Source organism: Misgurnus anguillicaudatus, chromosome 12, assembly GCF_027580225.2.
Source record: "Misgurnus anguillicaudatus chromosome 12, ASM2758022v2, whole genome shotgun sequence".
Taxonomy (NCBI): domain Eukaryota; kingdom Metazoa; phylum Chordata; class Actinopteri; order Cypriniformes; family Cobitidae; genus Misgurnus; species Misgurnus anguillicaudatus.
This window is the reverse complement of record NC_073348.2, coordinates 12,504,183-12,576,271: the sequence shown is the minus strand read 5'-3', so window position 1 is coordinate 12,576,271 and position 72,089 is coordinate 12,504,183. Positions and strand designations below refer to the sequence as shown.

Here is a 72,089-nt window from a genome sequence, read left to right as displayed (position 1 = left end):
AATTGCGTAAAAAAACACGTTAATACTAAAAATGTAAAAAAACTGATCTTTAAGACCATTTTTGAGACATTTTAAAAATGATATACATATTTTGAGTGATTTATGTACCCATTAATCGACAGTGGTGGTTAACCTGCAACACGCCCTTTAAAATGTCTTCAATGCAATCACAAATCTTTCACCTTGCCTGGAGTGTGCGTGTGTGCACTTAGACTGCATTCTATGCGTTCGCAAGTCCTAAATAACCCATACGTTGTGCTGGGCTGGGTGCAGGGAGTGCTTATGGGAGTTGTAGTGTCGAACATTGTTTATTTATTCATAAGACATTCAAGAAAACTCGTTTTAACAATTATATTCAACCCACCAAAGTGGCTAGTGAGAATGGCTGTCTTACCATTCATAGCTGAAAGCTACAAGCATTTGGTGGGTGTTAATGTCAAGCCCTGCTAATAACACATTAATTTCATGCTAAAATTTGATTTTGTCAAAGTGTCTACGTGCTACAAGTGTTTATTTCCTCAAGGAAAGGAAAAAAATATAAAAATGTATTGGTGCAAAAAGGAGCAATGACACAACTGCCATCCAGCCATCTGTTGATAATTTGACCTCTAGTCCAAATATCCCAGTTGAAACATGAGTCTCACAATGAGAGAAAGTGTTACCAACCCAACCCACAAAGCCATGTGTGAAGTCTAAAACTCAAAGTGCTCCTCTATAAGAGGTTAGGGGGTTATTAAACTATGAATGTTATATATTGCTCCTCAGAGGGTGCTAAATGAAAAGTGCTTAAATTAAAACGTAAGGCACCTGCAGGCATCCTGGTCACTTCCTTCCTCATTCTATATATATAAAACTAAAACAGCTCTTCTTTTACTAAAAAAGCAGAAAAACACAGAGCCTTTCAGTAGGGTGTTTGAATTCAAGAATGTAGTGCCACCATATTAGGAACAAGTTGTTTTCATGGACAGCAAGACTTTTTCCACATCGTTCATCATTCAGGAAGGGAATATTTTGCAAAAAAAGGAATAATTACAATAAATGTGAAAAGTTCACATAGGAACTGTGTTGAAAAGGTGTAGTGCTCACTGGAGCAGTTGCAAGATATTTATATCCTCAGACAAACTTATTTCCTTTGTCATCAAATTATAGTGGAGGTTATCAAATCATAGTAGAGATGTTTTAAGAAAAATGTTTTAGTTTACTAAAAATAACAGTGTGTATATACTACAATATAATATAATAATGCATCTAAACCTCAACCTTATGCTTTAGGATGATTTTGTGTAACTTAATAACATAAACCCAAAATAAAAAAATCTATTAAGTTTTTATTGCCTTTCTTCTGTGGGACTCAAATTATATTTTGTAGAACTTTAAAAAAACAAAAGTTCAATTAAATGCACAAAAAAGCAGTCTATGACTATAACTACATTGACAAGAAAAAGTATGTAAACCTTTTGGAATTCCATGGTTTTCTGAATAAATTTGTCATAAAATATGATCTGATTATCATCTAAGTACAGGGTATTGACACACATAATGGGGCAGTTTCCCGGACAGGGATTAGACTAGTCCTAGACTAAAACATTTTTAAGAGCTGTCCAAACTGAAAACAACTTGCACTGACTGATATCTTAAAATACATCAGTGCCCTTTGTTTTGCCTCAAAATGCACACAAGTAATGTTTTTAGTAAGGCATGTTTGTTAAAACTATTTATATTTCCAAATTAAACTAAGGCCTAGTCCTGGTTTAAGCTAATCCCTGTCCGGGAAACCACCACAATGTGTCTAAAAACAATTACACACACAAAATATCTGATCTTTCATGTCTTTATTGAAAACAGTCATTTAACATTTAAAATGGCAGTGGAAAAAGTAAGTGAACCCTTTGAATTAATAACTGGTTGATCCCCCTTGGCAGCAATGACCTCAGCCATGCGCTTCCTGTAGCTGTGGATCAGACACATCGTTGAGGAGGAATTTTTGCCCATTTTTCCTGGCAGAACTGCTTTAACTCTGTCAAGTCTCATGTGTATGGCCCTCTTCAAGTCAATCTATAGCATTTCTATTGGGTTGAAGTCTGGGCTCTAACTTGGCCACTACAAAAGGCGGATTTTGTTTTTTTGAAGCCATTCTTTGTGGACTTGCTCCAGTGTTTTGGGTCGTTGTCCTTTTGCGTCACCCACATTCTACACAGTTTCAGCTGATGTACAGACATTCTAACATAATCCTGAAGAACTGTTTGATATACTTGGGAATTCATCTTCTCCTTAATGATTGCAAGCTGGCAAGGCCCAAATCATAATGTTTCCTCCACCATACTTTACGGTTGGGATGATTTTTTTAATGATATTCCGTGCCCTTTCTACGTCAGATGTAGCGATGTGTGTTTTTCCAAATAGTTTAATCTTAGCGTAAAGATTCAAACTTTGGGCTGTTGTGCCACTCTTGGGCTAAAGGGGGCCCCCTTTAAAGCATTCTTGTCGGACTCCCTCCAGATCTCCAGATGGCACTGTAACCCCAAGCTCAGTGCTCGACACCCCTCATGATGGCAATAGTAGGTGTGTTCGAGTTCATGCGGCGCCGTAAGAACTGACAGGCGGATGACATCAAAGTACCGCGAGAGCATTTCAAAATTAGACTTATGGTTACATATGGTTTCTCAAATTGCTCTTGCGGTACTTTGACATCATCTGCCTGTCGTTTCTTTTGGTGCCGTATTAAGTCAAACAAGCTTATTGTGTGATTGTTCTCTTCTCGTTAGCCTTGATTTTCTTCACCGTGTCTTGCCCTTTATAAGAGGCTTCTTCCTTGCCATTTTGATCAGTCTTGAGCCAATGTACCCCAGGCAACAGATATCCAGCTAATAGTTTGTACCTTATTGTACCTTTTTTGACCCTTGTGTCTATTTTGTGTTTCTCTGTTTTACAGAAGCTCTGCTATCTTAGTTTTGTACTTTGTTCCTTGACTTCTCAAGTAAAGATTATATTTTGGAAAACTTTAGTCTATCGACTCATTGCTCTTCTGCTTTTGGGTTCCACTGTCTGGGAGTTAGCTCAGCAAATAAAACGCCACACTTGAGACCCGGGTTCAAACCCAGCCAAGGTCAATCACATAACAGCAAGACTGAATCAAAATGGCAAGGAACAAGCACACTTATAAAGGGCAAGAAAGAGGTGAAGAAAATCAAGACTAATGAGGCTATCAAGACAATCACACACAATATTGCCATCAGCAGGGGTGGTGAGCACTGAGCTTGGGGTTACAGTGCCATCTGATGATCTGGAGGGAGTCTGACAAGGATGCTTTAAGGGGGTGCCCCTGCAACCCAGGAGTGGAACAACAACCCAAAGATCTTTACACTTAATTTCATAATTCCACAAAACATTTTGCCAATACTGCTGTGGAGAGTCAATGTGCTCTTTTGCAAACTTTAGTCGTGCAGCATTGTTCTTTTTAGTAAGCAGTGGCTTCCTTCGTGGTGTCCGACATGGATACCCTGCTTGTTCATTGCTTTATGTATTATAGATATTTTTCCTAAGTAACAAAATATAAATTGGTGTTTTAACAATGGTGATGGCAATCTCTCAGTGAAAGCATAAGCATCTAAAAACAATGTTTTTAGGGAAACCCCTCAAAATTTTCATTATGTTTGTCTTTTAACTTGATTTGGTAGCTTCACATTCAGTAAATTGGACACATTAAAGTTTCTTATGAAATGCAGAAGTCAGATTACGTCACTCTTTCCACCGAATGCCCGATGGCTGTATAAAAGCTACTCACTGTCTAAATATTCTTATTATACACTCGCAACACATCCTTCAAGCAACTTTTAATCACCTCACAATTTCTCTTCTCACTTTTTATTGATCGGTTTCATATTTTATCAAAATTTCTTATAATACTATATACAATAGCTGGATTTCCAGTTGACTCCCTACTTTCTCTTCTGTCTTTATTTTCTGTCTACCTGGCGGCCCAACCCCCAGTCTGCCAAGGAAAAGGGAAAATAAATTTGTCTTGGGGACTAGTTGTTTCCAGATGTGTCCTCCATCTTGGCTCTGCTGTGAATTGCTTCACAGACAACTACTCAGACAGGAAAGTGCAGACTAAGAAATATGATCTCATCATTACTAATCCGATCTCAGACTAATCACACTTAAAGCGCAATTCCAAGAAAATAAGGAAAAATAACAATTTAAAAATATATACAGTGGTGAATTTACTCTAGTGACACCATATATAAATGGAGTCTTAAACACTGTATGTATTTTCAGACATTTAAGTCTTTGTTATTGACTTATGTACCACCATTTATAGCTTGTAGTTGAAATACACAAGAATGATGCAGTCGACTCACAGGACACAACTCTCAGCCAATACAAGATTGTATCCTGTAGTCCTCTTTGCCCCACTCATTTCCTGTGATAAAACAGAAATACATCCAAACTCTTAGTTTAGACATCTTACTATTGTGAGGATATTGGAGTGTGTGATAAACGTGTTGGAGGATTTCATGTGAATTTGGGTTTGTAAAGTATCCACAAAAGCCACATCCTTAACCACACTTTACCGTTGTCCTTGACAATGAAAATAATGGTTTCAGGTTCATAGATTACTACAAAGATTCACTTTTGAAAGGAAATGTAGAAAAAAGCCGGTCGCTTTGGGATTTACAAATTTTGTGCTGTAGATTAATTAAGCTGTTTTGTACAACACTGCTTATATTCAACAAACACAAAGCTGATGACTTTGTTTTGTTGATTCAGTCATAAATACAAATTAAGACATCATATAGATTGTCTAAGAGTAAAGCGGGTATTTACTGAAAATGTGTAATTAGTGTAAAATGTGTACATTTTGAATGCCTAACTCAAAGGAATGAGTGTACCGTTTTACCTGACAGCAGCAATACTGTCTCTTGATAGCTGTTTGGATCGATTAGCATTGCAACAATCAGCCCCATCAGCTGAGTTACAAATAGTTAAAAGGGGTCAGATCTTACTGTGTGAGGTTAAAACAATGTTAAAAGGATGACAAACAAGTGAAATCAAATTAAATAAGTGTATTTACAATGATCACAATAGACTTAAAAACACCACACTAACAATACCATAACCTAGGGTGACCATCCTGTCCCGAACAGGATTTCGGGTGCGTTCTCCGGAAGTCGCATTGCTCAACCACATTCGTCAATCGAGGTTCTCACATTTCAGTTAAAATACATTAGAAAATTAAGATTTATTTCTTTTAAGACAAACAATCATTGAAGTTTCATTCTTACCTTGAAATGTAACGATTGCTTTTCTGAAATTGAACCCGAAATATTAAACCTTGATGACGTATGCAGTCGACCAACGCGAAATCCTATGTCCGGGGAACTGGCATGAATGGCCACCCTACCATAACCTAAAACCTAAAAAGTCTTAAGTGCAAAGTGCCCTCTAGTGTATATACAAGGCAAAAAAGATATACAAAATCCACAAAACGTATCGGGAAAGGTAAGTCCAAAGAAAGCAAATCCAGCTATCCTTTGAACTTTAGCATCAGCTAACAATGTGCTCATTGCTACTTTCTTTTATAGTATCATTTCCTGTTTCCTGCCATGTGATCACTTACATGACACGTAGACCATATAAAATAAATGACATACACACAAATTAAAAGTGAGAGATAAAATGGCTAAGACTACATGTAAAACCTATTTAAAACTCAAATATACATAAAATCATAACATGAACTGCATGAGCGAGTTGTGGGAAAATATACATAGGTAAAAAAGGTGAATACATATGTTGCTTGTGAAAAAAAAATGTTACAGATTGCTTTTTTAAATGATTATACTCACTATAAAATTGTGCATAAAATAACATCACTATTTATCTCCATCAGGGATACTGTTTAACCCACATACACATGCTTGTACATCATCACTTAAGGGTTGGTAAAGAGGTACTTAAGATTTGCAGTACTAAAATATCAGTGTATAATAAAAGGTCTTTCTGTAGCTTAATTGATAAAGTTAGGAGCATAAAGGTCATGGGTTTGATAAAAATATAAAGCTTTAATGCACTGTAATTCATTATTTCTGATAATAGTGTCTACCAAATGTCCAAATGTGATTTATACTTCTGCGTTGGACCTATGCTGTAGCTACACCATAGGTTGTGGCTCTACATAACCCGACGCTCACATCTCCAAAAATATAACAACATGGTAATTCTATGTGCTCCGCAAGTGCTTTGATCTTTTAGAACCTCTCCCTCATAGCCTGGGTGCCAGCCAAACTTAGCCCCGCCCACAAAATTTCAGGTCGGGAAGTTCCATGTGGAGTCGCCCCGTTGTGGCATTACTATGCGTGACTGAAAGCTGATCAAACCATTCAAATTGTCAGGGAGGGCTTTATACGAGGATGGACAGATGATCAACAGTAAAGGAATCAACCACGTCACCAACAAGCGCTTATTTTGAACCCGTTTACAACAAAGACGGCTGCCGCTGGAGAATTGAGATGTGAAGATTCTGCCATCAAGTCTGTTCTAGAAGATATCGACAGCACGCAAGACAACGTGGATATAACTAGCGGTCGTTACCAGCTCCTTTTCTGAAGTCCGTGGATGAAGTTCATCTAACTTACAAATAGTAAGAGATTGTCCGGGTTCGTATTATGTTTGGGTCGGGCTTTATCTTGGTCATGTCAGCGCCTCGGCGTGATAGGCATTTTACATTTGAAAATGTACATTTGAAATTTAATATATTAATATATATATATATATAGCATTCATCTTCTTGTGTGCGTAAATTTGTTTATGTTGCCTATGACAACGCGCAACACGTGTGTGGCTGCGTGCATATTGCATATTCGGCTACATGTGGCTGGCAGCGCAATAATGGAAGACGTTAAAAAGGAGTTGGCCTCAGCCAGAGAGATTATAAAACCACTGAAAATGATGGAAAGTCTACTGTATGGAAGTATTTCTACTTTGTCAAGGCCGATAATAATGAACCTGTTGGTTATGTTCAATGTAAGGGTTGCAGATTTCACATGAAATATGACAACAAGAGGACCAGGAATTCAGCCCTGCAGCGTCATGTGGATAGAGTCTGCAAGTCACCTGGGCTACTGCAGCCGAGCATCACTGCCTTTGCTAGTACCTCAAGAAAAATTCCTCAGCAGGCCAAACAAAAACGGACAGAAAAATTTGTTGAGTACTGCTGTAAAGACATAAGGCCATTTCGTTCCATTGAAGGAGGGGGTTTCATTGAGCTGGCCCAGCAGCTTATTAACATCGGTGCTACATATGGTTCAGTGGCAGTGCAGGATGTACTACCTGATCGCACCACTGTGTCAAAACGTTGCCGTGAGCTGGCAATAGAGAAACACACAAAGCTGGTTGAGCAGCTGAATTACACACTGACTGAGGTGAATTCGATCGGAATGACAACGGATATTTGGATGGAGGACTACCACAAATTAAGCTACTTGACCATGACTTGCCATTTCGTGACACATTCATTTAAAATGATATCACGGTAATTGCACGGTATTGACCACAGTCGCATTCCCACTATTCCGCACCGAATAGACCGCCACTGAAGGACCCACGCCCAAGAAAGCTGCAGTTGACTTTGAGGAGTGGGAAAATGTACCTGTGTCAGATGCCACGGACGAAGTCGAAATGTACTCGATTAAAAATCATACAATGCAGGACGACAGAGATGTTTTGGGCTGGTGGAGCGATCATCAACTCAACTATGCGAAGCTTAGTGTCCTTGCCAGCCAGCAGCAAAAGCAGTGCGCGCAACTTCAGCGCTGCTGGCAGGACCATCGAGCAAAGGAGGACAGCCTTGAAGCCATCCACCTTTGATGCAATCCTTTTTCTGCATAAGAACCTGGATTAGCCTAAATATTTAAAAAATGATTCATTCAATTTACTCATTTTTTAAGGTAAGTGGTTGCAATCAATTTATTTAAGCTAAATTTAAACAAAAGTTTTTTAATAATTTTTTATTTTTTTATGTAGCTTAAATAAATTGATTGAGTAAATTGAATGTATCATTCTTTTCAGTGATGGATTATGTGAATAGATACCATGTTGCAGTTTTATACGCCAGTGTTTTTTTACAGTTTTTGAGAAAAATGGGTGGTTTTTATATTAGCTGCATTTGTGTTAAGTTAATATTTTGTTCTGTTAGCTTGGGCCGTTTTTGGTAGACCTAGCTTTGTTTATTTAATTTCAATTAACTGTTTGTTTTGTGCGCGCCTGTGTAAAGGTGCGCTTTGTTGGCCGTGTGCAGTGTGCGCTGAGCTTATGCGCAGATTGGGCACATCTGTATTTCCGAATGCCTTCTAGTTCATTAATAAAAGCGGGCTTTCTACACAAACAAACGTACAAGTGTCATTAGTATTAAAAAAAGGAGATTCTAACCGTCGGGCTCAGGTCGGACATAAATATCTTAATGCCTGTCAGGCTCAAGTTGGGTTCAGTTACTGCCCTGTCGGATGCGGGCTGGGCTCGGACAGAAAAATGCAGCCCGATCCACAATCTAATACTTACACTCACCTAAAGGATTATTATGAACACCTGTTCAATTTTTATTAATGCAATTATCTAATCAACCAATCATATGGCAGTTGCTTCAATGCATTTAGGGGTGTGGTCCTGGTCAAGACAATCTCCTGAACTCCAAACTGAATGTCAGAATGGGAAAGAAAGGTGATTAAAGCAATTTTGAGCGTGGCGTGGTTGTTGGTGCCAGACGGGCCGATCCGAGTATTTCACAATCTGCTCAGTTACTGTTTTTTTTACGCTCAACCATTTCTAGGGTTTACAAAGAATGGAGTGAAAAGGGAAAAACATCCAGTATGCGGCAATCCTGTGGGCGAAAATGCCTTGTTGATTCTAGAGGTCGGAGGATAATGGGCCAACTGATTCAAGCTGATAGAAGAGCAACTTTGACTGAAATAACCTCTTGTTACAACCGAGGTATGCAGGAAAGCATTTGTGAAGCCACAACACACACAACCTTGAGGGGGATGGGCTACAACAGCAGAAGACCCCACCAGGTACCACTCATCTCCACTATTAATAGGAAAAAGAGGCTACAATTTGCACAAGCTCATCAAAATTGGACAGTTGAAGACTGGAAAAAAATGTTACCTTGTCTGATGAGTCTTGATTTCTGTTGAGACATTCAGATGGTCAGAATTTGGCGTAAACAGAATGAGAACATGGATCCATCATGCCTTGTTACCACTGTGCAGGCTGGTGGTGTAATGGTGTGATGGATGTTTTCTTGGCACACTTTAGGTCCCTTAGTCCCAATTGGGCCTCGTTTAAATGCCACAGCGCACCTGAGCATTGTTTCGGACCATGTCCATCGCTTTATGACCACCATGTACCCATTTCAATCTGATTTCAGTTCACTTTCTCGCCATCTGTGTCGCCAATTCCCATTAATTGTCTCCAGAATCTGCGTACGCATGGGTCAGAGTTTGCTTACAGGTACGCACATTCTGTCGTCAAGTTTTTTTTAATAGATCACAACCTTTGCGTGTGAAGTGGCGTACGCGCGTTTTTAGCCCTGTTTTGTGTGTACACACGCTTTATAAATGAGGCCCCAGGTCAGGCTGCAAAAGGACAGACGCCATTTCAACATATGTGCTCTGATTGGTTGTAGGTCTATATCCAACAGAATGCAGAGGCATTTTTTTGTCCTGGTTTGGTTGAAACACGTCCCATAATCACAGGCCAATGGAGCGGTATCAGACTCAAATTCTGACTATAATTTTGAATATTAGGCGGACACTACTTAAGTATTTTTACTTTCTACATAAAAGTACATTTTAAGTATTCGTATTTTATCAGTGTTTTTCTTTGGAAAACATACATTCCAAAGCATATTATCATCATTTTTACTCAACTACATTTTTAATATTTAAGTACATTCACATAAACATCTAGTTTTTTTTACTTTTACCTAAGTAAGTAAAAATAACTTTTGTACTTTTACTCAAGTAAAAGTACACCATTTTATGTAATTAGGTATTAAATCAATTTTAATATGCAATATTAAAGGAATACACAGTATGATTCTATACTTTAGAATGTAGTGAACATTTTTTAGTAAAGTAAAGTACATTTTTCCCAAGACAAACACTTTGATAAAGCACAGATGCTTGGAAAATTTACTGAAAGTACTCAAGTAGTGTCCGCCTCTAGTCAGGCTATCTCCCTCAGGTCAAAAGTGTAAATCAGCCTTAACTGTAAATGTAAAAATGCTATTTGTGCATCCAAATCATACAGTCAATATACAAACAGTATACAACACAGTCTGGCTTCATAGAAATACTGTCTGCATTTCAAGTTGGGATAAACTCTAGAAGACAGAGGACCACAGAGAAGTTCAAGGAGTTTTATATGTCTTATGGGTGGATCTGTCTGCCTGATGGGAAAACATTAAAACCTTGAAAAATAAAGTAAAATCCAGATTCTGCTTACAGAGAGCTGACACACCAAATACACACACACACACACACACACACACACACACACACACACACACACACACACACACACACACACACACACACACACACACACACACACACACACACACACAAATGCTTCTTCCGTCTGATGTGGTACAGACGTCACCAGAAGTCTCACTGTGTGGCCTTTAACCAGAAGTCATAAAACCCACATGGAGCCGTGCCTTTAGACTCAAACACTCTATCATCTAATGTGCATCTTAAACTCGGCTGATCTCTAAACAAATTAGGACTTCTTTAAACAAATTATGTTTTAGTGTAAATTACAAATGGAACATTGTGCACTCTTAAAGCAAATGTGTTAAAACAACACATTTTGTGTGTAGTTAAGGACAACACATTTGATGAATTATATCATTTATTTTTTATAGTTTTTTATAGAAATGCTTACAATTTTCACACTTCAAATCTGAAGAAGCTATGCAGTGCCGAATAGTGAGTGAGATTAGAGTAAAAAGAAATAAGCAAACAAGCTTATTTATAAATATCCACACTTCTACCTCCTCCGATTTTCCTTTCCAAGGCTATTTTTACACGAAAACGATGTAGTGAAAAACAGAAAAAGATTTTCCTTTGCGTTCATGACAAATTTCACATACACACAACAACACTGTCAAAAAGATTCACATTTAAATCTAGTATTACGTATGTGAGGCCAGTAGATGGAAATGTTACCTTGTAATGAAACACTACAAGCCTGCGCTTTCTTCCCTTACGAAAATTAACCATTTTATTGTGGTAAAAGTGTAGTAACCATGTTTTTTTGGTCAATTGATTACTATGAGCAAAACTATGGTTTTACTACACTAACCATGGTTAATTTTCGTAAGGGTTCACAGAGTGATAAATCCAAACAATAAAGCTAAAGCATCAGCCAGTTTTGTTGAGATGTAAACTTTTAGTGTATATAAACTCAGTATTTTGAGCAGCACAAACATAGTCCTTTATATGACGAAATCGCTGTTGGGCCATAAATTATGAATACGGACTACTGCCACATACTGGTTTGTGATATTAATAACCTCTCATGTAGGTGCAGAATGTACCTGCTAATTGGCCGTGAGCTCTAGTCTTGGGGTGTGTTTGAAAAGGGCAACTTTTTTGACCAGACTAGTGTTGTAGTCAAGACCACCTAAACCGAGACCAAGTCATGACCAAGAACAACACAGGCCAAGACCGAGACAAGACCAAGAAGACAAGTGTGTGTTTGTGTGTGTGTGTGTGTGTGTGTGTGTGCGTGCGTGTACCTGGTAATTATCACGTTGTGGGGACCAATTGTCCCCACAAAGATAGGGATACCAGTGTTTTTGTGACCTTGTGGGGACATTTTGATGTCCCCATGAGGAAACAAGCTTATAAATCAAACAAAATGATGTTTCTTGAAAATCTAAGGTACAAGAAGGTTTTTTGTGATGGTTGGGGTTAGGGAATGGGGTAGGTAAGGGGAATAGAATATACAGTTTGTACAGTATAAAATGCATTACGTCTATGGAATGTCCCCACAAAACATGAGAACCAAAATGTGTGTGTGTGTGTGTGTGTGTGTGTGCGTGCGTGCGTGCGTGCGTGCGTGTGCCATCAGAGAAGTTGATAAAATAACCAAAGGCATTGCAGATATGATAAATACTAAAGAGCTGAAATCAACTTAACCATTTATTCGTAACTGTATTTCAATGGCTTGCCATCCACTTAACACAATGCAGGTGTTTTTAGTAATAAAATTAGAAAAATTGTCTTTGGGAGAACCAAGACCGGTCTCAAGAACTACAACACTAGACCAGACCATAGTCCGTTTTGTTGCCGCTAGTCAATTGTTGTCAGTTGGTGTGTCCCGTCCTTTTCACCCTCAAATTGCAGGTACTTTTGATAGTTTTGGGTAATTAGCTGATTTTCTAGCCATTCAATCCATTCTCATGTAGCACGTATAAAAAGCATGCCATGTGAAAAGTCGTCCAATACACCAAACTTCAATTTGATGCATATGATACGCCAGTCCTTCCTATGACCTTAATACGACACATCTTTTTGTGTCGTTTTATGTATTGGTTTCTCTATTTTTTAACCATTGCCACTTGGGGTTGGGGTTAGAACAACTTTCTGTTACATAAAATGACATCCTTTCCCAAACCACAATTCTAACCCCAACTCCAAGCAACCATGGTTTAAAAATATAATTTTTTTTTAGAAACCAATACATGAAATGACACATTTTTGGAGTTTGGTGTATGTATTGCAATACTTTTTACATGGTATGCTATTTATACACACACAACATGAGAATAAGTAGAGCCATCTGTTACCAAATTGTAATTGATCTTGTTTATCCCGAATTGCATTTTTTCTGCATGTATTTACAGATTTCTTTACACTATCATTTCATATGACTACGTGCTCTTTCATTCAGTTTCTTAAAGGACAAGTTCGGTATTTTACACTTAAAGCCCTGTTTTCGGATTGTTTGTGATGGAGTGGAGGAGTTTTGGCTGAAATTTGGACATGTGATGCTGGTCCGAGAATTTTCGGGTGTTTGTGTTTCACATCCCACCTCTACAATGGGTCTATAGGTGCACTGGAACAGTCCTTCCTAGAATGCATTGAACTTTCTTTGCAGGGACGTGGGGCTCGCCGGGTGGTCGGGGGTGTTCACTGGTATGCTCACACAAAAATCGCTGCAAAATACGCATTCCAACAGGTTTTATCGTAGTTTTTGCCAACTCCATTGACTTGTATTAGATGTGCTGTGAGGTACGATATTACTCCGCGTCTGGAACTTTGTTTCTATTCTTGCAATTGGCAAAGGTGGATTAGCGCCACCACCTGGGCTGGAGTGTTTATTATTCAAGCTCTCAACGGAATAATGTTCGGGTGTGAGGCGTTTAGAAAAATAGGTCCACAAGTTAACAACGAATGCTAAAACACCTGTTTGAATGCGTCTTTTGCAGCAATTTTTGTGTGAGCATATCAGTGAACACCCCTGACCACTCGGTGAGTTTCACGTCTTTGTAAACGAAAGTTTAATGCATTTTAGAAATGATTGTTCCAGTGCACCTATAGACCCATTGTAGAGGTGGGAGGTGAAACACAAACAACCGAAAATTCTCGGGGCAGCCGCACATGTCGAAACTTCAGTCAAAACCGTTCTATTTCACCATAAACAATCCGAAAACAGGGCCCCAAGTGTAAAACACCGAACCTGTCCCCTAATAATATCTTCACTTACGATTTTTACCTCTAGAGTGACATCATTGTGCATACATAAGTAGTAATGCAATGTCAGGCATTCAAGCTTGGCAGTTAGAGATTCTCCTTAATTCCTGTGTATGTGGCCCATCATAATTATACTAAATTGGTATATCCAGATATAAAAAAATGACAATGGCACCACCTAGACTAGCCAGGAAAGATTCTGAACAAATAATTACAACTCAAATGGACAAAATAAACACTAGAACAGATGGAAGCAGAAAAACAGTTTCCACTAAGTGGCTATAAACCCATCCAAACGCTTTTTCACTGTCAGTACAAAGTTCAGCAATAGTTCATGTTGAGTAAAGGAATAGCCTACTATTAGTGTTTTTTGCTTTTAAAACTTTAGTTTCCCGTTTAGTCTATTGAACTGTGTATTGCGTCATTAAACAGAGGATTTTCCACTCTCTCAGATAAATATATTTTTCTTTTGCTTTGGATGTTCTTGATTTACTGCTATGTGAATTACTGGAATGAAAAATCAATCCCATCGGAGGAGTTGGTGAGTTGTATGTTGGTTAGGTGATGTGGGTGTGTCCAACCACTTTATGCAAATGAGCAGTGAAACAATATGGGAACTACGATGGTAGTGTAGACCGAAGAGCATGCGCAATCCATCACCTGTAGTCTGGTGTCCGGACATCAGTGGAGAAGTTCATGTTGCTAAGAACAAATATACTGCTCTTAATTGAGCTACTGGATGGTGATCTTTCCACCTTTAACCTAGGGGCGGGGGCAAGTTTTTTTTACCAGGAGACTGCTATCTTTAGTACAACTTCTCCTCAGACAGAGAAAGTTATTTTAAAAAGTTGACTTTATCAACTTTTTCAATACAGCTACCAGATCCATGTACTAAAGTGGAGTGGATAGAAGACGTAAGCAGATGGCCAAATATAAAGTGGCCGGATAGATATATACATATATTATAGTAGTGCAACCAAACGCAACAACTAGACATTTTGATGCTGGAAAACCGTTTTGATAAACGTTCTGAGTTTCTAACACGTTACAACCAATGGGGAAAAACATCACTCTCGTTGCCAAAATGTGCGCAGGCTATTTGATCATGTGCGCTGTAAAAGGGTCTATAGGTTGTAATAAGTTGCTTGTACAAATGATCTGTGGGGCCATTTTTGATAGGAAGGCATGCTTGTTTTATCAGTATCTGTGTTCCCTAGGAATCAAACCCGTGACCTTTTGCACTGCTGATAAAATGCTTTTTCAGTTTAGCTACAGGAGCACAACACTACTCAGTGCCATGCATTGCTTCTATTGGTAGCAGTTCTTGTGTCAAACACTGTAGTAGTCCATAAATAAAAATGACCAGTTGGGCGGTATTTGTTATGTCTGTTGTTAAAAATATATTGTATCATATCTGTAATCAGATCAGAGACACGCCCTAAAACCATTTTAATTTGTCTTGTGCTAAAAATATTTCAGTTTTGACTATGAACTCACACAAATTCTCCCACTTAATGATATCTAAGATTCTGGGTAATTCACAACCAAGCATACACGCACACACACATCAATGAAACAATACGTAAATGGTAGCACAGGGATTCCCAAACATTTTCATTGCATGACCCACCCAGATGTTAATAGAATCTATCGCAAGACCCACCAAAATATTTTTCTAAAGAAAAACTTTTAGTATAGAGTATTTTTTCCTAGTACAGTAAATGAAATATACGTATAATTGAAATACCAAATAATTAATTAATCATTGAACCATTGCATTACCCACCATATACCACAGTGTGAACCTTAATTTCATACTAGTGACTTACAGTGTATTTTGAGATACACATTTCAGTGTGCACTCTAGGCATCTCTGGCTCTGATTCATCATTTCATTTACACAAACTAAAAGCTTAAAACCTAAACTTACATAAAACTTGGACATCAAATTATATTTGTTGTTTCCTAACATGCTCTGTGGTGCCAGTCTCTCGTTGGCTGATGTTTGGGAGGTGTCTGTTGTCTGCCTTCCAACCATCTGATGTCAAGCTGGAAAACTCCACACAAACAAAATGGATGGGCGACGAGTTTTATCCCACATCCCTACTTTTGTCTCATTTGCCACCCGTTCCACCGTCTAAGTCTCATTGTAATTACGGATTTTGTGTGATTTTCTGAGGTGTGTACTCATGGTTGGAGACAGTGTGTGTTTCAGTTTTAGTACAGCTGCACTCAAAATAAAGGAGTAGATTTACAACTTACAGGCATTCATATTGGACACTTAAATATGTCATCACCACCCAACAAAGTGTTAACTTGTTATAGCAATTTCAACCCATACTATGTGGGGAACTTACAAAAACATGCCAAAGTCACATTTCACTAGCAACAATTTTTTTTTTAAAGTTTTATATATATATATATATATATATATATATATATATATATATATATATATATATATATATATATATATATATATATATATATATATAATTTAATAATTAAGCTAATTAAAGTTAACATCTTGCAATTTCTTTACAGTTTACCAGCCAACAGAAAGAATTGCAGAGCGAAAACTGATTCCTTATCTAATCTAATGTTAAATGATAAGATAACTGGAAATTAAAGGGAAATGGGGTTCAGGTCAAGGGAACAGGCCAGATCTGTATTCATGAGGTTTATGTGGAGGTCAGTTTTAGCAGAGAATGAGCTTCATTCAGTGATCTCAGCCCCCTGTAACACTTCACACTACACAGCAGTATCACAGATGTCTGACCGTCTGCACTCTTACTGATGGCGTATTAGCGGCTGGGTGCTAAGTGCAAAGCTTTGATGTCAAAACAATACCTGAAGTGTTGAAAGAGCTCCTTACACTGCCCACCGACAATGTCAACAAGATGAACAAATGGCAATGTAGTTACAGAGTGAAATGATCCGTTTTACAACATTTAGATTTAAAAGGTAAACGAACCCCAAGACCAAACGCAAATTATTTAAGATCATACTGTAAACAGCAACCTTTAATCTTTACAATCCCTCTCTGTTATGAAGACATTTTCCATTCACAGATTTGGCAGATGCGTTCAAAGCGGGGTGCAGTGCATTCACAAAAGATTCATTAGCACTAAAGCACACTTTGGTTATAAATATTAGTCTTGCGTAAAGTGAATGTTGTTTTGCAATTTTCCCTTATGAATATCTAGGAATAGAAAGCGTTCCAAACTTAGCTTACAGTTGAGCGCTTGATGCGTTCCAAACCTTGCTGTCCACATTACTGAAAGGGGCACATTTTACAAAACCTCAGACTGCCAAGATATCCTTTTATGAAAGACCTAAGTTTGCTTTTTAGTTTTCAGCAGCCCAACAAGGCTTTTCTTTTTCTCCTGTGAGCGGAGTCCGCCTGGCTAATGTTGGAGGAGCGTTTGCGAGCCAAGGGTCCTGCAGTCACTGCTGACATCAAAGCCGTAACCTGAGTCTCTCTGCAACTCCACAATAAATCAAATAAACCATTCACCGGCTGTTTAGGGGGGCAGAGGGAGCGAGACCTAATGCAAGGACTGTGAAAACAAGCATGTGAAGTAGGGATTTCAAACCTGACAGAGTGAGAAAGGAATGGTATAGGAAAAAGATGAGAGAATGTAGCATGAGGAAAAAATGAAATAAAGGATAGTGACATTGACAGAGAGCAATAATAGGAAGAAAATCATGTAATCTGTTGTTTCTCAGAGAAAGAAATAAGATTAAATAAAAAGCTTATTAGGGCTTGTCAGTGATCAAATACTGGCCACAAACCATCTACAGTTCGTACTGTTCACAAAACTAAAAAGTAATAGAAAGTCAATTTGGTGAAGTTTTAATTGGATTCACTGAAACTTTCCCAAATGTCACTGGCTATGTTGTGGGGTTGTGACATGACCACCATGTCATCCAAAATGTTGACGTCTTTCTTTGTTCAGTCGAGAAGAAATTATGTTTTTTGAGGAAAACATTGCAGGATTTTTCTCATTTTAATGGACATTAATAGACACCAACAATTAACACTTAAGTCAACACGTAACAGTTTTTTTCAACAGAGTTTCAAAGGACTATAAACGATCCCAAACAAGGCATAAGTGTTTTATCTAGCAAAACGATTGTCATTTTTGACAAGAAAAATAACAAATATACACTTTTAAAGCACAACTTCTCGTCTAGATCCGGTCGTGATGCGCCAGCGTGACCCCACGCAATACGTAATGACGTCAAGAGGTCACAGAAGACGAACGCGAAACTCCGCCCCAGTGTTTACAAGTGTGTTGAAAGAGGACCGTTCCTACGTTGTTGTATGTCAACTGATACTAATTAATGTCTTTGTGTCAGTTTATTGTTTGCAATGGTCCGCAAATGTGCGTTTTATATATGTAACACGTGACCTCCCTACGTCACTACGCATTTACGTTAGGTCGCGCTGGACTGGATCTAGACGAGAAGTTGTGCTTTAAAAGTGTATATTTGTTATTTTTATTGTCAAAAATGACAATCGTTTTGCTAGATAAGACCCTTATGCCTCGTTTGAGATCGTTTATAGTCCTTTGAAACTCCGTTGAAGAAAACTGTTACGTGTTGAGTTAAATGTTAATTGTTGTTGTCTATTAAAGTCCATTAAAATGAGAAAAATCCTGCAATGTTTTCTTCAAAAAACATAATTTCTTCTCGACTGAACAAAGAAAGACATCAACATTTTGAATGACATGGTGGTGAGTAAATTATCTGGATTTTTCTTTTAAGAAAATGGAATATTCCTTTAAGCTGACGACCAGTCACAGCATCAGTGCAAAAAGCGAGGAGCTCCTTAACCTCGGCTTCATTTGAGGCTACATTTACATGGAAACGATCTGAAAAGAAAACGCAAAAGTGGCGTTGCGTTATCACTTTTTATTCTGCGTTTATACGAGCGTATTGAGGAGGAAATCTACGTGCATACGGTGACGCAAAAATGTGTGATATTCGATCTAGTATGCACTCCAGGCGGCTAGGTGGCAATGTGAAGCACTGACACACAACAACCAAGTCCGTGCGCCTGCGTACAACCCTCTTCCTTGTTCTCCCAGGTCTTAACCAAAGCCATCTGGTTTGCCGCCAACGAATTGGCGCATCAACAATTTGATGGAGGTAATTAATACGTCTTCTCTGATCAGTAATACTAGCTGTGAATATTTCGTACAACTGCTGGAAAGACTTGTATATTTATCAGAGCTGCTATGGCAACTTGAAGGTCCGACGTATGGAAATAATCTAACATGTTTGTTGTTATTTTCCTGAACTGGCATATGCCTGTAATGTAAATGCGTACGCGACGAGAGCCACCGTGAGCAGACTTTTGCGTTTTTACCCTTTAGACGGGAACGTGAGGGTAGATCGTTTTTAAGATTTCCACTCTGGAGGGTGGTTTCACTTTTTTGCGTTTTTAAGCCCCAAAAACCGTGTAAACAAAAAGGCACATCCGATAAAATATTTTTACGTTTCACCCTCGAGCGTTCTTGTGTAAACAGGCCCTAACTTTGCAGACATTTCTTGGTTGTGAACATTTATCTGCGTTTAAAACCCCCGATCAAAGAGCTGAATGACAACTGTCATTGCGACGACAAATACATCCTCACTACCAGTCTGTTTACACCTAGTATTAAGATGCGTTTTGGTCGATCGGTTCACAAGTGGACAACGGTGTAAATGGGGTGTAAAATGTTTTCAGCTCGACCACATTCAGAGGTAGTCGAAAACGCATTAGACCGGATTGCATTTGTGCTGTAAACGCACATGTGGTTGAATATGTTCGAGCGGCCACAAAAGACTGCATGCTCTCATCCTATTGATCTAATGTAATTTAACAAGCAAAATGTTTTTCCATTGGACATGACTTGTAGTGTGAACCCACGGTGTTCAGCATTATCTTTAAGCTTTTATTGATAAAACTGAAGCGGCTGCTCTCTGCTTTCATTTGTTTCATTTTGCAAGCGTGTGACAGTTGTGCAAGCTTATTTCATCAATTGCTCTGAAATATCAGAAAAAGATTGTAGATATACATGTAAAAACACTGTTCAGCATGTTTACTAACAACACAAGCAGTGGACTGTGACATAATATTAGTTCACATCATTTTAAACCCATAATTTCCCCCACTTGTGTTTAAATGACAGCAGAGGGACTCGCCCACAGACCACCCCCTCAGAAAATCAGGACAGAAGCGGTCAAAAGTGGACAAATACCCGATGTAAACATGAATTTGTCTCTCTTGTCCACTTGTGATCCGATTGACCAAAATGCATCTTAATACCAGGAATAAACAGCCCTTACGACACATCCTTTATGGCACTGTTCCTGCCTTTTGTTCACACAGGACGTGTTTCAGGAATGTTATTAGGGATCGATCAATTCAGGACGTGTTTACGTTCCCACAGAATGCACTCTGGCAATTTCATGGCAATTTTCTTGGATAGACGCGCTGTGTAAAAGGGGTTTAATACAGATTTTAATAAAGGGATTCAATAAACCGAGACGTCCATTATATTTCCTTGGCTATGAAAGAGCAATATGTTCTTGTTTTATCCGAAGTCTGAATACTATGGTAATCATCAAAGACCAAATATTGTTAAACCACAACATCTAGGCTTTCAAAGGTAAAGAAAGGACATCTCAGCAAGGGCCCGAGTTTCCTGCTGAGCATGCTGGGGAATGCAAGGCATGTCTCATCTTAAAGAATATGCAGGAATGCAGAGGGAGCTGACTTCCCAAAGATAACATCGACCTTATATCTTGTTCATGGAGATGTGAGATTATAACCCTGTCAACCTCATTACCATCAAGCCGGTACTCTCGACACTATTTATCAAAAGCGGGATATGGTTATACTCACACTGACTTTTTATTTGATTGACGGATATGAATGACCTTTCTTGGGTTGTAGGAGAAGATGAAATAAAAATTTCTACTCCAGACACATGGTGAAAGGGAGGCGAGGAAAAAACTAGAGCGATTTACATGGATTGCAAAAGCTGTTGGAAGCGAGCCCCTCCGTTGGGACCTCCACCCTTCAATGGTTTTACCCTCTTTCACACATGTCCCATAGTTTTACAGTTCAGGGTAGGACTGCGGCCAACTTTTGCATTGCATCACAACAGGTGGTTGGTCATATCCTTGACTCTCGCCCTCCCCAAAGAGTCTCTAAACAAATACAGACATATGAAGCCTTTTACCCTTTCTTAAATGTTCTTAAAACTTGGGTTAACACCCCTTGGAGCTGTTTTGAGACTCACTAATACTTTATTACATCATCAATAAAATTTTGTCATCAATTATTTACACAAACCTTGTTTTAAATAAGAATAAATAACTTTCTTTTACAGATCACAAAACTGAATAATTATTGTTAATTAAATAAATAAATAAATATAAATATATATATATATTCAAGAAAATGCTGGTCAGTATTTTCAATGACTCAATGTGGACTCATTAAAAGTTTCAGAATTCAAAATATGCATTTTTTTATAGTGCATCTACTTTTGAACATGTGCATACATGTGCACGGTTATAAAAATCCGGTCATGCGTGTACAGTGTGCACATACTATTCCAATGAAAAAATATGAGTCATGCACAGTGTATGCTGACCAAAGCTTTTAAACGCACTACAAAAGTCCAACTATCATATGAATTTAATTCAAATTTATTTCTTCAACACTTCACAGTTTTGCACTGTAGCAAAGAAGCTTTAAAGGGATAGTTCACTTTAAAATGAAAATTCTGTCATCATTTACTCATCCTAACATTGTTCTAAACCTGTATGAATTTTTTTTTCTGATGAACACAAAAGAAGATATTTTGAGAAATTATGGTAAACACACAGCAGATAGTGACTATTGACTTCCATAGTAGGGGGAAAATATTTGGGAAGTATTGTGATAAATGATGAAGCAAATATTTTTGATAAATGATGGTAAGCACACAGTTGACGGTACCCATTAAATTCCATCCTATTTTTTATTCCTACTATGGAAGGCAATGGTCACTATCTGCTGTGTGTTTACCATAATTTCTCAAAATATCTTCTTTTGTGTTCATCAGAAAAAAGAAATTCATACAAGTTTAGAACAACATGAGTATGAGTAAATGATGACAGAATTTTCATTTTAAAGTGAAGTATCCCTTTAAAGAAAATGCATAGTATAGACGGTTTCAGCAGTAACAACATAAACAAGTGGCTTTCGTGGTCTGCACGTAACTTCTGGTAAACTCTGCTATGAATAAACAATAACAAAGTTCTTTAAACGTAGTTTATTTATATAACAAGCAAAAAAACAACACATAGATTACATAGGAAACCAAAACATTATTTATTTTTGACGAGGCATTTTTTCAAGAGATCAGTTTAGCAACTAGTCAGACCATTAAAAAAACGAAACCGGAACTAAAGTTCGGATCCAGACATGTATCGCGTCAGCGCACGTGCGTCCGATGAAAAGTCTATAGGCAAATATATGGATTTAAATATATAGGATATATATGACCCATTCTGTGAAAACCCAGCTAGTCATTTTTTGTGATTTTACTGTTTTCTACATAAATCAGTAAATACGTTTCTGTAAAAATATAACCTTGATATCCTTAAGATTGACTGAGTAAGGTCATGTCAAAGAATAGTGCTAAGCGCAACTATGACTTTGGAATAAAAGTCATATGGTATTTTATTTATTTATTTGTAAATTTCATTTAAAAAATGTAATGTTTGAAATGAAAAAAGCGAAGCAGGTTATTCTTAAAAAAAAGTCCACAGTAGAAGAAAGTTTAACCATTTTGAAACAGCAATAAACACACTCTCATTCGAACGGATATGCCTATTAGATGTGTTGTCTTGGCAAACAGGAGAGCTTTGAAAGTTTTTACAGACAATGATTTCACTGATATGAACTCTGGATGTAACGGTCAAACTCTGTCTTGCACTTGAATGTAAGCTAAACAGGCCACCCAGGACATGAAAGCTCCTCTTTTCTTTAACCCCTATGTCACAGCTTTTACTGAACAGCCCTCACTGGCTTCCCTCCAAACAACCAATTACATGTTCAACCCATCGAGCTCCCCTAGTCTCTATTATGTGTGTATCACGTATATAACTGAGCTACACTCCCTGCAAAATAATAGCCTTCATTACAGTGTAGAGGAGTCAAAGAACTGTTCTAGGACATTGTAAATTGTGTAAAGTTTGGCTGCAAATCAAAGTTTTTATACAAACATGGGCTACTCTAACAGAGTAGATTTGATTCAATTCTTCCTCTTTGCAGTGGTTTTGTAATGTTGTACAAACTGGCCTTCAAGAGACCACAGGGTCTCTGTCAACTTCAGCTTGAAAGCCATGAGAATAGCAGTGAACTAAGGAGGGTATCATCCGTAAATTGTTCATCTTATTAAAAGATCAATGGGAGGTCTGCTGCATCAAAGAACTCCTGGGTAGTACATTGTTTCGGAAATTGGCAAGCAAAACTGTAAAGTGGACCACAAAACTTTTCCCCTGATATCCGTGTCTCGCCTGTCCCATTTACTGCCGCTGATCAGCCAGGTTCTTGACCGGAGCGGGTGTGAGAAAAGGGGAGGTCCTAACAACACATCTGTGGTAGCACATACTTAAAAGTAATCATATATTTTCACCGGAGCTTTTAAGGGTATGCACACATTATCCCAACCAAACCACCCGAGCGTGTTTTACCCTCAAAGCCTGGTTTGTTTGACTCGTGTGATTGCTCTGTACCAGGCTTACAGAGCTTGCTCGGGCATAGTTTGGTTGGGTTAGTTATAATATGAGGGTGCACCTATGTCATACCTAACCAAACCGTGCTCGAACACGATTGCCCCCCCACTCCCCCAGCAGCATGCACTCATACTGTACTTTGACCGATTCGAGCCCTTTGAGCTTTCATCATTAGGATGCGATTGTTTTGAAGAAAACAGGAAGTAAACGCTCTCGTAACACTGGAACTCATCGTGATGTTATTTTATTCGGAGTTGTTTGGACACACTGCCCTCTCACATCCCTATCATATTGCTTAGTTGATCTGTCGCCTGTGCAGCTCAGACCTTCACGTAACCCTGCTGCGCGCAACATGTCAAGTGAACCATGTGCATCTTGTGCCTGCTGCACACGTCTGGAAAGCGTTTATGATAAAAGAGACGCTTACATTCACAAAATTCTCGCAAGACACTAACTTAACAGAAAACTCTGATTACACCCCTACTGAAGAATCCAGCTAAGACCAGCATAAGTTGGTAGCTGGTTTTAGCTGGTTTAAGGTGGCAGTAGCTGGTTTAAGCTGGTCCTTCCAGCTTGGCAAAGCTGGTCAAGCTTGTGGGTCAGCTGGTCTTCCAGCTATCCAGCTAGACCAGCTTAAAAAGTGACCATAAAACAACTAGACCAGTTTGCTACACCAGCAATACCAGCTAAAACCAAGCTGGGAAACCAGCTTAAACCAGCTTAGCTGGATATTTCAGTAGGGACATGAGATTAAGCGAGTATCTGACAAACAGGACACTTTTATCATAAACCCTTAAGACGTGTGCAGAAAGTACTTATTTTGACAAGACGCATGATGCATATGGTTCACATGACACACCGAACACATATTTTGAAATGACAAGCAACACATGACAGGCTACATACATCTTGTGAAAAGCTTCGCATCGTGCACCCTTGAAACATAAGTTACCAGCCGCCACTGCACACTAGTCAAACAAACCAGGCTTTGGGGGTCAAACGCTGTTGGCACGGTTTGGTTAGGATAATGTTGGAGTAGGCTCCATGTGATGCCTCATTTCAGGCACATCCACTGTGTCCGCCTTTGCTCACCACACCACAACATGTTTCCATTCATTTTTAATATTGTTTTTGCACTTTGTGTATGTGTTATTTTTCCATGCCAGTCTATTACTGTTGTCTCTCAAGTTAATGTCTATTATTGTCAAGTTCCTCAGATAAACCTGCTCCTTAAACATGGTTGGTGACTGCATTTAAGTTAGACAGTCCCTAACTGTCTAAGTGGGCGGTCCCTGGTTAGAGAATGAGGTGCAAAGTAAGACCAGACTTTATGTTATGGTCACACATTTAATTACATGAGACTAGGCCAGCTTGTAACTCAACATGTAAAAGCAAACAAGACTTCACCAAATATATTTGCAGTTTACTCATGTGGGACTACACAACAAGCTGTTAGCATAGCCTGAACTTGACCTAACCAGACCAAAATGTGATGCAACTAGTCCTTTGGTAAGTCTTCTCTCATGACACTTGTTATATGAATAATCACCACCAAAAAATGCATTTAGCAACATCATGAGGCACTTTATGTATTCTTTTTTACTTTAAAGAGTTTTAATGGCTGTTAAGGGGATCAATACAGTTTTTTTTTTTTTCAAATAAAAGCATTCAAAGTGATTTATCTTACACACTGAAATAATCAAGTTGCTTTGATCTGACCTTGATTTCTTGACCATAAGTAGACATAAAGGTGTGTTTTTGATGAAGGACAAACTGACAAAGAAATTTACAAATTAAGAGACAGTGAGCTGTAGTAAGGGACTGTGTGAAAATTACAAGACATTTGTAGCCCTGTCTGTGAAATCCAGGCTAAAGTCTGATCATCTTATTATTATCAACATTTGATTTCACCCAATGATTTCACATTAATTTCAATCTTTGACAACCTTACTCGTCAATATTTAACATATCAAGGTTATATTATCATAGAATGTTCTTTACATTGTGTTAGGAACATTTTATGTAGAAAAGAATAACTTTAGGTATATTTCCACAGACTGGGTCACATTTTTTAGCTCTTCTACTTACATTGTCAATATTAGTAGATTATGATGAGCTATTGTGTTCATACTGAATAGGTTCTAGTCAAATAAGGATGTCAATGAAGTCTAAAAATCATTTACAAACTGCAATTGGCAGAATTTTAAAAATGCAGCCTTTGGAGTTAAATGTCTGAAATATGTTAAGTGATGAATTTTGCTTTCACTTTGACTTGTGAGTGTAGATTTTTGGATGTATCTTGCCATGCCATATGATTGTATTTATAAGAGTCCTTTTACTTGACATTTCTTTTCAAATCAGAATCATATTTTATAATGACATTATTTAAAGATAATGAAAGTGTACACTTTTATACTTTTAATACACTTTTTTCTTTAAAATAACAAATAAAAAATAGAAAAAATTCACAATAAGTCATTGATAATAATTGTTTTCAATATATTATAACACAAAATACTCGGATGTTGTTACCAAGCCATAGTCCAAAAGCAGATGTTCAGAACCTGGTGGTATGTCTACTGCCAGCAAGTTTCTCTACCCTCCAGGACGGCAGAGACTGAAGTAGGGTAGGGGGTTGTGGTGGGGGGGAGGTAATTGGTTCCTGATGTCAAGCTACGCTGCGTTTTTCTCTAAATAACAGGGCTTTTTGTTTCAAATAATGACTTTTCCACATTTTTCCATTTGTGCCGGTAGAAGGTAAAGCAACAAATTCAAGGAATAAATGATCAGTAGTTCACATTGCTTATGCGGCTGTCTCTGTCTATACCAGAGGAAAACTCCAATTTAAAATTCTCTAAAGAAAAAGAGTTTTTCTGACCTGTGCAAATCTCATTGGTGAATACCGGGGCATTATTATATGAATGCCAGGTTGTTTTGTGTAAGATCCCAGCCTAAACTCTTTTTTTATTCTAGTGTCTATTAGAGCCCTCCTTTATGGAGATCTACAGGTAATGTTTTAGGAATAACATTACCAAATTTGAGGAATAGTAATACTTGCCATCAAAGACCTTAGACATTAATAGTATGCTGTTTTGTAATGACTGTCTTAACAGGCTTGAAGTAATCAGTAGCTATCCAAAAGCACAAAAATGATGGATGAAAGGCATATAGTAGATGGAGGTATAGCACCTGTTCATGAACTGATTGGTTGATCACAACCATATAGATACTATAGGGGTTAATAAAGACCAGACCTCGGTTGACTTTGAAGATCCTGTTTTATATTTCAACCAATTGTCTCTTCTTCTGGATTTTCCCTTACGAAGAGTTGGTAAGGTAAAACTGAAGAACCCAAGTTTCTATAAGGCAGCATGGAAGACATTAACTCAAAAATTCCTTCGAGTCTGTGAGTAAACTGACAAGATGGTGGGATCGAGGGTTCCAATTGGCTTCAAAGGGATTCACCGATCCTCCCATGACCCCCAGGACACACCCACTGTGAGGTATCGCTAACACACAGTGAAAATGTGATTACTGACCTCACTGACTCAATAACAAACATCTGTAAAAAAAATAAAGGGGGGTCTATGAGTCACCCAGCAGCTTCGTAAACCCCTTTACATAGAGGAGCTCACATCCTGACAGGAATGTTCAAGTGGAAAAAAATGGGTTGATATGCCAGAAAGCTTTCAGTGATGGGCCACATTCCATATCAGTTAAAACTGAGACCCAGAAATGTCAAGGAATCAATAGTCTTTTGTGTCTGGACATTTTCCTACTGAAAATACCAGCTTAGATGATCATAAAAATATGTGGTAAATAAAACAATAAACAAGCAATAAAACAAGCTATGACCAGTTGTTTCTAAGTAGGTATGTGCCCACCATCCTTCTTAAGAAAAATAACGTGATAGTACCCGTACAGTCGAACACACAGGCCTTGCAAAGTATACTTTATTTGACTGGTGCGCATACAACGCATGTGCATTTTAAAGTTACCTATCCTGACCTACATAGTCCTGTACCGGCAGTGCATGTACAATACGCTCGCAGTATTCTGATGATAAAATTTCCATAATGCGCACTGTATGCTGACCCTTACGTACGCATAAAAAGTTACCCAGGCCTGAAAACTAACATGGTCAGCCATCTTCAACAGATAAATTAATTACATTTTGATGTGTATGTGGGGGTCTGCATACAGTGTGCGTTACGTAATTTTTGTCATCAGAAGGGGCCGCGTACTGTACGTGCACCGCCGGATTTTTTAAACCCCACATACAATGTATGTGTAGGTCGCATATCCGCCTACAGGGGAATGTAGTATAGCCCAGCAGATGCACTGCATTTTGTCGCAATGCACATGCGTTGAACATCTGTGTACACGTACGAGTCAAATAAACTATACTTTGCAAGGCTGTGCATTCGACACGTACGTTAGCGTACACATAAAAAAACAGACTGTATTCCAGGCTTTATTCTGGTTCACCTGCTAAAACTGATGGTCCCTTCAAGCCCTTTTCACACAGAGATACATGAAAAATGTATCCGGAATCCGCTGTAAAAAATTTGTTATTTCAACTTACGTTTTTTGTAGACATAAATACACTTTTATAAATTTTGAAACAACAAGATTTTTTTGTCCTAAACTAGGCTGAAAGTTGAATAAACTAGTATAATTGTTATTTATACTAAAAAAATGCTTGTTGAAACAACTGCGTCACATTTCCGCAGGCTTTACTTAAAAAAATCGCGAGACTGAAGCAGATCACGGACTTCCCCCACATCTCTGTTTCCCGCCTTGGTGACTGACAGACATTCTACAGGCGACATAAAGGTAACTTTTTTAAAGTTATATTGTTTCATATTGGTTTAAACAATAACTGTCTACTGATCTGGCTGAATATCCAAATTAATGAAGTGTTTACAGCTTATGTACGTGAACCTAATTAACATACAAGTAAAATGGCGCTGACCACTGAATCATTAAGGAAATTAAGGATTTATTAAGGAAAACAGGTTTAATGCAGAGTAAGGAGTGGCCAATCGGATCAAAGAAGGCGGAGTGATGGTTTACATGTATATTCTCTTGTAAAAGAGTGCAACACATGATTTAAGTAGCTAAAGATTTTAATAATTGGCTGTTACGTCAGAAATCTTATATAACATACAGTATTATCTCGTGATGGAAACTACAAAACACTGGTTTAAATTTAGAGTTTATTGACACGGTTAAATTAATGTACTTTGTAAGTTAATTGTCCAGACCAAATTCTCAACGTCACGTTGCCAGATAATAATAATAATAATGGCTTTTATTTATAATGCACTTTACATTTTTAAGAAAATCTCAAAGTGCTACAATAAAATCACAAAGGTGCTACAAAAGACATATTGAAGAAGGTCATAAAACACACAATTTATACAAACAGTAGTTAATAAAAACGATGATTAAAAAGTAATGAAACATTTAAACATTAAAAGGTTTCTTAAAAAGGTATGTTTTAAGATCCTTTTGAAAAATCTCAGTCCTTTGTGGGGCCCTCAAGTATTCGGGAAGAGCATTCCATAGGTTGGGAGCAGCAGCACAGAATGCTCTATCACCAACAAAGATATAAGAAAAAGTAACTTATATTTTTTCATGTTGTTTAGGGTTTAAGCACGGCAGCGCTTATGTTTCCGGTGAAATCTCAGGATGCTTGACTACTTCCGCCAGTCATAGAGCCCTATGATATTCAGGAACGTTGGTTGCCAAAATAACAACAAATTTTCACATGGGTAACACATCAACGTTTTTCCTATTTAAGACGAGTAGTTATACGAGCAAGTTTGGTGGCACAAAATAAAACGTAGCGCTTTTCTAAGCGGATTTAAAAGGGTAACTATATTGTATGGCGGAATAGCACTTTTGAGAGTACTTCGACTCGCCTGAAAAATCCGCTCCCCTTCTCCCTCTCATAATGAGAGGGAGAGTTTTACTGCGCCGAGTCGAAGTAATCCCAAAAGTGCTATTCCGCCATACAATGTAGTTACCCTTTTAAATCCGCTTAGAAAAGCGCTACGTTTTATTTTGTGCCACCATACTTGCTCGTATAACTACTTGATGTGTTTTGTCACTTCTAACTTTATCTCTGTTTGGTACCATTGAATGAATGGGGCTAAGCTAAATGCTATCAAAGTGTCGCCGGGCACCACAGCGATGAAGTGCACACACTAAGATTATAGAGGTATGTATCAACTCTTCTTAGTTAAGTAATAACATAGTTTAATATGGAAAAAGGATAGACTATTCCTTTAATACCATAATGACATTTAAACGTATGAAAGTATATTTTTAAAGGCTGGAGGACAGAACTTCTAGCCACCATCTGACTAGGTCCTCTTTCCGGCAACGATCCCAGAAGATTAACGGAACAAGTTTGTGTTCACACAGACGCTTGTCTGGCAATTTTACGGGTATTTTCTGGGAATAAAGGTCTGTGTGAATGGGGTTTTAGTCTACAGTAGTTCTGTAGGCTACACAATCATGGGGAACACGGCTGACTTGACAGTTGTCCAAAAAACGAGCATTGACACCTTGCACAAGGAGGGCAAGACACAAAAGGTCATTGCAAAAGAGGCTGGCTGTTCATAGAGCTCTGTGTCCAAGCACATTAATGGAGAGACAAAGGGAAGGAAAAGATGTGTTAGAAAAAAGTGTACAAGCAATAGTTATAACTACACCCTGTAGAGGATTGTAAAACAAAACCCATTCAAAAATGTGGGGAAGATTCACAAAGAGTGGACTGCAGCAGGAGTTAGTGCTTCAAGAACCACTACATACAGACATATGCAAGAAATGGGTTTCAGCTCTCGCATTTCTTGTCTAAAGCCACTCTTAAACAACAGACAGCATTAGAAGCATCGCACCTTCAAAAAGGACTGGACTGCTGCTGAGTGATCCAAAATGATGTTCTCCGATGAAAGTAAATTTTGCATTTCCTTTGGAAATCAGGGTCCCAGAGTCTGGAAGAAGAGAAGAGAGGCACACAATCCACGTTGCTTCAGGTCCAGTGTAAAGTTTCCACAGTCCGTGATGGTTTGGGGTGCCATGTCATCTGCTGGTGATGGTCCACTGTGTTTCTGAGGTATGACAGATATGTCAGACCCAAAAATGCAGAAGAGCTGAAGGCCACTATCAGAGCAACCTGGGCTCTCATAACACCTGAGCAGTGCCACAGACCGATCGACTCCATGCCACGCCGCATTGCTGCAGTAATTCAGGCAAAAGTATTGAGTGTTGTACATGCTCATATTTTCCTTGGTTGTCTGTAAAATAATCAAAAGTTAAATAAATAAACATTTAAAATATATCCGTCTGTCTGTATGAATAAATATAATATACAAGTTTCACTTTTTGAATGGAATTAGTGAAATAAATCAACTTTTTGATCATATTCTAATTATATGACCATCACGTAGAGTCGATTGATGCTACGTTTTGAATGTCACGTGTGGTGTCTGAACGTATCAGTGTGATGAGACATAAAACATTAACAGAACCATGAACACAATGTCCACATCAGAAACGAGGCGACGTGCAACATTTAAAACGTTTGTAATGGTTTTGACGAACCAAGGTCGCTTTAGGGAAGTTGTGGCACTCCTCGGTCATATTTGCAACGCCTTCAAGTAGATATTTCTGTCACGCACGCCACAAGTGTCCTCTGTCTCCCCCCTCTCTCTCCCTCACAAACACAACAAAAATTTGAAACCAAACCTAATTTGAGTAACATTTTATTAGAAGCTTGCAAGAATATATAGTAAAAGAAAAGTTATAATCCAAGTGTACCACATAGGAAGTTGCTGCTCCTTTAAATGGATACTCTGGTGTATAATGAAAATTACACAAAGTTTTACTTAATCTTCTTTCAGATGAACAGAATCAAAGGTATCTAAAAAAGTCCTTGCTCTTCTCTGATTTTTAACAATAGTTCCCTGGTTCCTGTTTTTTATTCTCATCGGATCTAAAATATGGATATTTTTCTTGTAAAATTGCATTGATTACACTCAGAAGGCATTTATTAAGCCACTGGAGCCGTGTGGATTACGTCTGTGAAGGGAGGATGCACTTTTTTGGTCAGAAATTGTTCCATGGTTCTTGTTTTCTACTGTTATAAAGCACGGAAGAGCAATGCTATTTTTTATATAACTTTACGTGTTGATCTAAAAGATGATTGTCAAATGTATCTCGGCTGGCTTGAGGGTGAGTAAATCATGGAGTAATTAAAATTTTTCACTGGTGTATCGTTTTAAGTGTGACATGAATTTACACAGAAAGGGTCAGTTTCTCAGCGCCGCGCAGCGCAGCATCGAGTCGTGTCTAGGACAACTCGGAGGTATCCTACAGCAGAAGTGCACAACAAATAGCACAAGCTTAGTCAGATAGCATCTACTTCAAAATGCAAAATATACGTTAGCAGCCAATGTTAATCGTTAATGATTTGGGACAAATATGATGTTATTTAATGTTAAAATATGTGAGTGGCACTCTGTGGCGCGACAGGGATTTGACAATTTCGACAACTTCCTGAGTCGTAGCTGGGCGTGGCGTTGAGCTGCACATCCGGTGTGCGAACCCCCTTTAGTTATATTAGAACATTTAAGTAGTTTTTTCAAACACACCTTTCAAAAAGAACAGTACTGGATGGCCAAAACCATGTCGCTGATAAATGTTAGATGTCAGTGCGAGATGGTTTTTAAATTAAGCTCTGCCGTTTTTCCGCGCTGAGCGTCGAGCGTTGAAAGAGATTCAACTTTGGATGAAATGCTCCGCTCGTCAATGTCAGTTCTCACATGGCCGTCCAATCACAGTGGAGGAAGGGTGGGATAAATATCACAACAACCATCCGGCTCACAGCTCAAGTATCACAGTTACCAAAGTGCTCAGCTGAAGAAAGCTGGAGCTCAGCTGGAAAAAACAGCTGGTCTTCGGCATCCTCCAGGCGTTTTCAGCCGGGTAAAAAAGCTTTGGTGTGTCCCGCCCCTAAGGCAGCTCAAATGTGCAATTTAGTCTGAGACAAGGATAAACCCAGTTTGGGAAACCGTTCCAAGGTGTTTAAAATCAGTGTTTGTGCAGATTAATTTGTGAGCGTGTGACCGTCCACTCTGGTGGGAGCTTATTCCAGTCACAAACATGTTACCGTATCGTTCAAACAAACCTCCGTTACTAATTCTAAAATGACCAGTGACAGAATGGTATAAACGGTAAAGCGGTTCCATGTTAATACTGGTGAAACGGCTGAAAAAGGTTATCAGCAAATCGAAAACCAGAAAGAACTGTTGTATAAAATTATTTATATAATGTAAAATAAAATTATTAATTTAATGAAACAACATAATATAAACTTTCTGTAAGGCAATACTCCAGAATTATACAAATGCCCTTATAATACACTACAAAGCATTTAATGCATGCTTCATAGAAAGTGTTTAAATTCTTTAAATTCTATTCACTCCAGTGGTGCGCTTCCTTAATTTAAACACAAGTTTGTTTCAGCTTACAATAAAGATTTCTGAATAGGTTACATACTGGAACCTTACTGAATTTTATATCTTTGTATTTTCAGCCATCAGATGAAATTGAAGACATTCTAAAAGGCACTCATATGGACATTTTAATCATAAGTGAGGAGCCATGTGAAGATGTGCTTCCAAAGGAAGTAATTGAAATATTGCTCATTCTCGAAGAACGTCCGGTGGTTACTGATATCTCGGATGTCCCCAAGGTATTTGGACTCCTAATTGAATCTAGTTTACGCTGTTGATATCAACTACCCCAAACACAAGAGGTAAACCTTTAAGGCTCTATAAAAATGTCTTATTAACATTGGTGGAAGCAGCTGTTTTTTAAGTATTTATGGTCTCTGCAAATTCTGCAATGTTTGTGTCAAGTTATGATATTTAAATGTTCATTTATGCACTTCAAGAGATGTTTTTTTAAATGGAAACAAATTGACTGTCTCTTTATTATATGATGTAATTTATATATTAAAATAGTACAACAAACTAATTTTGATAATTTATTGTAAACTCTCTTATTTCTGAAAACTCTTTTTAAAGAAAAAATCTTAATCAACTTAACCCAACACAAAAAAGTTTCTCTTAACTAGAAATTATAAGGCAATTGCGTTACAAATGTTTTTTTAGTTTAATCAACTCATCACTGTAACAGTGGTGGCCGGTGACTTCTTTTTTTGAGGGCGCACAATGCGAAGTTGGTCACAACATGTATGTAGCTTGTCACGTTGTGTGTGGTTCGTAATTTCAAAATATGTGTTCTGTGCTTTGAGAGATCGTGTGTGCATCACATGTCTTGCCAAAATAAGTGCCTGCTGCAGGCGCCTCTAAAGGGTTTATGAAAAGAGACACTCGCGTTTGCCAGATACTTGCATAATCTCATGCGTAATCAGAGTTTAATGTTAAGGGGGTGTCTTGCGTGTAAACGTGAGCGTCTATTATCATAAACGGTTTTGACACAGGCATTTATTTTGACAAAACACGTGATGCACACAGGATCTCTCGACACGCAGGACACATATTTTTGAAAAGGGAACCACACATATGATACTCCGAACACTTATTTTGAATAAGCGCATCCTCGGATGAGGAGTCACGAGCCGCCACTGCACTGTAAAAAATGATTATGTGCCTTAGTAAATTTAACTTTAAAAAAATGAGTAAATTGACAAATTAACACCTTATTGAGTAAAATGATGTGTGTTAACTCACTCAATGAGCAATAACTGTGCTAATGCCACTACTGAGACCAGTCTCTTCTTACTTGCTCAACATCATATAGTAACAAATGAAAAAAGAATAAGTTTTACATGATTAAATCAGAAAGATTCCATTAAAGAAGTAACCCTTTAAAAGTACTTAAAAATAACTTTACTTAGCAAACTTAAGTAAATTCTACTTATTGTTTTTTTGTTAATTTAAATCAGCCATTGTAAGTATATTTTACTTAATTTCACAAGTGTGAAATTTACTTGAAAAACCTGACTGCAAAAACTTGCAAAAGAAAAATGAAGTAAATTTAACTTAGTTTTTTTCAGTATATTGTTAAGTTAAAATGGCAAATATTTTTATTTGTTACAACAACACAACATTTGTTAACTGGACTAGAAAGTAATACTTAAAGGCAGGGTATCTAATTTTGAAAAATGCTAACGGTAGCCGACTAGCAATGAAATCACAATCCCACCCTCCATTTAAATCGCCATCCAAAGTCACGCTTCCCCAAAACACATGAACATGCACAGACCAGACGTCCACATCCCATCTCTCATTCACCAGTGAGAAAACTTTGTAGTCCAAACAAATTGTTTTTTTACAGTGTGGGATTGTTTGATTTGTGGTTCATTCATACTGCCAATGATTTTCCGGAATCTGTGTGTGCATTCACACACATATCGTAAAGATCCCGTAAAGACATGTGACGTATTTTTCTACAGCGTCGGAAGTTTGCTAAATATTCTTGATTTCTCTTATGAAGAAACCCCCCGGGTGCATTTTAGTTTATGACAAGTTCATAAGAAGTGTGTTATGCGCTGTTCTGTCATGCTAGTGAAGATCTCAGCTTCAGCGTGAATAGTGACAAGCTCCTTGATCTCTGCCTTAGACTAGTTTGCTGACATTTCTCGTTGTGAATGTTGATCTGCGTTTAAATATCTGTGTCAAAGAGCTGAACCATAACTTCTTGTTGCGATGACACACGCATCCTCACTACGGCACGCCCCTTACTGCACTGTTTCTGCGTCTTGTTCACACAGAATGCCCTCGGTATATGTTTCGGCAGTGTTACTAGGTCCGCTTTACGGAAACGTTCACACAGAAGCCTCTCTGACAATTTTACGGAAATTTTCTGGGATCAAAGTGCTGTGTGAATTAGGCTTCAGCAATCAAGTATGACCAAAACAGACATCATTTTATGCATAAACAAAACCTACATCAAGGAAATAAATAAAACAAATTAACCCAAGACTTACGATCAACAGATACTTGTCTATACTGTATGTTTAAAGAGATTTCTGTTGGTTTTTATGTTTTTTTATTCAGATAAAACCATCATTTGATTTATATTATTGAATTCTTTCAAGATTTACTTCACAAACTACAGCATAAACAAATGGATCTATTCTTCAATGCTTCAATGCTTGTTTGAGTCTTTGATGGACAGCCCCTATGTCTTGAGCAATAGCTGTGTTGTTTTCCTAACAGAACATCACCACTTGTAGTTTGACAAACTCATTACAGCATACTTGTGGGATTAGTCTCATTAGTTTGTTTGACCTAGTTCTTTGGAAAAGTATGTTTACTTTTTCCCGTTAAACATCTTTATAATCAAAGATGTCTTCAACTTTGCCCAATCCTTTGTCATGCAGTATGCTTGGAAACCATGAAGACATTATAGCTCATTGCCTTTATCTCCAGTTTATTTAATCTCACTCTGACCAGATCCCGGAAGTTCGCCAACCTCTCCTCCTTATGACCTCGTCTTTCCTCTAGAAAAAGCCGATATGATGACAAACTGCAAAAAACCTAGTTTGTAATCAATATTTTTGTGTTGTTTTGCACTAAAAATATCAAAACATCCTTACAAGAAGATAAGTTTACTTAATAAACAGACTAACAAGATAGCAATACTTGTTTTCACATAAATCTAACAGGTTTATGCCTAACATTGTTAAGAAACAAAACATTTCTTAGACGTTTGCTTTTGAAGAAATATACAGGTGGATTATGTTTTTCTATATAGATGATTATTTTTACACTAAACAGTATTGGACAGAGCGTACGTGTTTGTTTACTAATGCATTGAACACAAAGTCCTATCAGCTTGAAACTTGACAGTTTATGGAAATCTTGTTAAACCCAGCTGGAATTCAGATGTTCCTTTTCGGGATGCTGTTTTGCAAACTTTAGAAGAAATTTAACCTCGGATCAACTGATTCACTTGCCAAATATGTCCATCATGTTGTGAAGACCTGTCATGGAATCATGTTGTTCAACGGTCTGGTGCAAAAGCAATATTTTTTGTACTCTTATCAAGTGAAAATTGGTTTATATGGCAACAACAAAAGTGGTCCATTGACATATCTGTGGTTTGTTGCCATGCATTTTCAAAACTTGTGCTTAAGCAATTTAATACTAGCTTTTGTTTTGGATTTAGTGTTTATGTCTGGCAATGATTTGATGTAGGAATCCATTCTTTTGTGTGTGACGTCACACAACGGTTAAATCCTAAGGAAGTGACTATATTTGTGTAGATGATGTTGGTTAATTTGACAGTTTTTAGAGATTAGTTCATTGTTTGTTGTCAATCAGAGTATCTTCTAAGTGAAATAAAAGGTCCAAAACACACAAATTGGCCTGGGTATGTAAATAAGGACACCATTATAATAAAAAAGTTTATATATGTTTGTTACTAACTTTTAAGGGCCCAAAAGTGTGGCTAAATGAAGCCCACACACACTTTTTGAAAGGTAGTTTACTCACTGTTTATTAAATTCATCTCTAATGCTCAGTGGGATGTGTTTTCAATTATTACTCTCCCTAACACGCATACACACACACGCACACACACGCACACACACGCACACACACACACACACACACACACACACACACACACACACACACACACACACACACACACACACACACACACACACACACTAGGGCGCCTGTAGAACGTGTGTTTGCTTTCGTGCGAATGTGACGTCACAGCATCTCTCTCTCTCTCTCTCTCTCTTTCTCTTTCTCTCTCTCAGCTGTATCTTCTCTGATTAACGGGACAGAAGTGAATTATTCTTGCTCAGATGCCGTATATGCGCGCGAGTCCGAGGAAATAAAATGAATATTCAACACAGCCGTGGACTAAACAGCGCTAAAAAACAACCAAACCATCCTCTTTAAACAGACCGTGTTTTTGGAGCTTTAAGAACTTTTTAGTGGGATTTACGGTTCAGTTTTGGAATAACTTTGTTGGATTTCACTGTCTACTGCAAGTAAGTATTTTGCTTCAATATCTTAAAGGTAATTATGAGATATAATTTCTAATCTTGTTTCTAATACATATTTTTTATTGCGTCATTAATTCACATTTATACAGACACATGGTCTATTTGCTCATGAATAAAATAAATCTGGTCATTACTTACTACAACTTTAGGTATGCATTTAAGTAAGTAATTTTATCAAGATCGTGCTCTGCTTTAAAACAGTGAAACGCGATTATGCAACTTTCTGATCTCAGAAACAGTAACGCGTGGCAGTGCTCGACAGATGAGGCTGGGGGAGTAAAAGAAGGGTCACTATTTACTTACAGCATCTCACTATAGTAACACCTCTATATTAGATTAGTCATGCATGCATTTGAATAGGCATTTTGATCTCCTTAAAAGTTTTCTTGGAGTAGCCTATGGATTTTTGGGTGTATGCATAGGTGCCACCCTGTTCCCAGAATGTGTCAAAAGTTCTGTTTGCTCCATTTTACAGTAATACCTCCCCCATTCTCCTCGCACAGACATAACAGTAAAACATGATAACGCGTTTCAAACAAAAGAGAAATTGTTTCATACTTAGTGTCTGTAGTGAATCAGGTCTGTTATGCATTTAGATTGATGGCATTCAAACATTCCTGGTCCTTCTGGCGGGCTCTCAATAAACACGCCTTAGTAGGCTATAATGTATTCCAGTACTGTCAGGATTCAGGTCACTGCTTACCTTACTGAAGTGATGTGACGCTGTTTAAACATTTTAGTCTATCATTGTGCTGTAGTGAGAACCTGATGAGTAGATATGTTTGGTCTTTACAGTGCACAGTGTACGATTAAAATGAAGGATATCTTTTCAAGGACAGTTTTATTTATGATCATTTCATTGGCTTGAACCATGAATTGGTCACATTACCAAAAAAAACTAAAATTGTAACCACAGGAATTAAACAGCACAGTGCATTTGATTATTCACAATTAAAACATGAATCAAATATATTCACACCAATGTTGTTTTTAAATTTTAAACAAGAGATTTTAGCATTTAGGTTAAATTAACAAGTTCAATTGTCAGCTTTATTCTATGAGGGTGAACTATACTCCATGTAAAGTTTGAGTTAACTAGTATATCATGGTGTATCCTAAGCCAAAGTAATAGATTTAGCTCTAATGGAATGACTATATTGATCATATAAATAGGTTCAGTGCATCATGCTTTAAATGCATTTAAATATAATTATTTTTGCGGCAGCAAATTACTTGAAGGAAAATAAGTACACTTTACATTAAACAAAGTGAACATACAATGCATTGTGTAAGGGTGAGTTCAAACAGTCCATTGGTTGCTCTGTTGTGTGCTAGAAAGCAGACAGGAAACTCTCCCCTTTTTCAAAAAACACATGGTTCTCCATCGCCTCCCAGGTCAGGACTGGGTGCAGCTGTGGAGCGGGGCAGTCAGTGCTGGTTACTGCCCTTCCTGCTATGTGTCAAACCTGCTGAAGGGAGATATCAAACTATAAAATGTGTTCAGTGGCCTTTAATTAAATGCAATGGTGCTTTCTAAGAAAAAAATTGGGCATGGCAGGTTGGCCCTTGACTTGGAGTAGGTGGCTGTGCTCTATTTTGTGCTATTTAATGTCCACCTGACTAGTTGAGGGCGGGCAAGGCGTGAGGTTAGGTTAGAAGTTACAATTTAGCAAAGTAATGCATTTAGTTCAGCTGTACATTTTGTAATACTTCACTGTCCTAAGTGAAGGTTTGTTGCTGTGTCAGACTGTTATTTTTGGATCCTTACTGTGAAGTTTACCGGATGAGGTACTGTACTATTAACCAAAAATGTAAAGGTTGTGGTAAATTTCGTGTAGATTCTTTTGCTTGCAGTTAGAGTGATGCATGGGAAAACACACATACCAAAGTCACATCTGAAACTAAAAAGAAAAAACAGATATAGAAGATGAAGCCTTTATGTCTAAAACCATTAAGTACTTCAACCAAAAATGTCAATTCTGTCATAATTTACTCACATTCATGCAATCCCAGATGTATGACTTGCAATTGCACTGTTTGACGAAGAGTTCAATGTGGCTGGCATGCATGACTTGAGTGGCTTGCTCAGACCACATCAGAACATAAGACCAGTCCAGAATTTGTGCTGTTGGATCAATGTTTTGCTCAGTCATTCTGTCTTGGAGAAACCGAATTGCAATGAGTCAGGATTGGATGGGAACTCAGTTATTTTCAGTAGTAGTGTTGTCAAAAGTATTCATAGTTTGGTACTATAAACTGCCAGGTCAGCCCAGCTCAGCCCATTACTGATGCATTGTCTGATAGGGAGTAGGCACTTTTTAATAAAGAGTGGTAATGCTGTGGCTCTGAATCCATAAATGCTTATGAACAAGAAAGATGCAAAGAGCTGAGTACAGAAATTCCTGAAGATTTGAGGCAGATCAGAAACAGAATGATTAGTGTAAAGTTTTGTCGTAAAAGCAGGAAACCCACTGATTTATTGGAGTTCAAGCAAGTGAATTTCAGGTTGCATTATGAATGTTGTTGTATATTTTAATTTTAATGGATTGAAAGCCAAGTCAAGTGCCCTTAATTAACTATTTAAAGGGGTCCTATTATGAGATTTTTTTAAAGATGTAAACTAAATCTTGGGTGTCCCCAGAGTGCGTAATCGAAGTTCTAGCTTAAAATACCCCACAGATAATTAATTACAGCATGTTAAAAATGCCACTTTGTAGGCCTGAGCAAAACTGTGCCATTTTGGGGTGTGTCATTTAAAATGCAAATGAGAGGATGAAGTGCAAACACTGATCACAATGATGGTGGTTTGTTGCAATTGAAACTGTGAATTATTTTCTCTCTCTTTCTCTCTGTACTAAATGGATGTGCCGTGGCTGGATACTGCAGATAAAGAAGGCGGTATTATCCTATTCTGACATCACAATAGGAGCCAAATTATAATTACCTATTTTTTCACATGCTTGCAGAGAATGGTTTACCAAAACTAAGTTACTGGGTTGATCTTTTTCACATTCTCTAGGTTGATAGAAGCACTGGGGACATAATTATAGCACTTAAGCTTGGAAAAATACTTTAATTAAATACTTTAATACTTGAGGCAGAAGTAATATGTGTATGGCTGCAGTCAGAAAAAAAACAGTTTTTGGCTGCCACTATGATTTTATGTTTTTTTTTTTTTTCGCAGATTGATTACCATTTGTATTACTGAAAACTGCAAATATTATGGTTAAATAATGTTACTATAGTGTAACAGTGTTGAATTTGTCTAGTATGATTTTACTAAAAATATAATAGTTAAAAATGACTACTGTAGTATAACAATGGGTTTGCATAAGGGTGGATTACTTCAATAGCTTTAAAAAGTCCTTAAAATTAAAGAAAAGTTTGGATACTAAAGACTATTGTTCACATTTGTGTTCTGAGTGAAACTATGAATGACGGCATTTCTTTAAAACTAGAAAATATTTGACTCTTAGGGGCCATTCAAACGAAGACGTGTTTTTTTAACATATCAGCGTTTCGTCCAGATGGATTCGATCCAAATCTTAACCAGACACCCCTTGGGGTTTTGTGTACATGGAATATATTCTGTATATTTTGTAATACGATGATGTCGTCACCCCACGTCTCGACCCGTTTCAGACACGGCTATGTCACGTAACAAAAACAACAATGGCGGATTACATGCTTGTGTTCATGCTGCAGAAGGTAGCTACCTTTGCTACTACGATGAGGAACAAATTATTATGGACAACAACAAGGTTTATGTGCATACTCCAAGTCCTCTTCTCCATTATTTATTGTATCTCTGTGGAATTACAGTGCCATGTACTGGTCTGGCATGTATACTACATCGATTTGAGTCGGTTTCAGTGGTTTTGTGTATACGCAGAAATTTCTTGAGACGACACAGCCTTTTTTAGAATGAGAAAAAAAATGATTGGATATGGAAAGCTCTGGCTTCATGTGAATGTGGCCTTACCCCCCAGCCACATTAGCTACAAGAGACAGAGCGACAGGCTACCATTCATTTTCAATGGGAGTGGCCGTTTGCCAGTGACAAGCTCGCCTCTGCGCCAAGCAAGGGGGAGCCAAAATAGACAAGGCGGCTATTTTATGCAAATGCTGAGGGATGCGACAAAGCGACTGCCAATCGGAGTGTAGGGGCAGCGTGACGTAGGTCTGTGGCGCGAGAAAAAATTCAAGATGGCGGAAAATGCGTATTTCTGTATATATCTGATAAAGTTGGCATTTTATCTCATATATCTTTTTACTTTTATCGAGAAATAAATACTTTAAAATCCAAAAACATCGTTCTTGTAACTTAACAATACCTCTGAAGTGACTTTTGATACCGCTTTTAGATACTAGCCAAGGAACGCCCCATCAAGCGAGTGCGTGTCGCTCGGTGTCGTTCACTTTTGTAGCCAATGTGACTGTAGGGTTAGTGTGATTTGTTTGTCACTGTTTTTTCTCTGGGTTGCTTTTGACAGTGGGGTGATGCAATTGATGCATTTGTTTCAGCTCATTGTAGCAACTGTTGTTCACATTTGGCTTTCATAACAGTTGATTTGATACTCATGTGAAATGTTACTCATCTGCAAGTTGCTTTGAATGAAAGTGTCTGCTAATTGAATAAATGTAAAATAGTTTAAACCTTTGATGTAACTCTTCAATTGTATTTAAATGTGTTACAGTCTATTTTAGTCCTTGTCTGTTTTGTTCATTGTTGTTCTTGTCATTACCAGGGTTACAGGATTTGTTTCGAGTTGACAAAACCAAACCAATGTGATCAAACTTTGTCAGTACCATAAAGCAGCTTAACACCTTTCACCTCAGGCTTTGATCCTAACCTAAGATTAGCACATGGATATTCGTGACATCGGCACCAAACAACAATAACATTCAACATAAATAGATTGAGATCTGTAGATTTCCAAAGTAATCATTTCTCAAAAATAATGCACACATAATAAGCATACAAAAATGTTTAACAGGCAAGGAATATTATAGTGCTTCTCGTCTGTTGTCAAAGTAAGTGAGATGTGTTGGAGAAAGTTTGCTGATACTGTAGATGATGCTAAATGTGTTAATGTGAAAGTTTAACAAATACATGACGTCATGCTAAAGTGACATAATATGGTGAATGTACAACTGTTTATTGTCCATTACTAGAAACTCTATCTGGAGTGCTCATCACACAAGTTCCTTGTGCACATTAATCATGGTTTTAACTACATTAACCAGTTTTGTGTTTTCTTTGTAATCAACACAAATTTATCATAGTGTTCTTGCTCAGTGTTGTTTTTGGCAGCCCTTTTAGTTTTAGTCTTTTGGACAAAAATGCTTTTTAGTTTTAGTTAAATTTTAGTCACTTATAAACTTGATAGTTTTAGTCGACGAAAACGCAAAAAGGTTTTAGTCAAGTTTTAGTTGATGAAAACGCAAAAAGGTTTTAGTCAAGTTTAAGTCAATTTTAGTAAAAAAAGTCTTTAATAAATTTATTTAGGTTAAAAAGTAGATACATGTAAAACCTAAAGCTTACCCTTAAAGGAATAGTCTACTCATTTTCAATATTAAAATATGTTATTACCTTAACTAAGAATTGCTGATACATCCCTCTATCATATGTGTGCGTGCACATAAGCGCTGGAGCGCGCTGCGACGCTTCGATAGCATTTAGCTTAGCCCCATTCATTCAGTGGTACCATTTAGAGACAAAGTCAAAAGTGACCAAACACATCAACGTTTTTCCTATTTAAGACGAGTAGTTATACGAGCAAGTTTGGTGGTACAAAATAAAACATAGCACTTTTCTAAGCGGATTTAAAAGAGGAACTATATTTTATGACGTAATAGCACTTTTGGGAGTACTTCGACTCGGCGCAGTAACACCCTCCCTCTCCCATTATGAGAGTGAGAAGGGGAGCGGACTTTTCAGGCCATACAATATAGTTCCTCTTTTAAATCCGCTTAGAAAAGCGCTCCGTTTTATTTTGTACCACCAAACTTGCTCGTATAACTACTCGTCTTAAATAGGAAAAACGTTGATGTGTTTGGTCACTTCTAACTTTATCTCTAAATGGTACCATTGAATTAATGGGGCTAGGCTGGGTGCTGTCGAAGCGTCGCAGCGCGCTCCAGCGCTTACGTACACGCACACAGATGATAGAGGGATGTATCAACAATTCTTAGTTAAGGTAATAACTAGTGATGCAACAATACACTTAGTTCACGGTTCAATACATATTTCGGTTCTTGTTCGCGGTTTACGGTTCGGTTTCGGTTCTGATGCCATGGCCTATTAAACTGTTTTTAATTATTCTATGCTTAGGTAACAGGAACATTGAGATGTTAAGAAGCAAAAATACTGGTTTTAATTGCAGTTCTCTTTATTTTATGTAAATGCAAAAATCATCTTACATATTTCTAGTGTACTGATACAACAATATAAGATATAATTAAATAAAGACATATAAAAATCATATCCTATTAAAACTGGGGAACATGTGAATTCATTACATTACATAAATTGGCCATTTTATATACCTGTACTTAGTAAATTAAACTTTACTTTGTAAATGAAGGCTATACCTTACTGCACTACTGTTAAGTCCAACATCATGCTGTCTGTGTAGAAACCAAAAATGCGTTCCTCAAACAACATTACTGGTGGGATTTATTTTAGCATCATGCGCATTCTCTTCTTGAGTTAAACTTTTTCAACTTGCGCAGAAGATGTGTTTGAGGCAAATAACGCGCGTTTGCATTAATAACAAGCCCAATTTGCGTCATTCGCATTGCCGCACGCGAATTTGCATCTTTACATTGATGTTGTATGTAATCTACACGCACAAATAATTAATCCACACCTCAGATTTAAAAGACAGTCGTGCTGCTGCTTTTTGTTGTCGTACTTCTGTTGGGTGTGTGTGCACGCGAATGAAATCTGACACCAGCATTGCAAGCAGAGTTCAACGCAGCTAGCGCACAGTGACTGGATATCAACTCGCTGTGGCGTTTATAAGCGTGCAGATCACGGGCATGCGCACATTAACAAAAGTGCAGGGAATATAAAACCGCAATTCACCTGCCCGTATTGGACCGTGGGGGTCGAACCGAACGGTTCAATATTGTATTGAGAATTGTGGCATCCCTAGTAATAACATATTTTAATATTGAAAATGAGTAGACTATTCCTTTAAATGTGTCACAAGCCGATTGTCAAGTAAAATTGAATGTATATGATATGTTAACAGCGTGACTTGTTAGTTACCTTTAAAAAAAATATCAGCGTGATGAGCCTTCAGGTGCCGCTTGAGGTTGGTGGAATTCTTCCCACCTAGTTTGTGGCCACATTTACCGTCGTCTCCCAATATGCATTCCGTTTTTCTTTCTGATGGATTATACTGAAAGTATGTCCATAAATCATTTTGTCGTTTCCGTTTATTGGCATCACCGCCACGATCTTTCGAACTCGCTACAGGTGCAGGTGTGTTGTTGTTGTGTGAAATCTGGTGCGCGGCATGGCAGCATCTGGGTAGGATAGGAAGCGGAAGCATTGCTGATTCTTTTGAGCTAAAAACAGACAGATTTCACGCAAAATAGGCAGAAATTACATGCATTGTGAACATCAGACTTAAATCTTTTTTGTCCGTCGTGTCTCGTCAACGCAAACTCGAAAGCGTCTCGTCATGTTTTTGTCACATTAGAGCCATTTTAGCTAGTCATCGTCACGTTATCGTCATAAAAAAAGGTGCGTCAACGAAATCATTTCGTTATCGTCATCGTTGATGAAAACAACACTGGTCCTGCTATAGTAACCATAGTTCAACCATGATATTCTTATTAAAACTATGATAATACAAATGCTAGCAATCCACCAAAAACATTGTTGCTACCCTTTTACTACAGTATAATAAAACCTGGCCCACTTAAACCTTTCAGCACTGCTTAAAGCTGAGATATTATCATGGTACACAAAACCCAGGGTTAGCACAAACTAATTCTAAATTTACCTGGCTAGCCAACGAAACCCGCTGTATGGTACAGGCCCCTATTCTTGGTTAGTTCTTGTTTGTGTTATACGTGTAGTTTATGTTGTTTTGTTCCTGTCTTCTGTGGTTTCCTGAGTATTTTTTAGTATAGTGAAACTATAAACAGCTCTGTGTGTCCGCCTTGAATTACACACACCAAGACATGGCAAAATGGCATTTATGATTTAATATAGTTTTACAAGGTTCTGTGTTTCGCAACATACTTTTGTTGTTTATTTTCCTTTTGATTAAGTAATATAAATCTACAATTCTGTTTTTAAAAGGAGGATTCAGGATTTTAAGGGCGTCATTGAAATGGCCATTTGGCTGGTTTCAATTTCAGTGAAATTTTCGAAAAAAGCCTTGGTCAGGATTATGCAACCAGCAAACATTGTACAATTAGATGATCGGAAACAAGCCTTTTGGTAGGATATTGCTTGAAAAGCACAGAAACATAGCTTACAGTAATTCACGCCTTAATTTAATTAAGCTTTTTGCAAGCAATGTTGTTCACGTTACAGTATAACACGATTTGTGGCAGCTTTTTGTAGTGTGTGTCAGTTCATTAAGTTTTTGTTTATCTATAACATGTGCTTTGTGGAGTCATATATTAAAGTTCTTAAACTTTTATTTAACATGTTCCAAGCAACACATTAAACTCACAACACAACTTCGTGCCTTAACACTTAAAGGTGCCACAGTATAGCAAGTATTTGATGGTGATAAGGTCTTCTTGATACTTAGCCCAGATGTAATTGATACAATACAGTACTTTGTAATCTGAGTGTTGTTTTTGATTAGGCAGTTATTATATTTTTTTTCAAAGGAGCATGTAACCAGCAAACTTTAGTTGTTTATTTATTTATTATAAATACCATTCTATGGATATATTCATGCCGAGAACTGGTTAAACTGCACACAAGTTGGGGAAAGACAATTTGGCATCTCCAAGTCACCCAACATGCATGTCTTTGGACTGTGGGAGGAAGCCAGAAGTACCCGGAGGAAACCCACACTAACCCAGTGAGAACATGCAAACTCAGAAATGCTAGAAAGACCTTTCGATGGGGCCCCGACATTTATTCTTGCTGTGAGGCAATAGTGAAACTTTTGTTGTGTAGTGCCAGTACAAAGTGTAGGTGTGAGGGGTCCGTTTACCCCTGTACATGACAACATTTTTATCTAAAACTGGAAACTTTTTAGGAGTTTTGGCTGTTTGTTTACATAGCAAAACAGTGGGATGAGCGTTTTCAATGTGTGTTTTCAAAGTTTTTTTTAAATGATACCTTATCAGTTACCTGCACATGACATAAACGCAAATGTCTATAAAAACCCATTCGCTGTCTCTGCTTAAATGTAGCTATAAACAAAATGTTAACTAAAACACATATTATTTTATAACGGTACATTTTTGCCATATGGAAATTATTGTGACCCTCACTGACACATGTTTTCTGAAAAGCCCTTAATCTGTTACATTAGTATTTAGATAACAAGATCTACTGTAAAAATATATTCTTTAAGAGATGTAGAACATCAAGGAAACAAATAGAAAATTATGAATAAAATAACACCAAAATAGCTGACTGAAAAACTATAACAAACAACAATTTGCTTAAAAATCTAATCAAAAAGTTCACTCCAATGGTATACATACCAAAACACAACAATAATTTTCTAAATATGCAAACTAAATATGCATTGTTTTAAAATGCTTACCGGAATCGTACAACAGCTTGCATGAATGAGGTTTTGTCCACACGAAGCCGGTGCATTCCCTATCCGATAATTTTTTTCCTTGTTCTAAAAAAATTATCCGTAAACACGAAACCACTGAAACCGACTGAAAGCGGTGTGGTATATATGTCGGACCAGTATGGGGCACTGTAATTCTGCAACAGATATACACTATACACGAAGAAGAAGACTTTGAGCATGCGCATAAACAACGTATGATGTTGTCCATTATCGCTTGTTGCTCACCACAATTGCATAGAAGCAATAGATTTTGCTGTAATAAAGCTAGTAGGCTTTAGTAGCTTCTGTAGCACGAACACAATCACGTAGTCCGCCGTTATTGTTGTTGCTGTTACGTGTGACGCTTCCGACACGTGATGTGATCACGTTTTCGCTTCACAAAATATACGGATTGGCTTACACACGAAACCGCAAGGGTGTCGATTTCAGATTTATCCACTTTAAGACTCGGTTTCAAAAAATGAAAGGTCTTTGGAAAGGTCTAAGCCTCTAGAATACAGATATTTTCAGTGTTTTATAAAATAAATTAAGTAGGGAGAGTAATTAATTCATTTATGATAAGAGTGCGCCTAAAACATTGATAATCCTACTATATGTCACTGTTCCGTCTACGAGACGCCTACTGTTGCTTCAGTTTTTTGCATATGAATTCGTATCTAATCATGACAAACTATATATCATTTAAAAGCTCTAAGAGTGTAGTTTTCATATATCATCACCATTTTGGGAATAAAATTATGTTATGAGAGTCAGTTTGTAAATGGTCATGTGGGGCCAACTTTTCATACATATTTATTAGGGGTGGCACAGTTCATAAAAAAAATCCGAACCGTTCGGTTCGCTTGTCTCGGTTCGGGGCGCGTGTGTGTCGTACGGTTCAACGGTTCATGGCATGCGCAATGTAGCCTCGTGCCCTGTATGTGACCTGATAGCGTGTGGCCCTTTCGCGAATAGCGCGAAAGAAGAGGTGACTGGTGTGGAGAGTGAGTGCTGCCGGTCGTGTTACGTGTATAAATGGCAAGAGGGAGAGAAAAAAAAGTCTGCCCGCAGCTGGAGGATGCGCCAGCGTCGTATAAGTTTGGTGTGTGGAAACATTTTTTTATTTCATGTTACCTATGATGACAGCGGAAATAAAACAATAGATAAAACTGCAGTCAATGGGGTGAATGTGTTCGAACAGCCACACGTGACAGCCTTCTCTCCGACCATTTATCTAATCTGAGGTAATGAACACTCTTTTACGTCTTTTCGTATTCAGCGCTATTTTTAGCCTTTCGTTGATAAAACGAAAGCGACTGATTTTTGCGTAGTTTCATTTTGCTAGCGTGTGAAAGTTGCGCGATCTTATTTCATAAACTGCCCCTTAAAGTAATCAGGGTCAAAAGTGGACAAAAGAGACGGATTTAAATATTACAGGTGTAAACGTTATGTTTCTCTCTCGTCCACATATACTCTGCATTATTTAAGCAGCCTCTCAGTGATAAATCTTAAAGCTACACTGAAGTTGGCATTTTGATAAATGCAAGTTATCTTTGTGTGCTAAAAATGCACACAAAGTTCATGTAGATGGCAATACACATTCTCTTTTTTGCCAAATAAATGAAAAGCATGTTGAAATCATCAATGTCTTCCCTCTCGGTGTGTCAAAATCTCGCCTGGCTTTCCTCAGGGATGTTCCCAATAATGTGCTTAAAGTCAAATTCAGTTTGTGCATGATTACATGATATAACTTTTTTTAATACTGTATCCTAAATTATGGATAATTAATACATTAATAAGATAATACATTTCTGGAGTGTTAAAAAAAATAACAACAAGAACCGTACTGAACCGAGAACCGTGACCATAGAACCGTGATACGAACCGAACCGAGGGTTTTGTGAACCGTGCCACCCCTAATATTTATAAGACTAAACCCCTCTCTATCCCCCCCATAGGAATGCATATTAATTATTATATATTCATAAAACTATATCCTATTATAAATCTTCAAAAACGTTGACAAACTATATATTGTTGGAAAGCTCTACGAATGTAGTTTTCATATTTTAAAACATTTTACCAGTAATAATAATGCAATGAGAGTAATTGAATAAATTGTGACAAGAGTATGCAGCAAACCGTTGACACCTAGTGGCCTTTGTTGGTAAAACGACTAAAAGAGTCACACAAACCACATTTTTTTGTGATTTTAACTTGAAATTTGGATCACCACTACTTGAGACATATGGCTTCAAGTTTACATTATTTATTTTTTGAAACATTTACATTTTTATGCTTTCATTTATAAATGTAATATATACTGCATTATTTTTAATTATTAAACATACATTTAAACTGCTATTAAAAAAAATCTGTTTAACATTTTCACCTCCAGACACTTCAGTGAAAAACCGTTTAAAACAAGACCAAGATTAGGCTTCTAACCCAAAAAATGCCAGAGTTACAGTTGTGTTCAAAATTATTCAACCCCAACTGAAATTGATTGTTTTGGCCGGTTTGACATTGATTTTGATCATTCAGTCATCCTGCTTACAATTACATCAAAGAGGCATGTGTAGGTCAGACAAATATAACATAACATTTATAATGAAATTAAATAAGTGTATTTACAAGATCACAATGAACTTAAAACAACACATTAAAACTTAAGACTGTTAAAAGAAAGGAATACAAGAAAACCAAACCTAAAACAATCTAAAAGTTCAAGCGTGCTAAAAGTCCAAATGTGCAAAGTGTTCTCCAGTGTATATACAATCCAATGATAGTGTAATCCACAAAAGATGTCTGGAAGGGTAAGTCCACAATGAAAGAAACTCCTCAATCCAGCAGTGGATTAGCTTTAGCATATGCTCCCCATGTGCTCTATGCTACTTCCTTTTATACGGTTACTTCCTGGTTCCTGTCATGTGATCACTCACATGACAGGTAAACCATATCAAAATAAAAGACATACACACAAATTAAAAGTAAGAGATAAAATGGAATAAAATGGCTAAGACTACATGTAAAACCTAGTTAAAACTCAAATATACATAAAACCATAATATATATATATTGAGCGGTTAAAACATGCGTCTTGTGTGGCAGTGTCACATGCATTGAAAATAAGAAAAAGAAAAGATTATGAAGGAGAAAATGTTTGGGGAGACTCCTCCCCGAACTTCCAGCTGCCCTGTATGTTGCTCTCTCATTGGCTGTAGGTCATTGTCAATGTTATTTTCAGTAAGAACACATTTTACACAGGCATTTTGAATAACAGAAAGGTCCAGATATCTAGCATGCCAGATATTTCACGGGTGTCGGCGACCCTGCTGCGATTCTCTCAGATCCTGTCTTTGATAGTTCATACTGTGTGATTGTCACTCACTTAAACGAGCACCGATTTGCCTGTGATTTGTCGGAGATTTCTCAAAACCTGTTGGCGAATCAAAATCTGGACTAAAATTGTGCAGTCTGAACTCGGCATTAACTTTGTGACGCTTTGTCTTTTCTGCTCTGGATGGATATCTTTTAACCATATCCATTTATCAAGACGCATGTAGATAGGCTCGTCAACTGTATTCAGAGCTGCACAGACCGACTGACAAAACTGACAGACAAATCAGACTGCGTGTTATGCTTTCGAATGGCTCTTGTGGCTCGATGCCACTCGTCAATTGGTATGTGAAGTGTCGCATGAAGTTAAGAGCAAGGGGGCCTCCTAGTATGAATGAAATGAATGAAGAAGTGACCTGATACAGCAAATGAAGATATATTCAATTATTTTGCAACTTCAATGCTGACAGCTAAATTTGAACTGCTGCTTACATTATTATATCATTATTTGCATACTGTTTATTAAGTTGTGCTGAAGATGTTTTATTTATATTTTCACATTTTTCTACATTTAGTGTCACTGTCCCCATAAATGCTTGCTTTTGTATGACGTATGGTGGACACAGATCATAGGGTACGCCACATTCATATTCAGCTTTGGTGCGTGTTATGGTCAAAACAAATGTTTTGTAGAGATTTACTTTGTTTGTTTTAGCTATTAGGGCAACTGCACCAATTATGCTTGTCTTTTTGGATTAATAAATATTAACTAGCCAGTTTTGTCACTCGCACTACCATTAGCTTTAGTGGCTCACCGGAAGTCTTACACAAAAAAAAGCTTAAAGATGTGGGCGGCACCCACATTTACGGCAACAATAAGGAGGATAGTCCAGGGTAATTTGTAGTAGTAAATTTACCATTGTACATCTAAAGAAAGTTGCTTGATGCTTTGCCGTCTTGATTGTTTGCATTTATTATTACTCTGTGGAGAACACGTGTAGTGCAGACCTGTACAGGGTTTTTTGTTGTTTTTTCCGTGTAAATATGTCTTGTACTGTACGTGAAATCTTCCAAAAACACAAGGAAAACGTTTTGGTTATAGTCTATATAGTATATTTGTTTCATATCTTTTGTTTTGTAGAATTGCCATTAGTCTTTAATGGACATGAAAACTTATTTATTATCCATATATTAATATCCACTACTTCATTACCTGATTTTCTGTACTTAGTTTCTATGACTTGTTAACAGCTTGCAGATGTCTTCTTAATTATGAGTATAAATTAGCAACATTATGGGCTGAAACACATTGGCAGCATTGCCTCACAGTACTTACACCAATGAGAACAATATATTCATTGTAACAATCCGGTTACATTTGCTTTTTGACAGGTGCAGAACAATGCTTTCATTGTATTCTTAAACAGGCAGGGGACCAATGTTGAAATGGATCTAAGATGGTGCTATTACTGAATCTTTAACCCAGAAACGTTTGTCTGTGTAGTATTACTATTGTTGTGTATTGTTTGTGTTTAATGCCATGTGGAAGTGATTATTATGGTCTTGTTCTGATTGATTTTAGCGTGAACAAAAATATGAATGGGTAAAAATATTTGTTAAAACAAACTTGTTTGCTGCTTAAATATGCTTCCACGATATCATTGAACAAACAGGCCAATGCAAGTGAAACCTATATTGATGGGTGTATTGGTTCATCGTGGTTACATGTATGTCTTTGGCAGGCACTTTTATTCACATAGACTAAAGGCGCACTCTCACTATCCAAACCAAACCATGCCCCAGCACGATTGTCCCCTCTTCCATACGCCCCCAGAAGCACGCACTCACACTGTACTTTTATAGATCCGATCCCGGGCGCGCTTTCGTCATTAGGATACGGTTGTTTTGAACAAAGCAGGAAGTAAAATGCTCTCTTAACACTGGAACCCATCGTAATGTTAAGTCTGTGTTTTTTAATCAGAGTCGTTTGGTGCACGATGACACACAGCCCTCTCACATTCCTTTCATATTGCTTAGCTGATCTGTCGCGTGTGCAGCACAGACATTAACGTAACCCTGCTGCGCAAATCATATGGTTTTAACTTGGGCTGCACGATTAATTGCATGCCATTGTCACGCGCATCTCGTTAGTAAAATCGGTTTCTTGATTAGTAATAAGTCGCCATCAGCTGCTTTCAGATGGATCGGCATTTGGGTTGGGCATTTACACAGAGGCGGAGGGGAAATCGCATTCATAACCGCGGATGAATCGGCTGCGATTATGAATGCGATATTTCCCCTCTTGTCAGTGAACTAAGGCTTTGTGTAGTAAATGTCGCTCCATCTGAAAGCAGCTGATGCCGATTTATTACTTATCAATGAACTGGCTTTGCTGACGGGATGCGCGTGACAGTCGCGTGCGATTTGTCGTGCAGCCCTAGTTTTAACGAAGGCAGGTGAAGGTGAGTGGTTGCGCAATTGACATATCTTTTTTAAAACGCACTCTGGCGCGAGTAGTGATCACACTGCTCCTTCTGCGCCTGAGCCAGCCCACCTCTGCAATCTTGCCACGGTGCGATTAACCAAACCTCGCCCTGAACGATCACTTTAGTCAAACAAACCAGGCTTTGGGGGTCTTTTTGCCCAAGCGTGGTTTGGTTTAGATAGTGTGAGTGCGTCCTTACAGTGTGTTCAATTTATAGCTGGGCAGTATATCGAGTTTTGGTAATATATTGGTATTTTTAACTAGCACCATCAGGATCTATACCAGTATGGTTTCATATGACCCTCCTTCTTTGCATCAGAAGCTGTGCCAGAAACATACACTGAGGTCAGACACAAGCTCAACCAGCTTGAATGTTGTGCAGCTGTATATTTTCAAACAGGGAGGAAAACCCTGTCTTTGAATTTTATTTTCATTATATGCTGTTTTAAGTTGACTGTGACATCCCACATGTGGCTTTGACTTGCATGTGAACATTTATTCCACTTTGTAGAAAATAAAGAAATATGAATTTTGGTCAGTTTTGTCCAGCCCTAGTTGAAACCCATGATCTTTAAGCTGCTAACATAATGATTTACCAGCTTAGCTACAGGAACACAACATATTGAAATGAATAAAATCAGAACTGCCTTCGCTTTGGTCTGCAAAAAAATTCAGAGTAAACAAAAAAGAGTCAATTGGGAAAACATTGTAGTATTAATTGTGCTATTAGGTCACGTGTTACATATATGAAACGCATATTTGCGGACAATAAACTGACACAAAGACATTAATTAGTATCATTCCACATACAACAATGTCGGGACGGTCCTCTTTCTCCACACTTGTAAACACTGGGGCGTAGTTTCGCATACGTCTTCAGTGACCTCTTGACGTGATGACATATTGCATGAGGTCGCGCTGGCGCGTCACATGACCTGAGATATATGAGAAGTTGTCGTTTAAAAGTGCATATTTTTTATTTCTCTTGTCAAAAATGACAATCGTTTAGATTTTAAACTGCATTAAAACTGTTACGTGTTGGGGTCCATTACAGTATTTTACAGACACTAGGACACATTTCTCAATACTTAGGCCACTTTTGCAAAACTCTTCAGACAGTGAGCACAACAGAAGTCTATGTGGGCTAAACTGAGGATCAATTATCATTGCTTTGGCACAAAATGCATTCAATGACTACATCTCTCAAATTTCATGAAATCTTTTCTCACTCAGACACAACAACTGCCAAAACTCTTTGTACGTACAGACCAATTTGCACATGGTTACAACTGTTTTCAAAACTGTTAAACTTATGTTCAAAACAATAACATAATACAAAACTTAATAAGACAGCAATTTGCTACATTTCTACAGTAATATTTTAATGAAATATATTTGAAATCTTAAAATTAAATGCTATAAAAACAATTGGACCAGCCAGAAATGTCCACAGCCGAGTAGATTAGCATTACTATTGTATCTATCTGTATCAGTGGATGGTGTGTATACAAATTATGGTATTTTGGAAGTACTCAAGGCAAAATAGTAAAATTAATTAAACGACATAAAATATTGAAGAATTCTGCATCATGTTTGATTTATTCCAGTAACATATATTGCAGTGAATTATAAAAAGAGATGTGTCCTTGTTTTACACAAGAAAACATTGTATAATGCTATTTGTTGTTAGTGTTTTTAGGGCATTGTTTTGTGGGTGACAAAGTGTGTTTGTGGCTGTCAACCTTTGCTAGTGTTCTGGAAGAATGAGTTGATTTGAGACCTGAAAAAAGTGTTTTGGTAGTTGTAGTGCATTTTGAATGTGAAATGAACTGCTTTGCCAAGCTGAAAGTTAGTTAGGAGAACTGTTTGAAGAGTTTAGCAAAAGTGACCTAAGTATTGAGAAATGTGTCCTAGCGTCTGTAAAAAACTGTAAAGTCTATTAAAATGAGAAAATTTTTGGAATGTTTTCCTCAAAAAACATAATTTCTTCTCGACTGAACAAAGAAAGACGTCAACATTTTGGATGACTAAAATGGTGTAGTAACATGTAACATGTTTTGCCTCAGTTTGACATTTTTGGGACTTTCACATTCCTCCATGTTTTTCGGCACTCCCGTCTGTAAATAACATAAAGCAGTCTCTTCCGACTGGCAGATGCACTTTGAGTAATAGTCAGGCACTGTGGTTTTAGCAGGAGATACAGCACCGTGAAGCCACAGTGTTATCAAACTCACTCAGTCACGGCCTAACTGGAATTTCCTTTCCACTGTCTTTATCCATTGAGGATGGCCGCTATGATATTGCTGGAAGTGGGGCTTTGAGTAATGCATCAAGTGAGAGGAAGTTCATAGACATTTGAGCACAGACCGCTTTTGTTCATTGCCTTAAGTTCAGTGAGATCAGAGCCCTGAGGTTATATGATAAAACACAATTACATACAATGACAGGATCTGTCCGCTTGTATCGCAAGCACTATGGACCAATGTGCGGCGACGATAGGTTTAGAAGTACACAATAACTGTGGAAAGGTCATTTACTCTCGCCTGACATTTCAGCTGTAAACAATAGATTGCAGATAGGCAGAGCTTGCGACAGGTCTCATGAGACCAAAAACAAATGTCTGTTTGAAAGTTTTAGTAATGGAAATATTACATTAAAATTTTTTGTTCGATTGCTTAGGACATGGATTGTAAACCGTTATTTCTGTACCACTAGTGTCACCAAATGCAATTGCAGCGGCCTAACCTAGTTTAAACCTCGGACAAATAAAAAAAACAAGCAAAACTTTACTGGTTGCTCTTATGCACATAATAAGGTTGCAAAAACTCAGTCAGACTCTTGCAATACACAGATGAGGCTGATTTCCTGATCTGGGTGTTTGGGATGGGAGAATTGGCCAATTGAAATGAAGTCCTGTACAGATGTGTTTAATAGTTTGTTTTGAGACTTTAAAGCCAGTGCTACAGACTACCATTGTGTGTGTTTGTGTGTTTATGCAAGTCACTAGCATGTGCTTGTTTAATTGGTCCTTCCTGCTCAATATTATGAGGTATGATGCTCATTTAGGAGGACCATATGGAAATGGAACGTTAAAATGCATGTATCAATGGTAGCGCTTGTTGCTGTCCATAGTAAAAAAGCTGTTGAAGGGCCTATTAGTAGTTTATTTAGGTAGAAGAATTGTTTCCATGCATTTCAAATGCTCTCACTTTAATAATGAATGAATTACTGCGCTGGTGCCTCTGAATCAAGTGTATCTGAAAAAATCTTAGCAGCAAGTATACTGAGTGTGTTGTCAATGTGACATTACACTGCATAAATAATTTAGAACCTAGTGAAATTCTCTGACGCTTTTTTTGTTTTTGCAAAAACACAACCTTTCAGGATGGGTGACGGACAATGCTACTACAATGAAACCATAGCCTTCTTTTATAATCGCAGTGAGAAGTATCTTGCCACAGAATGGAATGCAGTAAGCAAGCTGGTCATGGGACTCGGGATTACCGTATGCATTTTTATCATGCTCGCTAACTTGCTTGTGATGGTGGCCATCTATATCAACCGCCGATTTCATTTTCCAATCTACTACCTAATGGCTAATTTAGCAGCTGCTGACTTTTTTGCGGGACTCGCCTATTTCTACTTGATGTTCAACACGGGACCCAATACAAGAAGGTTGACGGTCAGCACATGGTTACTGCGGCAGGGCCTCATCGATACGAGCCTAACGGCCTCGGTCGCGAACTTGCTGGCTATAGCCATCGAGCGCCACATCACCGTGTTCCGCATGCAGCTCCACACCCGCATGAGTAATCGGCGAGTAGTCGTAGTTATCGTAATCATCTGGACCATGTCCATTGTCATGGGAGCCATTCCAAGCGTGGGCTGGAACTGCATCTGTGCCATTGAGACCTGCTCCAACATGGCACCTCTCTACAGCAACTCCTATCTGGGCTTCTGGGCGATCTTTAACCTGGTCACGTTCGTGGTGATGGTTGTTCTTTACGCTCACATATTCATGTACGTACGCCAGCGGACCATGAGGATGTCCCGGCACAGCTCAGGTCAACGGCGCAACAGGGACACTATGATGAGCTTGCTGAAGACGGTCGCAATTGTGTTGGGTAAGTTTTGCTTTTAGTTTCATTAAGGTTCTTTATTGTTATTGATTTGTGACCAGCAATGGCCTATTATTGCAAAATTATTGCAAAATATTAAACTACACAACTAAAAATGCAGTATTAAAACCTAGTAGTCCTAAAGAAGGCTGGTTTGGTTTGGCTGGTTAGCATGCCTCAGCGGTGCTGCTGGCTCGACCTGATTTTGCCAAGTGAGAGATGTCCTCAGGACAACATATTTTGGTGACCCATGGACAAAATTTTCTCACCCCAACCCCAACCCTAACCATAACTGAATCCTAAAATCAAAGGGAAATGATTAGTAAAAAACAACGGTCTAGAAGCAGCTAATCCTCATTGTTATCTTAAACTTAAAACAAACTGTAAACTTCTGAAATCTGGTTAAAATGTTGTCCAAGGGTCAACATAATGTTGTCTTGAGGACATCAACCACTTGGCAAAATCAGGAGAGCCAGTACAACTGGTAGTCGATACATCACCTATTGACCACATTGGATTGTAGGTTATGGTATTCCTCAGATTGGAAAATCTTTCCTAAGTGGCAAATCATAGATTGGGCATTCCACACATCCAAACAATTGCATACTTTGCGAAGTATCTACATGGCATACTGTTGTCCGAACATAGCCGTAGTGTCCAGTGTGAAGTCATTCTCATGCAGTTCCTTTTTATTTACAGATGCTATCTTGTCCTTTATTACAATAGTGCAATGATAAGCAGATGGTCCAAAGCCGCAATAACTTGTTTAACAAATAAACTATCCAGCTCATATTTAATTTTATCTTAAGAGGCTGGGAAACCTCGTAAAGGTCAGTTCTCTTGTCCACCACATAATTTCTAAATAAAAACCCACATGAAACAATAATACATTGTAGTTGGTGTACAACTAGTGTCCGCATTGTGATACGACAGATGATATTAGCATCATGGAGCCAAATTGCACATGTTCTATGAGAACGGGTCCTTTAATGATGTCATCTGGAAATGTATAAACTTGCACTGGGGATCAATTCATTTTCTCTGATCGCTAATTATGTTTTGGCAAGATTCCACGTCTTCCCTGTCGAGGGAGATCCTTTCCTGATTACATAAAGAAATTACGTACTTCCCACACGCTCCCGTATGGAAAAATCCGTTATTCAGAATCAGCAACAGACCATGAACTTTTAAAACCAAAATGCCTCAATGCAATGTGTTACCCATCACTCCATTGTGCTGACTTGGTGTTGATGAACAATGTAGCCGTTGAGTGGTCTTCAGCTGAGTGCCCGTCACAGTGGTGTTGTGTCCAGTTCCAGCGTTTGCCATGCACTGCATCAGTGTCATGCCTCGCTGGCTAGCCCGCTGAAGTCTGGCTCGGAAAAAAGGATCCAGTCACTGTGCAGAATCCTGCTGCAGCGGAAACAGTACTGTTGTTGTTCGGTTCGGGCAGAGCTTGAAGCTTTGGGGTGGATGGTGAGCGGGGGGCCTGCATGAAAGCATGGATTGTAGGCTGTGACCTCACACTGGAGAAAAGAGAGGTATTGAACTGTGTACTTCACTTTAAATAATACAATCCTTTAGAGGTACTCGTCTTCATCTTTTAAAGTAACAGAATTACACAAGATTAAACTAGATAATTTAATTTCATCAAAAATGTAGACCCCCTAAACAGGGGTTGTTCTGGGTGGGGGGAGTGACCTTAATAAAAACAAATCTATGATATTCTAGTGCCTATAGACATTCAACAGTTTATTTAATTTATATAGGGCTTTTTTAAATGTTGCATTGTAAAAACACAGAAAATGGGAGAATTGTAAATATTATACTGTAGTATATAGACCGTTTCATCAGGCGCACGTGCGATGACGCGATAAGCATCTGATCCGAACTTTACTTCCGGTTTCTGTTTGTTTAATGGTCTGACTAGTTGCTGACACTGAACTCTTCAACAAATACCTCGTCGAAAATAACAAATGTTTTGGGTTCCTATGTAATCTACGTGTTGTTTAATTAGCTTGTTATATAAATAAACTACTTTAAAAGGACTTTGTTGTTATTTATTCTTTGCAGAGTTTACCGGGAGTTACGTGATGACCACGAAAGCCGCGTGTTTATGTTGTTACCGCTGAAACCGTCTATACAATATAAAATAATAGATTATATGGTATGGTCAACGCAAATTCATGGGATGCTTTCAGCAGGTTTATGATCCACCCAGCCTGATCTCACGAGAATTCGTATGCATTTTACAAGTTGGCTCATACAAAGACATATGATTATTATACAAAACAATATCGAAATCCTAACGTTTACAAAATGTGCGAATGTGGTTGTACAAATTAATATGAATTAGCCACATTATAAATTACTTACAAATTGCCATGAGATATAGCATTGGATCCACCAGATAAAACTGTATCACTACACTTTAGAAAGGATGTGTTAATTTTTTACACATTGTTTTGTGTTGTCCCATTTATCACATTATGTGTCATTTCATGTTGATTTTATGTTCAGATAAATAGAAGGGACAACACAAGATGTGTTAAAACCACACAACGCATGTTGTTTTAAAAATAACACAGAGATGTGTCTAGTTAAGGACAACACATTAAATATGTTGTCTTTAACTAGACTCAACATGTGTTGTTTTAACACATTCATTTTAAGCGTGTAAGAAATGTAACAACTCCTTTCAAGAAGCCACAGGAAGGGACAGCACAAGATGTGTTAAAACAACATAACGTATGTTGTTTTAAAAATAACACAGAAATGTGTCTGATTAACTAGATACAGCATATGTTGTTTTATGAGTGTAAGAAATGTAACAACTCCTTTCAAGAAGCCACAAGATTTCAGATTTATTAATCTTTTAGGTTTTATGTTTAATATCTAGAGTTAAAGGCTTGTGAGAATCAAATACAAGCAGAAAACAAATTAAACTTTTGTTGAAATTTTAAAGCTCAGGTTGGTTTTGATAATATCTCTTACAAAATGAATAGATTCATAAAAAAGATTTAGGTTGGCCAATCATAATGGGTCACGTGTGGAAAATGAAAAGGTAAACTAATTAAAATGTGTGATGCCAGAAACCTCGGACTAGCAACCTCTACAAACTACAAATTATTACCCCTTTAATATAAAACAACCATTTCTTATCCCTGTGTGCTTGTGTCCAACTTCCCAACTTGCTGTTGTTGCGTGTATTATGACCTCAAGTTAGTTTAGTGATGTAGGAAGTTTTATAAGATTTGTTGTGTAAAATCTTAGTAGCAGTACAGTTTAGTTTTCATACTGTACCCATCAAAAGAGCACTTTAGGAACCATTGACACACTGTGTTACAAATAACTTCCACAACCCAAAATGATATCATTTTTGTTGCTCGTCAGAGGCATGACTCATGTATTGTTGAAAGTTATTCAAGGGCGTATGAAGTAGATTTGAATAACAGTGAAGGGGCGATGAAATCATTGAATGACTTTCTATTTCTCCCATCAAGAAAAGACATCCATGTGGTATTAAATAACAGGGTGTTGCATTCTGCATTTTTGCTAATCTTGACTTTTATTTCTCTGAATGTTGTTTGCATTATCAGCATTACTAGCTTTATCTTGAATTGTATATGTACAGCACATTTAATCGGGGTTCAGTTTTTATTTAATATATTTTTTGGGCCATTTTTGCCTTTATTGATAGAGTAAAGGAAAGTACAGGGTGGAGAGGGGGGCACAGGATCGGCAAAGGACCCCGAGCCGGGACTCGAAGCCGGGCAAGCAGAAGCGCGCCCGCACCACACGTCGGAGCACCGTCCAGCAAACCATCAGCTCCGACTGTTCAGTTTTTTAAATAATATTTTTTTTGTACCTAAATAAATAGAGACCAAGCATGAATTAGCGTGTTAAACAAACTGATTGTCACATGACTTTTGACAGTTTCAGATATGAAAAAGTGCTTTAATGTGACCACAAAGAATAAATTCTCATCAGCATACTTCTCACTGTAAATATTCGGAGCGATATCTGGTCCGGACCGAATGTGCCGAAATTTAGAGAAAGTCCACAGGAAGCGCTGTCTGAACAGGGAGGGTAGAACAAATGACCACTCGTCTGCCAAATCCTTCACTCCCGAATCTGCAGTTAACTATGCAAAGTATGCACTAAGCACTTCCACAGGTGTGACCAGCTTGCTGAGTTCCCATCTCCCCCTTGCATATTTTTGACCACAAACATTTGGCCACGTCTGTTGTCAGTTTAGCCAGAAAGTCAGCGTGTGTTTTGCAGGCATTGTGCTTGTGGGTGCGTAGGATTTCTGGAACTGAATGTTAAGGAGGATGTTTGTTGAAAGAGCTTATCTCACATGAGTCAAGGTTGATCATGTGACAGCACAAGGCATTTATTTCAGTGGTTCTGTAGTCAACCGAGTAATATTAGTTTTAAAACTAGTCGATGAAACAAACGTGTATGTATTGGGAAAGCCATCCAAGAATAACTGTGTGTAGTCTTCACGAACCAATGCTTTTGGACCAACGAAAAGACGAGTACAACATAAATACAACATACTACGTTTTTCACCCTGTAACTATTGCAACTACTAAACACCCTAGTCATTGTGCCCAATGGTGTTAATGGGCCTTTTTCCGGAAGTAATAAATTGAAAGATGAAGCAAAGCTTTGAGCAGCTGCCAATTTAAGTGCTTACACAGCAACAGAGCTGAACTTTAATAGCGGATGGGGGCTTTTAATAGACTTAGCCAATTTCTTAATGTGGATGACGTGTCTTGTATGCCTTTATATCACATCATGCAATATCACTATTGCTGATTCATTTCAAACCAAAATAAAACTGTGCCATTTTTTAGATGAAGTGTATCATTGGTGCACTACAACTGGCACCAAAAGTTACATTTTCGAATCGTGAATGTTAATGTGCATTTAAAACTCTACTGTCAATCCGGAGTGTATTTTTATGAAGTCACAGCTACAGTGATTCAGATTTCATATTGCTCGGATTATTTCAAGGTCTCAAAACATTTGGGTACTTGCATGTCTGAAAAATATGGGATGAATTCTCACATCAAACACACAGAGTGTACATAGAGTTATCCATCCAAGTAATTGCCATTACATAATACACAAATTCAGGAATTATTTGATCCAGCTGTTAGCTGATATGTGTGAGGAGGTATCATGTCGGGATAATGCCAGTTGCAGTTTCCCCCAAAAGACCTTTGATTAAATCACATTTCTGTTGTATTGCGTTCAATCCTTGTATAACTAGCTTCAAATTCTATTATAAATCAAACAAATTTGATTATATAAATATTAGTTAACAAATTGCAGTAAATGTATCCGTTTCCGAACCTGATATTAGCATGCTACATGGAAAGCAAGACATTAGATGTGATATCACAATTCACCAACGACTTATGACACTGTCATTGTATACTCCCCTTAAACTTACTTGTTTGTTTTACTTTATTTCGCACATAAAAAATACAAAGTAATGTTGCGCTGATTGATGTTTTTTCTTTCATAAAGTTACAAAAGATGTACACTTTAAAAATGCTGGTTTGTTTTAATCTATGGCTAAATGGACGTTTTTTGGAGTGTGGACTGAGCATTTTTTGGAGTGAGGCTTACAAAAGCTTTATGTACAGTTTAATTAGTTAGTTTCAGCCTATTTTTAGTTTTGTTGATTTATTGTAATGCTATCAACTCTAGGTTTGAATATTGTGTAAATTTGGTCTCTCTTAATCTTGACACTTGAGGTTTAACCGTATTATTATACAGCATTCAACTGTTTTTCTTAGCTGCCCTCTTTGGTATTTTCAACATATACAATGTAAGGCTTTTCTTATACAGTCAGTCACTTTCATAAGTAAACCATTCAGTCACTGTATGCCATATAGCCTAACTAGATTTGACTTATATGCTTAACTTTACCTGTAAAAGCTGATGCAAAATAGTGTCAAATAAAAAACTGATGTACATTTTTACAGTAACAGTAACATTTCTGATAATATTAATAACTTGGTTACATGTCATGCTTATCTATATAAAGCATTTTCTAGATTTGTGATCTTATCTTATTCCGTTAAGAAGGTTTTTTTTGCATCTAGTCATGTTTCTCAGGTTTTCCCTTTCCAACACAACTAGATTCTTAGTAATCTCTGTTTTAAATTAGCTTTCTGAGCTGTTTATATGAAATAGCTTTATGATGATGAATCCATTCTCACAACTTATTCTGAAACTAAATCAAAGTGCAACTTTTTAATGCTATATTTTAAGATGTTTGGTCTCACACAAAATGGAGGATTGACTGAATATAGTTGAATAATTAAAAAAAAAAAATTTCCAATAAAACATTTTGTAACACAGTAGCCTAAATTCTAATAAAATTCTACCTCAGCATGTCACACATTTATTTGTAGATAGTTGTATGAAGAGCTGGATTTACATTACCAAAATGGTCATTATAACACGTTTTTACTGTGATCCTAAGTTCTCCATATATTTAAATGGATAGTCACCCAAAAATGAAAAAAATCTGTCATCATTTACTCGCCCTCATGTTGTTTAAAACCTTTATACATTTATTTTGAGAAGTGTAATGAAACCGTTTGTGGACCCCATTTACTTCCATAGTATTCTTTTTTCCTACTATGGAAGTGAATGGGGTACACGATCGGTTTGGTTACAAACACTTCTCAAAATATCTTCCTTTGTGTTCATCAGAACAAAGAAATGTATGCGGGTTTGTAACAACATGAGAGTGAGCAAATGATGACAGAATTGACATTTTTGGGTGAACTATCCCTTTAATAGCTGTATTGCACATGGCAGATGATTGATTACTTATGTCTACCAGTTCTGAGTAGTTTTGAAATTATACAAATGTAACTATTGTTAAATTGTAATTGTTATGTGTAAATTCTTATTAGAATTTTCAAAGTCCTCTGCACTGTTCCAGGATATTACTACTGTATTTGGTTCCTCAAAAATACTAGGATATGGGAATGGGTGCCATCAGGTTTTTGAATAAAATATAGGGGGCTTTTAAGTACAGAGACCTTTATGAAGGAAATGAAATCTTTGACGTACAAAATCTCTCATTTCGAAAACAAAAGGTCGAGTCCCGGGTGAACGTCTCTGGTGAGCTTGTTCAGCGAGAGCAAGACATGTGGCAAAGCTGTGCTGGAAACAGTTTATCTAACTCCTGAGAGTTTCTGCATAACTTTCTAGTGATGTAAACTAGTCATGAGCAGCTGTGTTTGACTAAAAGAGCGGGACTTTTACAAATGTATTCCTGCCTTGTAAAATATCACTTTTAGACAGCGATTTTTTGTTAATTGTATTTTTATGTTTTACTTATTAAAGTAATAAACAGTATTATTTAAAAAAAAATATATGAAGAGTTTGGTTCAAAAACTCGATAAACGCCATTTTAAAAAAATGAGTTACTGCCAAAATCAGTATTATATCAGGTCAGTATTTAACTCTTTCACTGCCAGCATTTTTCATGATTTTCACAAAAGTTTAATGCCTTCCAGAAAATGCTCCTTTTTAAATATATAAACATACAATATATTAAATAAAAGAACAGACCCTCTGCTTTCAAACAAAAAATCAGTTTCATCCTACATTCATGTGTTCTGTTTTTATCACCTCTCAAATATGTGTAGGTTTCATCAAAAACACCAAATTTTGATATAATTTGAGATAATTCCATTTTTGTGAAGGACTTTTGATTGAGATCAGATGCAGCGCGATCTTTAAAACATACACGGACATACAGCTGTTTGCCCCAAGGCAATACTTCCGTTTTAATAAGTTGCGGAAAAGAGCACCACCTGGTGGTTAGAGCGCTATTGCAGATTGACGAGATAACTCGTCAATGGCGGGGAAAGAGTTAAAAGAAAATTCTTAATTTTACGCAAAATACAATATCTGCCGTGTTATTCTGTCATCTTTTCTCCCTTTATCCCAAAACGCGATAAACGCCACTTCTTTTTTTCTACAGAATGCAATAAATCCGCTCCACAAATTACAGCGCAACATTCCACGCATTGAAAACAAACAATGGCGACGCGTGGAGTACACAAAGTCCTAGTTTTCCTCATCTACTTTGTACTTCGTAATCACCAAACAAACAAAAACAAAATAATACTTTAATGGGATTGATAAACCTGTGGTGATTTTCTGTGATGGGAAAGAAACGTAAGCAATCAAAATCGAATAATTTACGCGAGAGGCACTCGGGAGACGGGTGCTTGTTCTCCCAACAGTATCAAGTTGCTCTCATGCTAACACATTGACCCCAGGGGATCTTATGAAAACTTTCCATTTTTATACTCAAAGTCAACGAAAATCGAGCAGGACCAAAACATTTTACAGTTGATCGCTATAACCGCAGCAATGACAGTGTTCTTAATATGACATAGTAAGTGTTTTGATTAATGCCATTAATGTTTATTTTTTTAGTCAGTGTATACCACTGTTCTAACTAAATGAATATAAAATGGCAAAGATGAATGCACATTTATATATTGATTTAATAGATTTATTTTGAAAAAAAAAGCATTTTGAGCATTTTGAAAAAAAAAATAATGGATTCATTGCATTTTGTGGAAAAAATAATTCGTTTTTATAATAAATCTTTGAAAATCAAGTCATGGATTAAATTTTTTTATGTTTTTATAACCTAAACATGCTATGTGAAAGTTTGTAACAGAAAATAGTGGTTTTCATTTTGCCACTTTCTTGGTATAGAAAACACGTTTTTACCGAAATTAGTCAAAATGGATTTATTGCGTTTTGGAACCAAACTCTTCATATATTATAGATATTGTGAAAATAAAATGTATTTCAACTATGTGGATTATTACTGATACTTACATTAAAAAACAATATTTCTTGGATTAATTATTTAACCAAAACCTCATTCACATAGCATTCCGAAAAATCATTGGCAGTGTAAATGAACCAAAAATCAAAATGATCCCGGACAAATCTCAGATGCATTTTCCGTAAAGGGCTCAAGACTGTCTCAATGCAATCAGTGATTGATTTTTTTATGATCTAATTATGCTGCCTACCATTTCGACACAGCATTTGTGTCACCTGTAACGCCTTAAAATGGGGTTTTTTGTAGGACAAAGAACAATGGTTAGATGGTGTGAGGAATTCATCATATTAAACTCTTAATAATAAAGTTGATTGTACTCATAACATAATACAATGTAATGACTCAACTATTTAAAATTTTAAATACTCACACGTTCTCTGTATTTTCTCCCATTCTTTAGGTGCCTTCATTGTGTGCTGGACGCCTGGTTTGGTGCTCCTCTTGTTAGATGTGGTGTGCGCTAAATGCAATGTCCTGACCTACGAGAAATTCTTCCTGCTTTTAGCAGAATTCAACTCTGCCATGAACCCTATCATATATTCCTACCGGGACAAGGAGATGAGCGTCACATTCAAACAGATCCTGTGCTGTCAACGGCAGGAGAACGTGAACGGTACGGCGGAGGGTTCAGACCGATCTGCGTCCTCCATCAACCATACGGTCCTTAGCGGAGCTCACCATAATGACCATTCAGTGGTCTGAGGTTCAACGGGGGCAAGGATCCTCTTAGTTTAAGCAAGAAAGTGACTGTGAAGGTATTTTCATCAGCAAAAGACTTGTTTGTGCTTATGAAGTTGTTGTTTTTTCTGGCTATACAATGATGTTTGACACTATATTGAACTATTTAAAGGCTAATCCAGAAGGGATTTAACACAAATTGTATTTGTTTCTGTAATGCCTTAAGGATGAAACGGTTAGATGAGTATTTAGGCTAGTTGTAATTGTTAATGAAACTGTTGTAAATCAAGGTGTTACATGAATTGTCTTGTCTTGTACAGCAGTTGTTAAAGTGAAGGATGTGGTGCCCAGTGAATCTGCTTTGTTAAGTAATAAGAAATAGTGCACTTGAGGGACCACTGGGAAATAATATGAGGTGAACTATGCAAAGTACTGAATGTTGGCTTGATTTCTTTTGTTGTTGCATAGTTTATTTTGCACTGCAGGTTCATCCTATAATGCCATGTTCACCAATAAAGCCAACAGTCTGTGCATCCAAGCCTTGGTAGCTCTAATTGACCATATGAAATACTGAAGAATAAAGTCGTGTTAAAATATAGCAAGGTGCAAAATTCAGGCCCCAATCAAAAACCCGTCTTTCACATTATGATCACCTACAAACAGTACTTCAGTGTGGAGAATCTAACCATAATATTGAACATATAGACGTAGTTTGTACACATATCACGATTGAACATAATTATCAGTCAAACTGGATGGCAAATTGTATTAACAAATTGGGTATTATGAGATTCAACACAACATGTACTATATTTATATGTAACTGTCTACTTTATAATTGCTTAGCAGGCCAATTGTAAACTTGCTAATCGTAATAGAATTAAAGCTGCAATCCGTAACTTTTGCCTCTCTATCGCCATCTCTGTTTGAAACATAACATTGCAGGTTACTTTACACGCTTACCTTTACGTTTGTTGAGAAATTACTGACTATTTTATGCAAAATCTGACCCGACAGCTAAACTTATAAATCAATGAGTGCGTTTACATGCACAGTTTTATGCCAATTATGTTTAATAAACTGATAACATGTGGGGTCATGTAAACTCGTAAAAGGTTTTTTTTTATCGGGGAAAGCCCATAAACGGCGTAAACAAAAACCAATCGGCACAGGTAGTTTTTTTGCTCATTACACCGATTTCGTGTGGCATGTAAACACGTTAACTGGCTTTCTCACGGTTTTGTCCATGTGCGCATGTCTCCGCGTGTTAAAGATAAACGTCAGACACGGAAGTAAGCGCAAAGTAACACATTAAAAGTCACCGCTCGACTAAAGCAGTTGGCAGAGAAACTGCGAAAATAAAAAATAATGTTATATTTACAGGTTCTGGAGACACGAAAAGAGATAAAACAATATAGCTTAAGACAGATATGCCGTCGGGTTTTCGATCGGCTATTATGTACTATAGGCGATGACGTCACTACCTGCGAGAAACCTGACAAATCTCCCATGTAGACGCAGTTGTCTGCATAGCTGGTTTATTGATTTGCACATAAACGCATGAAAAAGTTTTTATAATAAGCAGATTTTTGATAGTTATCCACTTATTCTGTGCATGTAAACGCACTCATTATTATAAGCTTAACATCGGAATAAGGTAAGGAGACAGTCTTCAATACTGATATGTTGTACTTGTTCAATAATGGATTTTTGTAACCATGTAAATATTTTTAAACAAAAAAGTTACAGATTGCAGCTTCAAGATAACAAAATGTGCAAAATTCTAAAATTTGTGCTAAAGTTTGACCATTCCTACCTTTAGTAAAATCATAAAATAAGAAAATAATGAAAAGGACATTTATTTTTAAATATACTTACTCACAAAAAGTTAGGGATATTCGACTTTCAGGAAAAAAATTATAAAAAATGCAAGAAGTTCATGCTACAGTGATGATATATCATGAAAGAAGGGCATTTGAATAGAAATGTCAAATTAGTTTACATGTAAAGGTTATAGTGCATTTTAGGTGCATTGCGAAATTTCACCCGAAAGTTGAATATCCCTAACTTTTTGTGAGTAATGTGTAAGACTACATAGAAGCAATAGTTTAAGATAAAAAAAAAACATTCTTGAAACTGAAGCCATCCTCGGTGTATATGAGTTTCTTCTTTCGGTTAAACACAGGCAGAGCTATAATATCCTCTCTTTTCAGCTTTGTAATCGAATTGGATAGTGCCCTCTTATTAAAACTCCAAAAAAGTGCATCCCTCCGCCAACCTTCCACCTGACCTCAACTTTCTCATAAATGCAATTACGGATGTAGTTTATAAAATTTGAAATAGAATTGTTTCCTCACAAAAAAAACATTGCTTCTCCTCTGAAGACTTTTAAGAACTTTAAATATGGATTAGTTTTTGATCGATGCAGTTTGTGGAAGATTTAAAATGGGGCACCATCTAATGCCATTATAAAGCTGAAAAGAGCTGGACTAATTTTCATTTTATGGGTGAACTATTTCTTTAAATATTTGTGTAAAGCTGGATAGACCTATAGCCCAGTAACTCATTACATCATATATGAATTTACTCAACATGATGTTCCATACACAAACACATGTCATTGTTTAATTGGTTATGTAATTTACAATAGTTTGAAACGGGGAGCAACATTGTGCCTTAAAGACAGGTTTGGTCCCTGTGTCAACACAAGCCTCACGTGTGAGGCTATTTAATGTTTTTGTAATGTGTTTTCAGGGATTTAGAATCAATCCTTAACACCTTTTTTATTTAAAGGTCGATCGGGTTGCATTTGATGCCACTGTGCTAAAACACAATAAATAAATATAATAGTACAAACTAAGATAACGAACAACAGACTATTTTTAAGGACATCCAATTCGTGGTCTTCATTGTAATGACATAACAAACTATGTGTCATGACCTTAAAGGCGGAGTGCACAATGTTTGAAAGCCAATGCTGATATTTGAAATCACCTAAACAAACACGCCCCTACCCCAATAGAATCTGGACCTTCTTTTAAAAGACCCGCCCCACACATACGCAACCCGGCAAGGATGTTTGTTAGTAGACACGCTCCTTACTGCTGATTGGCTATAAGTGTGTTTTGGTAGTCGGCCCATCTCCTTTTCCAAAGCGTTTTTCAAACATTGTGCACTCCGCCTTTAAGTCAGAAAACGTATAATCATGCTGAAAGAATTTAAAATTTGAATGGTTAAACATGGCAGAAATTAAATTATCGAAGAGTATCTGTACTTTATATACCAGTGTATGTATGTATGTATATAATATGTGTATATATTCATATATGTTAGACAAAAAGGGAATGTTTATTGTTTAAAGCTAAAACATCTGACCCAATGTATAGGTAAGGACCTTTTCTTCTAAATCTTATTGAAACTAATTGGTGCAAACATTGCTATGTGTCAGTGCTCTATATACCAAAAGGATTTGGACACCTCTCTTAAAAATATCTGTATTGTCTTTCCACTAGATAACAAAATATCAAACCAAGTGGCATTTATTTTACAGAAAGACAAATCGCAAAAGCACAGTTTTTAAGCAGAACATGACACAAAAATGTCTGTTCACTGTAATACATGTAGCTTGAGTTTGATAAAAACTCTAGTATCATTTGTTTGCCACTTGCTTTAGTATTTTGTCATCTAAAACAATAACATTTACAGTACATGTTTTCCAATGTGACTTATGCAGATATGTTTTGGTAAACTGTAGAAAAGTCCAATATTCATAATGCATAATGTTGTTTCAAAGAGTGGAAACATTGTAGCAAAATTATACTATAGAATTTTGAATTCTTTTGATTGATCCTTTCAACAATAACATTTTTGACTCATGTTTAAATAGTATTATGTATAATGAATGATCTCCCCACTATAATGAGATGGACATTTAGAGAGGGATCAATAAGGGACTTTTTGCCGAGACACTTTTTTTATTATACCTATCGGTATAAAAATTGTCATACAACAGTAAATACTAACACTGTCAAAAGTTTTATGGTTTTTATGAAATTTGTTTTACCAGAAAAACAACCTGTAAAACCTCTCAAAGTTTTGTTACAGGCACCCAATGGTCCAACGTTATTCATTCTGTTGTGAAAGTTCACAGCCATCCAAAAAAGACAGCTGTGCATGACAACTCATGGGCCATTGGTTCATACTAGGTTGAAAACGCAATGCATTTGATCATCATTTAAGGAAATGCGATCATTTTCAAATTTATTCTTGTTTTCGTTTGTTTCCTAATGATGTCTCTGTATTCTGAATTCTATATTCAGAAATTTTGTATGGTAACATTCACTTAATCATGTCATGCAGTAAGTGAACCTTCTTAAAATAAATCTCCATATTCATCAAACTTTCATCTATGTTATTTAAATATTATAAGAAAGATGTACTTGAAGCTGTTCAGTTCAGTTCATTTTAGTGGGATTTTTATTTGCAAAGGAAAAAATGTGTTCACCCCACATTGTCATGACTTACAATTGACACATTTTGTGTCCCAGAGATACAACATAAATAGAGTTTTTTCACATTTCCTGCAAACTGGTAGGAAATCCTTGTCCGGACAGAGAAGATGAGTGATTTAGGCAATGCAATGCATTAAATTCCTGCCAGCTATAAGGAAAGTGTCTTACATCTGTGAAGCAATTGTGAAAATGTTTGGTATGTGAAAGAGTTTCATCAGGACAAGTGGCCTACAGTTTTTCTTTAGTAGATAGCCAAGTTTATAAACTGGAGCAGCTGGGATAAGAATTCCTTTGTGTTTACTTCACTCTTAAGTCATTTCTGATATTGGACATGGAGCATTTCAAATAACTTTGATGAAGCTGTGACAGAGAACAGTGTTCCTGTCATTTATAGGCAATATGAACATTAGATAAGATTGTGTAGCTACAGTACAGACCTGCTGTAAATCAAAATCCAAGGCCGACACTGTTGCTGCTCAAAATAAAAATGTCATTTTACACTCTTAGAAATAAAGGTACAAAAGTTGTCACTGGGACAGTACCCTTTCGTACCCAAAAAGTGCATATTAGTACTTCAAAGGTACATATTTGTACCTAAATGCTTTTTAAAGGGTACTGTCCCAGTGACAGCTTTATACCTTTTTTTTGACAGTCTAATAACCTTACAAA

General features: G+C 37.3%; 1 protein-coding gene and 1 long non-coding RNA gene across 2 annotated transcripts; one reads left to right on the top strand and one right to left on the bottom strand.

Annotated features, from left to right (window-relative positions):
- Positions 1-38,436: 38,436 nt before the first annotated feature.
- Positions 38,437-45,858, bottom strand: LOC129447567 (uncharacterized). The gene is made up of 4 exons (XR_012372473.1): positions 45,627-45,858; positions 44,885-45,144; positions 39,606-39,766; positions 38,437-39,509 (listed from the first exon to the last, which is right to left on the bottom strand). It is a non-coding gene; the product is annotated as an uncharacterized lncRNA (long non-coding RNA).
- Positions 45,859-56,538: 10,680 nt separating this feature from the next.
- On the top strand, positions 56,539-71,308 carry lpar1 (lysophosphatidic acid receptor 1). Its single transcript, XM_055209324.2, has 2 exons — positions 56,539-57,329; positions 66,632-71,308. The coding sequence occupies exons 1-2, from the start codon at positions 56,591-56,593 to the stop codon at positions 66,931-66,933; spliced, it is 1,041 nt and encodes a 346-aa protein (XP_055065299.1). The 5' UTR covers positions 56,539-56,590; the 3' UTR covers positions 66,934-71,308.
- Positions 71,309-72,089: the final 781 nt, after the last annotated feature.

What these genes read in the sequence shown, in the direction of transcription:
- lpar1 (XM_055209324.2), top strand. Translation starts at nt 56,591, where the DNA reads ATGGGTGACGGACAATGCTACTACAATGAAACCATAGCCTTCTTTTAT. An exon ending in GACGGTCGCAATTGTGTTGG is followed by an intron (nt 57,330 to 66,631) that starts GTAAGTTTTGCT and finishes CCCATTCTTTAG; the next exon opens with GTGCCTTCATTGTGTGCTGG.